Here is a 72,089-nt window from a genome sequence, read left to right as displayed (position 1 = left end):
TCCTTGGAGCTAAGGATACTGTGATTAGGGACAAGGTATACTTCCTATAACCAAGAGAGGTACAGTCTAGAGTTTAAAGGTCCCCATAGGAGGAAATGACTGATTAAAAACAGAATTTTGCACCCAGATTTTGACTATTGCTTTTTAATTTTAGGTGATAAAAAATGCTTACAGACTTCATGTGAATCCGACTAAGTTCTGATTCACACAGTCTCAAAGGACCTGAGATTCTATAGTCATTGAGAAAATAATTGTTGGGTGCCTTGAGATTTTTTTCTCTTTTCTTTCTCATCTCTCTACTATTTGTGTAATTGGAAGTTATCTATGTATAATTACATCTTTAGTGAAAAGTAATTATAATTCTTATCATTGACTTTTTAAATTAGCTTTTTTACTGTAATAAATAGTAGTTTTTACATCTCATCTAGCCACTCTGGGTATACCCAAAAGGAAATACAAGCAAGATTTCAAACTTTAAAACTGGCTAAATGAGAAAAAAAAATCTATAAACACTAAAAAAGTTAGAAAGAAACATAAAGGTCATTATCTGCATTTGGAAACCAAGAATTCTGAATCTACTTTTATGAAGAGCAGACCACAAAAACAAAATAACCCATTGTTTTAGAATTAACTCCTGTATTTACTATTTCCCATCCACTTTGCCTCACTTTTTTCTCACCCATTTCCTCACCCTCTTCCCTCTGTGACTTGGGACAAGCTCAGTAATCTCTTAGTATCTTTATTACATTTAAAGAATAACTTTGTATCACTGTCTAATAATGAGATAATAGAAAGGTGTTTTTTGTTTTTTTTTTTAGAAAACATTTGCTTTAGAAATCTATTATTCAAATTATTCCTAGTGAAGAATGATTGCTTGATACTGTTCAAGATCCTTGAAATAAAAGCATAGAACCATAATTGCATAGATGTATGCATCAGGTAGTTGAACTGCTTGGGAATTATGGAATTAGCATGTGCTGCTGATTAACATCCTTCATAACAGAGACCCCACAATTGGCCTTTTATCATGGGGTATAGCAGTATTTAATGGCGGGTAGATATTTAATGACCTCTAAAGGGGAAACTGAGCACCTCAGCCTCGTGTCCTGGGCCCTCGTCATGCCTTACCATACAGAACCCCATCTTTGGAGGAAATTGTATATATGACCTTGATCTTATAATTCAGGGTAAAAGTTAATGAATTACATGAATTGAGGATTGATTTACTCATGGCCAAGATTTGGAGTTGTCCTGAGAAGGCATGGTGTTTCATTTTCTCTCATAAGAAAACTATAAAATTTTCTAGATTGTTTGTCCTGCTAAAATTAGTATATGATGATGGTTAAAAGTTGAGACATACCTGAGAATGAATTAGATTTTCTCCCTAATCATTATATAACCTTGGGCAAAATACTGAGTCTCTTGCAACCTTTGTTCACTCATCTAAGATTGTTCACTCATTATAAGATAATGATTAGAGCCATTTCATTGAGTTACTGTGAAACATAACTGCGACCGGATCTGTGTAGCAGGATTTCTGGTTCATGGAAATGCTTGAAAAATAGGTGTGGTTTGTTTGTTTGTTTGTTTGTTTTAAGTTTGTTTATTGAGAGAGTGAGTCAGAGGGAGAGAATCCTAAGCAGGCCCTGCACTCTCAGTGTAGAGCCTGACATGGGGCTCACACTCATTAACTCTAAGATCATGACCTGAGGTGAAACCAAGGGTCAGATGCTCAACTGACTGAGCCACACAGGCACCCCAAAATACGTTTGTTTGTTTTTTATGAATGTAACTTATGGTCAGATTGGCTTACATACAACACAAGTGCTTATCCCAACAAGGGTCCTCCTCAATGCCCATCACCCATTTTCCCCTCCCCTCCCCATCAACCTTCAGTTTGTTCTCTGTATTTAATAGTCTCTTATGGTTTGCCTCCCTCCCTCTGTGTTTAAAACTATTTTTCCCCTTCCCTTCCCCCATGATCTTCTGTTAAGTTTCTCAAGATCCACATATGAGTGAAAACATCTATCTGTCCTTCTCTGACTGACTGACTTCACTCAGCATAATACTTTCCAGTTCCATCCATGTTGCTGCAAATGGAATGATTTCATTCTTTCTCATTGCCAAGTAGTTGTCCATTGTATATATAAACCACGTTTCCTTTATCCACTCATAAGTTGATGGACATGAGTTCCTAGGATCCCTGTTAATTTCCCTGTCTCTATAGAATCATGGAAATGATCATGCTAAATGATCCATAGAAATTTTGGCCTTCTTTTGAGTATTCAGAAGTGTCTGAGATAGCACCCATGTTTCAGTGAGCAGTTCTTGGAAGCTGCTTGAACTCTCTATCTATTCCAGTTTCCTGCACCCCATGTTTCCTTCAAATGTGTTCATAGTCTCTGCTCTTCTCTCACCAAACGTAGCTAAGACCTAGCTGACTCTAATTGGTACTGATTTACAAACTTGATTTAAGATTGTACACAGAAAGGCAAAATTAACTGGGTATTAGGCATCTTTACTTTGGCATATTTTTCAGAGGGAAAGGGAGTAGCATCTTCTATCATTATTGAAGTCCTGTTCCTGCCTCCTAATAACTATCTGCAGAGATTTAAGGGTTTCTTAACTGATGACTCTGGAATACTTGGTATGAGAATACATCATGGCCTTGGCTCTTCTCAAAAACAATAGATACTATTTGTGTAAATAAAGTGTTCCTTGGGTGATCTTGCAATTTAAGAACATGAGTTTTATAGGACATAAAACATAGAGGCTATTAAACATTTATCTCTCTCCCTTGTGATCATGATGTTGAATGTAAGGGAAAATGGCCTTTCTAGTTTTGCATTTCATAAATACGTATAATATGTAATCTATACCAATAAATGATTAGAAATCATGAGCGAATTCCTCTTTTCTTCATTACAAACCACTAACAGTTGAAATGATTTTTTTTTCCTCTGAAGATTTCTGCCTCACTTCAGATCCCACTATTATTAGTGTTAGCAGTAGTAATAGCAGTAGTTTTTTTTTTTAATATATAAATTGACTTTTTATATCGAGCAGTTTGTCACGTATTGGTAAAAGAAAGAAAGCTCTGGGGAAAAAATGGCTTCTGTGAATGTACCAATGGCAGGTAGCACTTGTCTTGGAGGTTAGCTAAACTCCCCACCCTCTTCCTACCTCCACCATTCCCCAAATCAAAGCCAAGATGAGGAAAATAACTTTGCAATCTGGGAGAACTAGAGGTTTTGGAGTAACACATTAGTATCAGCTATAGACATTTCAGCAAGAGCAGAAGGCAGCTCTCCAGCAATTCTGGCTTGCCTTACACATAGTGGCCCCCTACTCAAAATTAGAAACTCATCTACCACAGTTGCTTGAATTTCTCTCTTCTGCTCTGTTTTGGATAACTAGACTCCTCTTTTGGAAGAGATAATATTGATGGGATATCTGCCACCATAACTGAGTGTGAAGTAAGGAGAAAAATAGTCAGATCATCTGCCTCAACAGATGATGATTTGCTCTGGGTTGGAAAGGTAGATTGTTTGGGTTGCTTTGGGGGAGACAAAATGTGTGGGCAGTAGAGCAAACAAGGGCAGGAGTGTCTTCTCTTTCACAAACTATAGGACTGGCCTCTGGGAAAATGGCAAAGCAGGTAAGATTTGTTTTGGGGGGACCGTCTCAGCACTTCCCCAGCATTTAACCTTCAGTAGCCTCCTTTACCACATAGCCCTCCTCCAACACTACCTCTTTCCCACTCTTTTCACCAATCTCTTGCCTGACATAATAGTAATATTTAGTACAGTATCCTTAATGGAGCCCTTTCCATAAAATAAATGATCTCATTCCTATGGTCTTGGAGAATTTGGCATTGTTACCAGCATACAAGTTGAAGACAATCTATGCTTTTTCAGTGTTCCCTCCCTTTTTCAGTATGATGTAAGTCAACCTCATTCCTACTGCTGGGTCAGATGTAGTAGTGTACCCCTTGATGGACAGGAAGATCTAAGATCAGGCTTGTCCTAGGCACGCAGGCAGAAATGCTGTCATCAGGCCCTCAGGTTTTTCTTCATGTTCTCATTCCATGACTTTTTTTTTTTTTTGTTCCTGCATCAATCTCAGATATATTGGCCAGAAATAGGGCCACTTTAATTTTAGTACCTTGTGAGTCTGTTCTTTCAAACAGAAATTTGCATGACAAAAATTACCACAAGGGGTTTCTTAAAACAAAACTGTGAAGTGTTCAAAATAGAGATGCTGATTCTTTTAAAACAGCAAAGCACACACTAGACACATCCAGTATAATTAAAACAAGTAAAATCTATAGTATCAGGATCTAAGCCAGTCCCCTTGACAAGTCACTAACTTTCATTTAAAGCCTTCTCATTTTAATGTCATTCTTTTTAAGAAAGAAAGAAAAGATGTATTAGAAATGTAAAAAATAAAAAAACCCACAATCAAGGGCAAAAGCAGTGAAATGATTGAAGATGCACTCTTCAATCTGTAGGGTTTACTGGGATTACTTAGGCTAGACAAAAATCCATGAAGGTCATAATGACATTTTTATCATTTTAGACTGATGTGTGCCATTTTTTATATTGTCTTTGTAATACACATTAAAATTTTAAAGAGTGAGCTGTTACATTAAAAAGCAATGATTTAAAAATTTATCAGCTCCACCCTTCTGTAGTTTAACAAGGATTTTTACCTCCATCACTTAAAAATCAACCGAGAACTTTTTTTTTTTAATTGCTAATGTGGTGTCTTCTACAGGTGACAAGTAACTGGCTTGTGCCAATGTATTTTTAGCTTGTAAGAATCTATAGTTAGCAATAAATGAAAAAACTGGTATGTGACATCTGTACACCATAACAAGTAAGCATCCCTCATTTTACAGAAGGTATAAAGGTGTTTGCTTAGGAAAAGATTGGATTAAACCATACAGACAATGATAATAAATTGACCTTTATTGGAGGCTAATGGTGTGTCAGGTGCTTACTATGTGCCTGTGCTGGAAGCAGTGCTTCATAGATCTCATTTAAACTTCAGAGCAAGCCCTCTAGTCAGTACCTATTCACACTCAATAGATAGCATTGGAAGGAAGAGAGGACAGAAGGCAGTCAAGCAGGCTGGTCAGGGGGATCTCAAGGAAGGAGTTATCCCCCTTCCACAAATGGGGAAAGAAGCTTGCAGAGGTCAAAAAACCTGCCCAAAGTGGCAAAACTGGCAAGTGGCCGAGATGGGATTTATCTGCAAATCTTCTGAGGCTTCATCTGTGTTCTTTTTACCAGAAATCTCTGCATCCCATATTACATGTACTTTAGCACATCCTCAGCAAATAGGCAGCTTTGTGCACGATTCAGCCATGAAAATATCGCTATAGTATGTTAAACTCGGACATTAAAACCATAACATTGACCCATGTGTTAAGAGGACATGTATTTTAGGTGACATTGGGATTACGAAATACCATGCCTACTTGTGATGCCTATTTTAATGTAAGGAGGCCATTTGCAACTCATCACTAATTGCTTGTTATTAAAGTCAGGGGACAAACCACAGAGGGTAGCCATCTAAGAGGGAGGAAAACATTTTCATTTCCATTTTTTGTTTTGCTCTTTAAGTCTCAATCTGCATCAAAAAACCTTTGCAGAGTCACATACAAGAAGGATGCTTGCCTCCTCCCCCTCTCCCACCCCCCCCCCCCCCCCGCTTTGGGGAAAAATGTATAACAAATCTTTTTTTCCCCCAAAAAAGAAACTCAGGAATATAAATTCCTTGAAGTGAAAGAAATTGTTCCTAGCTGGTGTGCATTATTGAAGGGAGAGAGAAGTAGAGAGTCAGAAAAAGCAGAGCTAGGTAGTGGGAGAGAAGAGCACAGGTGGGGGTAATGAGCATGGGGTGGGAAGTCAGAGGAGAGGAAGGACTTAAGGAGGGGACAGGGATAGGGAAGGGAGGAGAGGAGCCACAGTGGGTACCTGGGTGGGTGTGGAGAGGAGGTGTTCAGTTTGACCCTTCAACCCTGGTTTTCTTGACCATTGCAAGGTCCTTGTAGTCCTCCATAGCCCCAGGGCACTATGAGCAGGACTGGATCTCTAGGGGCCCTCCTGTAGGTGGGACAGTGGCGTGTCCGTTGTTGCAAGCTCTATGAAAATGGCTCACTTAACCTTCAGTCTCACTAAACCTCTTTCACCCTCCCTCTGCCCTCACCACATAATCCCCTGTCTCCTCTAGGCATTAGCCATACAGTTTTGTAACTGTTTATAAACTTGGTTCTCTCCACTAATAAATTCTAAGCCTCCTGGAAGTCATGGAAAATGTCTGTTGTTTTTTATTCTTGATCCTGACAGGCACCATTCCTTATCACAAAATTGGTGTTTAGGAAATATTTACCAAGAAAGAAGTTTAAAAACTAAGAGTAGGGCCCAAACCAGGGCCACTCTCAAGACCTTAATTGTACCCCTTCAATTCATCTCCAGACATTCTGTTCCCTTTGTCAGAAGATAAAGTACAGGTTAATCATGAACTTCTTAGGAACACCTGGGTGGCTTAGTTGGTTAAGCATCTGACTTAGGCTCTGGTCATGATCTCTAGGTTTGTGAGTTGGAGCCAGGCATCTGGCTCTCTGCTGACATATCAGAGCCTGGAGCCTGCTTCCGATTTTGTGTCTCCCGGTCTCCCTGTCTCCCCGTCTCTTGGCCCCTCCCGTGCTCATGCTCTCTCTCTCTCTGTCTCTCAATAATAAATAAATAAACATTAAAAGATTTTTAAAAAAATCATGAACTTGTTAGCGTTCCTAGAATAGGTCTGCATACTCTGTCTAGGCCCCTTGGCTGCACACATTCTGTTCCTGTTTGGAATACTCCCATTCTTCTCCCCTCCCATCTTGTTACCTTCCCCCATCTGCTCACTCTTCAGCACTTCCACCTGGGGTCCCCCATCACCTATAGAATATCCTTATAGTTATCAGTGGAACTATCATGGGTTTGCATTTTTTCTCCCCAACCAAGCTGAGTAGTACATTGGGCAGGACTCTAATCTTTCTAGTCCCCAAACTCAGCATAGCTCTAGCACCCCCGTTGAGTATGCTAGAATTGCCTGGTGAATGTTGAATGCAGGAATACTTTTCTCATTCTACTCATGTCTTCCTTAGTAGGAAATACTTCCAATATCTGAATCTGCCATCCCTGGAGCAAAAGACCATGGAGATCATTTAGAGATATGTGTTCAACTATATTTGTTCATTTTATTTTTTTTTTTTTTTTTTTTTTTTTTTTTTTCAACGTTTATTTATTTTTGGGACAGAGAGAGACAGAGCATGAACGGGGGAGGGGCAGAGAGAGAGGGAGACACAGAATCGGAAACAGGCTCCAGGCTCTGAGCCATCAGCCCAGAGCCTGACGCGGGGCTCGAACTCACAGACCACGAGATCGTGACCTGGCTGAAGTCGGACGCTTAACCGACTGCGCCACCCAGGCGCCCCTATTTGTTCATTTTAATTAATAGCCCTGGGATGCCAGCAAGAGGGCTAGTACATCTGGAAGGGAGGGAGAAGTCAAGGGAGGGTTCAGTCATCTATTTTTAGTAAAATTGGCATGGCAAGGATGGAATTAAAGTCTGGGTGCCTAGAGGCCAGATGTGCTGAAGATTAGTTACAGTCTCTTTTGTTTTTTGTTAAAAGTTCCAAAGGAGACATGGAATACAGACGGGATCAAACTATTTATTTCATCCTGGAGCTGCAACTTGAAGGATGAACTTCAGTATGAAAAACAGGAAGGAAACCTACCAAAATGCCATTAGAGGCCACTTCTTAGTTATATGCTATTTAATTTTTCCTTTATACATTTCTGTATTTGCAAATTTTTCGAAAGTATTTGGGGTTTGTTTTTCTTTATTTTATAATTGTAAACATGGTCATGCTTGCTCCCCGTCACTCTGTCTCTCTCTCTCAAAATACATATATTTAAAAAATTAAAAATAAATATTTGTTAAAGGAATAGATGGTCAGTGGATGATGTACTGATGACCTCTAGGCCATTTAATTAATGCCTTTGTAATACTTGGGCTATGAAAAAATCTTATTATTCTAAGAATATTTGTTTTTTGTGTGTATGCCTTGGAAAATTAGCTTTAAGTATAAAAATCACGTTTTCAAGAGTTTTTTTTTTGTTGAGATAAAATTTATGTAACATAAAATTTACCATTTTAAAGTGAACAATTGAGTGGCATTTAGTACATTCACAGTGTTTTGCACTCACCTCCACATTTATCTATTTCTAAAACATTTTCAACACCCTAAAATGAAATCCTCTACCCATTAAGCAGCTGTCTCTCATTCCTGCTTACTTTCTGCTTCTAATAACTAAAACTTATTTTCTGTCTCTATGTTGGATATCAAGGGAATTGTATTATCTGTGACCTGTGGTGTCTGGCTTCTTTCACTTAGCATCACATTTTTGAGATTAATCCACATTAGCATGAATCAGTACTTACTCTTTGTGTGGGTGAATAACATCATAATGCATGTATATTACACAATTGACCCATTCATCCACTGATGGACATTTGGGCTATTTCTACCTTTTGAGTGTTGTGAACAGTGCTGCTATGAGTGTGTGTGTGTGTGTGTGTGTGTGTGTGTGTGTGTGTACACGTGCATGTGTTTGTGATTGAGTACCTATTTTCAGTTGTTGGGAATATATTCCCAGAAGTGGATATGCTAGATTCTTTTGTGATCCTATGTTTAACATTTCTTTAGGTTTATTTATTTATTTTTGACAGAGAAAACACAAGAGGGGAAGGGGCAGCGAGAGAGAGAGAGAGAGAGAGAGAGAGAGAGAGAACTCAAAGCACTCTCCACACTCTAAGTGCAGAGCCCCACGTGTGGCTCAATCTCATGAACCATGAGATGATGACCTGAGCCAAAATCAAGAGTCAGATGCTTAATCAACTGAACCACCCAAGTGCCTCCACTATGTTTAACGTTTTGAAGAATTGCCAAACTGTTTCCCACCATTGCTAAGCTATTTTCCTACCCCATCAGTAATGTATGAGGTTTCTAATTTCTCTATATCCTAGCTAACCCTTGTTTTCCTTATTATTACTGTTTTTAAATAGTCATCCTAGAGGGTGTGAAGTAATACCTCACTGTGGTTTTGATTTGCATTTCCCTAATGACTAATGATGATGCGAATATTTTTATATGTTTTTTGGCTATTTCCCTGAGATTCTTCCGAGAGGAAAAAAAGTAATAAAACTCAAAGAACAAATCTGTTTTCTCTTTAGTGACGTTTAGAGATATTTTAGGAAATGGCATCACTTCAGACCTATTGCTTAAGCCAGAATCTTGGAATCATCCTGGACATTTTCTTCTCCTGAATTTCTATGATTTAAACCATCAGCAAGTTCTGCTATATGTAATGCCAAAGGATCTTGAATAACTATACTTTTCCGTATCTCTGCTATTGCCAGCCTAATCCAGTCCAACATCATTTATTTCTCACCTAATCTATTGCTTTAATATTCATTATTTGTCTCATTTAGTCCATATTCTATATACACAGCAGCCAGAATTCAAAAAATAAATTTAATAGTAATTTTAATAATAAATAAAATAGTGATGGTCTACTGCTTAAGACCCACAACTTTCTGCCATTTCATGGAGAAGAAAAAAAAAACAGTTCCATGCCACAGCTTAGGAGAATCTGCATTATTTGGCACTGTTTATTGTCCCAACCATGTATAAAATTAGTCTTTCCCATGAACACTGCTTTCCACTTATAGACCATTCCTTATAGCAATTTCAAATGCTATTACATTGGCCTAGAAAATAACTCCCAAATATCACATGGGTAGATCCTTCTGATCTCTCTTAAATACTGCCTTCTCAGATGTTGCTGGCTATGCCATTTCAGGTGTGTTGCTCTCTGTTGAAACAGGATATTCCTCACCTTAAGAGTGTTTTCCCCCTTGAAATTATACTTAAGTACTTTTGTATCTATTTGTATTCTGCCTTAATACATAAGATCATAAGTTGATTTATGGCGAGGAGTATTCCTTTCTGTTGACCATGGTATACCCTAGACCTAGCACAGAGTTGATGCTTATGTTTAATGAAAGTATAGCTTTGTGCTTTTCATAAACATAAGGAGTTGAATGGTCATCATGTAGAAATGCCCATATTTTCTTGAGAGCAAATTATCGAAAAAATATTTATAATAATTAGAGTAGTACTATTTTCTGAATATTATATTTCTATAGAAGAATGCAAGCCTCCTCTCTCCTGTCAGTAACAAAACCATCTTCTTTGAAACTCATGGGTCTTCCTGAGTGGCAGTGATGTGTCAAGTAGACAGGGGAGGATAAAGAGGAGAATAGAACTGGTTAAAAAAGAGTAAAAGCTCATTCTCTCTTATCATGGTCTTTCCATGGCCCATGTCTGGCCATTCAAGAATCAGTATTTTATTTCCATCTCTCTATCTGGTAAGCAGGCTCTAGACCTGTTGACATGAAAATCATCTATAGAACTGTAGAAGAAATGTGATTAAATTGTGTTAGAATAGCTCAGCCTCTAACAGAAAATAAATAGTCTGAAAGCCATCATGGAATGCCTGTAATGGTAGTAGTATTATGGATGTAAGTGGAAAACCATGTTTATGCAATCAAACAGAACTCAGGATTATTTTGTTGGGGTGGATATTTGAACTAGTTGAAATAGAGTTGTTTTTTTTTTTCTGTTAGATTAATAAAAGCATTACCTGAACTACAATCAATTGATTATCATTTTATATTATATGATTATTATGATATCAGGGGTCATATTCCACTGCTTTTTTTTTTAGTGATGATGTTCCCAGGAAAGAAAGAATGTATTTTTTTTTTATTTTTAGAATAAGCTTACTAAATTGTCAAGTAGCTTGCTCAATCCATACCAACAAATACTAAAATAAACCTCTTTTTACCAAGTACTTTCAAGTTTATTGTCTCAAGTGAAGCTCCCAGAAATAGCTCTATGATATAGAATGGGAAGATTTAAATTGGAAACATAGGATTTTTAGATTTAAATTGGTTCTGTAGCATAGGTATCATAAATGCAGTACATGAAGAAACTGAAGGGATCAAAGGACTTAAGTTCATATAGATGAATGTAAATATAGAAGATTAAAACCTAGGTAGAATTCTGATGAAAGAGACTTCAACAAAATGTGTGTGTATATATTTATATATATATATATATATATATACACACAAATACACATATTGAAGACTTCTGAGAAATAATCATCTTTTTTAAAACCTGAAATTATATGTATTTAGAAACTTGTAGATATAAGGTATTCTAGAATTTGTGTTAAATGGTAGCATCTATATGAATATGGTTGATAGAACAAATTTTATATTTTTAATAACAGCAATTAACGATTTTTGTGCACTTAAATGTCTTTGTAATGTGATTTTGATTTTCTTGATGTTGACAGTTTTAGTTGCCTTTAGAAACAACTGAGTTATCCCTATATGCTTCTACCCTGTGCATTATAATAACCTGACCCAGTGATGTGGTTTGACCTTTAATGTGTCATCCTGAAGGACATGCCTTTAGAGACAGGGACACGTTTCTTAGGATTTTTAAAAATTTGATGCAGGTGCCTTAGTTTCAGAAGTGACTTAGAAACAAAGAGAAGACTTAGGGGAATACAGGTATATTTTATGACTTGCTCAGTACCCTAAACCAGTAATGGGATAAATATTTTATTTACCTTCTGTTTATGCTTATTGTTTTGTTTCTCTGACATTGCAATCCAACATTTTTTTAAATTTCTTTAAGTTGATTTATTTATTTGAGAAAGAGAGAGAGAAAGAGCTCAAACTGGGGAGGGGCAGGGAGAGAGGGAGAGAGAGAGAATTCCAAGCAGGCTCCACACTGTCCACGCAGAGCCCAATGTGGGGCTTGATCTTACAAACTGTGAGATCATGACCTGAACTGAAATCAAGAGTCAGATGCTTAACTGACTGAGCCACCCAGGCACTCTTCTTATTTTTTTTTTTAAATGATTTCAGCTTTTGAAAAATGCTAAAATACTATAAAAAGTATGTCCTGTTTACCGTTTACACAAATTGCCACAATTTTAATATTTTATATAACCATTATACAATTAACCATTATACAATTAAATTATCAAAACCAGGAAATGAACATTGACACCATTCTTTTCACTGATACCCAAATCTTAGTGTAATTTCACCAGTTTTCCACTAATGCTCTTTTCTGGTCTAAGATCAAATTCAGAATCCCATTGTACACTTAGTTCTCTTATATACCTACTCTTCTCCAATTTAGGGTAGTTCCTTGGTCTTGGTCTTTCTTGAGCTTTACAATTTTGACCAATATTAGCCACTTATTTTGTGGCCTGTCCCTCAATTTGGGATTTTCTAATGTTTCTTCGTGATTAAAATAGGATAATGGACTTCTTAGCAAGACTATCACAGAAGTGATTTTGTATTGCTTGCTTTTTATTGGTTAAATCTTTCCTCCAGAAGTAAGAATCTGGATGATCTTGACCACACATTTGATTTGCTCACCTCCCATAAAATAACTTCAGAATTACTAAAGCAATTTGATTGTTGTGAACCCATATCTCTGTGGAAAACAAATTTACTAACTGGACACAATATGTGTATATAATGGTTCTGGTCTTTGGACTTACCGTATCATATCGACATACAGTTTTCTACAGTAACATAGTTTAGTCCCCTACCACCTTAGCCAAGTCCCCAAGTGCGGTTATGTTTTCCATCTGCAATATAGTGAGGGTCGTTTGTTACTCGTACTATTCATGTTGGGGTCTCCCTCACATCCTGGTTGATAATAATTTTTATGTGCTGTTTGAGGATGTGAGCTATTATCATGGTTCTAAACATAAGAACTACATTTTAAAAAGTATTTTCAAGAAATGTCACTCCCCCTCATCTTTTCTGCCCAATTCCCATTCCTTAATTTTTCCCTCATTCCTACCCACCCTCTGTAGTTTTTGCTTCAGATGTTAAGATGTTGTTAGTTTCTTTCTGTTTTTTGTTTGTTTTTGCTTTGCCCAATTTAGCAGATGCATATGTCTAATCTCTTATCAGCAAACACAGAAGTTAATAATTTATGGATTTTTTCTTTTGCTTTCTTTAAAATTTAAAAATATCTTATAAATTGTTTCATATCAATTGTAAGACCCTCCTCATTTTTAATTGTTGTATTGAACTTTTTTAAAATTGTCATATTGTACTTTATTTTGTAAATGTATTATACTCTATTTATATTTTAGATTTTTATTTTTGAGAGAGAGAGAGAGAGCAGGAGCAGAGGAGGGGCAGAGAGAGAGGGAGACAGAGGATTTGAAACACGCACTGTGCCGAGAGTGGACAGCCAGATGTGAGGGTCAAGTTCACAAACCTTGGAATCATGAGGGAAGCTGGAGTCAGACACTTAACCAACTGAGCCATGCTGGCACACCTACTCTATTTTTTTATTAAGCACTCTCCCATGTATGGGCTTTAGGGAGATTTTCATATTTTGCAGTTAGAAATTACACTGCAGTGAGTAACACTGTGCATATTGTCGTCGTCATTGTCGTTGTTGTTTTTGCTATATAGTTTTTTAAAAATTTTATTGAGGATGTACCATCATGGTATATTCCTGGAGGTGGGACTGCTAGATCAAAAATTAAGAGCATATGTAATTTCACTTGGTATTGTAATGTTCATCTACAAAGAGTATTATGATTTTGATTGTTAACCAGCAGTGTATGAGAATGCCTAATTGTCCACAGTCCTCCCCACAGGATGTATTTTCACATTAACATTAAAAAGAAAGAAAAGAAAGAAAAGATAAAGAAAAGAAAATCTTAACATGCCTAAATAGCCAAGAAATAGTGTATCATTGTGAATCTTTCTCATTATCAGTGGTCTTCAACATTTATTCCTGAGTCTAAAGACCATTTTATAACTTTGTTGTCAATTATGTGTTACTTTTTCTCATTTTTCTCTTGGGTTTTTGGTGCCTTTATCTCAAATTTTAAGAATTCTTTGTATATTAAGGACATTATTAACTTTTTGTCTGGGATATATGTGACAAATGTTTTCTCCCATGTTTTCACTCATCTTTTGAATTTTTTCATGATGTTTTGTTGCAATGCAAAAATAATACTTCTTATGTAGGCAGATTGATAAATTTGTTTATTGTCTCTGTATTTTGGGTTCATAATTACAAAACCTTTCCTATACTTAGATTAAGAAGGAATCACTCCTGTTTTCTTCTTGGAGTACTTCTAAGGTTTACTTTACTTATATTTTATTTTATATTTAGATTTCTGATTCACTTAAAATTGATTCTTATATATGGTGTAAAGTATGAGTCTAGTTTGATTTTTATTAAAGTGACTATCCAGTTGTCCCAACAATAATTATTAAGAAGTTTATCTCTGCCATAGTAATTTGAGATTCTATCTTCATTGCATGTGAACTTTTTTATGTATCTGGGTCTATTTTGGATTTTTGCATTCCATTTCACTGAACTATTTGTTGATGCACCAATGATACATTGTTGTAAGAGGTTTTACAGTATATTTTTGCAACTAGTAGAGTTAGTATCTCAAGGTAATTTTTCTTTTTTTTTTTTTCTTTTTTTTTTCAACGTTTATTTATTTTTGGGACAGAGAGAGACAGAGCATGAACGGGGGAGGGGCAGAGAGAGGGAAACACAGAATCGGAAACAGGCTCCAGGCTCTGAGCCATCAGTCCAAAGCCTGACGCGGGGCTCGAACTCACGGACCGCGAGATCGTGACCTGGCTGAAGTCGGACGCTTAACCGACTGCGCCACCCAGGCGCCCCTTAATTGTTTCCTGATTGTTTCTGCATGTTTATTTCCATAGGAACTTTCATATCAACTTACCTAACTCTATAAAATATATTTGACATGTTTATTAACATTTCATATAATTATTAAAGTCTATTGCTTTGTCTTTCAGAGTGTATTAAGTAAAAAAAAACAAAAAACAAAAACTTGTTAAGTGTGTGATTATACAATCACGTATAAAATAGAGATGGTTTCTTCTTAGCAACTTAATACCTCCATATGATTTCTCAAATATGGAAATAGGGGACATTTTTGCCTTCTTTTCTGATCTTAATGGAAATGTCCAGTGTTTCTAAACAAAGCAAAATACTGGCATTAGGGCTAACAATTAACATTATAATGTGTTAACATGTCAATCAGTTTGTATTTCTTCAGTATTTTTTAATCAGGAGTAAGTGTTATTTTGTCCACAGCTATTACAGCATCTATAGGGATAGGCATATGATTTTTAAAATATCTTACTAGATTAATATATATTAATATCCGTTCTGTTAAAAGATAAACTAGGGCATATTTAAAAGTTTGAGAGTTGGAGTAAAATTAGTCTGAATCTGGCAGCATCAATGTAACAGAGAAAAGAGCTCTAAGGAGCTTTCATCTTTCGGGATGAGAACAGTGTAGGAAGAATGGAGCGAGGACAACAAAGTTATATTAGGTAAAAAAAAAAATGCTAGTTGGTTATTGCAGTCCCTTCCCCATTTGGGACAAGGGGTCTATCAGGTAGATTACCTAACTATCTTGGATCAGGCGATTCCTGATTAACTGAGGATTCTATTACTGGGAGGGCGAAACTATGTACTGTTGGCTTGGTGATGGGGGGCTTAATGTAAGTGATTCAACTTGGGACCCATTTTCTTGTTTGTACAATTGTGTAATACTAATAGATTTCATTATGTCGGACTAATTTTGTACTTCTGGAGTAAATTCCACTTCGTCATGATATATTATTTCTTAATGTAGTATTAGAGTTGTTGACTGTTTCATGTTCAATTTTTGCATTGATATTTTAAAGTAATATTTATAGTTTTTTTTGTAGGGGAGTATTATCTCCATAAAATTTTGGTGTTCTATTAACTTTATAAAAAGATACAGAAAATCTGTATTTTTAAGCCTATAGAACAACAAAGCATTGGAACTCTTTAGGACATGGAGTTTTGGTAGAGTTCCTCTGAAAAATCATCTGAACCGGGTGCTTGGTTGGCAAAGTAGTTCCTTAATAACACTGTGTCTTCCATGGAAATTGGTCTGTTTAAGCTTTCTGTCTGTAATGGGGTCATTTTTTGTAATCTGATTTTACCTAGAAAATTAATTATGCATTTCATAAAAGTTTTCACTTTTTTCTTTATTTTATTTTTCTTTTTGGTTAGTGGTCTGAAAGTGAATCTCAAGATTTTTCAGAATGTTGTCTCTTTTAGTATCTTCCTCTTTTCATTTCTTGATGCATATAGGTGTAATTTCTCCTCATTTTCTTGAATTAGGTTTACTAGTAATCTATTTTGTTAATTATATTGTAATAAAGGGATTTGGATTTATTTAAATTACTACTTACTGTGATTTGTTACCTATTACTGTTTTTTTTGTTTTTTGTTTTTTTTGTTTTTTTTCTATTTTTCCCCTTAATCTTGGCCCTTTATTTCTCTTTTTGCACTGTCTTTGGCTTACTTTGTTGTTTTTTAATATTTTATTATTTTTTAAGCTGAATATTTAATTCATTTATTTTATATTTTATTTTTTAAAAATGTTTATTTGAGAGAGAGAACTCACGAGCACACAGGGGAGCGGCAGAGAGAGAGGAAGAGAGAGCCCCAATTGATGTGGGGCTCCATCTCAGGACCTTGAGATCATGACCTGAGCCAAAATCAAGAGTCAGACACTTAACTGACTAAACCACACAGGTGCTCCTAATTCATTTATTTTTATTCCTTAATTTGTCATAACAAAACTGTTAAGTACTATGAATTTTCCTCTCATCACTGCTTTAAATGGAGCACATAGATTCTATTATGTAGCTTTCTTTTGTTAGAAATTTTAGAATTTTGGCTTCCTTTTCTATTGAAGTCTTTTGATAGAGGTTTATTTTGTGTTAATTTTCAACTGAAGAGTTATTTTTAGTATTTTCTAGTTTTAATCGTTTTTGTGATGGGGAGAGTTGTCTACATTACTTGTGCCTCATGGAACTTAGAACTTAATGTGACCCTAGAATATGACCAATGGGGAAAGTGTCACTGTTCTTAAGGAGATGTATTCTCTGTTATAAGGGTATAAATTTGAAAATATATTCATAAGATTTATTAATGTCGTTTAGATTTTTCCCTCTCGTGTTTGTTATTTATCTAAATTTTTTTCTGCTTTGATCTGTGTGCTGAGAGTAGTATATTAAAATCTCTTATTCTATTATTACTATGTTTCTGCTAACTCTTCTTGGATCTCCTGTAGTTTTGCTTCATAATGGCTGCTGAGTTTCATAAGTATGATACCTCCCTTGTGAAATGTAGCTTACTGGGACTAATTTTGTTTTGTCCTGTATAATAATCAACACCTCTTCTTTTTTGTTGCTTAACAAATCATTATCAAATGGTTGCTTTGCTATGAAAAGGGCATAGAATATGTATATAATGAAAGTCATGACTTCAATGAATTTCCAGTCTCCCTATGTCTCCTAATGGATAGATTGAATACTACCTGATTATAAAATCATAAAAGATACAAAAATAAATGCATCAATAACAAGAACAGCACAGGCTTCTGTTAGTATAACAAGGTAAAAGAACAAAAACCAAATTTCTTAATAATAGTGGACTGGTAATATTTTGGTAATTGAGAGGAGGAGAATGCTAACTTCCCCAACCTGGCCTATGGAAAAAAGTCCTTGAAAAAAAGGTTGCTAGCTGAAAGAAAACTATAAGTAAATTATTAAACCAACATATAATGGATCTGAATAGAGATGAGTAAATCATGAATTAGGACAGAGAAATAAAAAAATCTTAAAGAGCAGAGAAATCTTAAAGAATTCCCATTGAATCTCTAAGACTGATTGGAGTTTTTGAATATATAAAGAAAGACTGTAACATGAAATAGATGAAATTATTGAAGGGGCAATTGGAAATATATGGAGGAGTTCATGATCTGAACATATTAAGATAAAGATATTTCTACACATTTATATTAATATATACATTTTAGTATTTACATTTAATACTTAAATGTACTTTATAATATATAGTTACATGTATACTATTCAGGTGCGTACTAGTTATTATGAGTAATAAAGATTTATATATATTTACATATATTATTTATATGGGTCCATGCATATGAGATCACCACAACATTGATGTTAAATGGTAGAAAAACAAACAAACAAAAAAAACCCAGTTAAAGGACATAAGGTCATTGTAGTGGTTAAGATTCAGGAACTGTTGGATCAGATGAGAAGAATGCCTCCTCTAGCGTGGACTTAAAGACTTACCAGTTCAAGGGGCAAGGGTGAGAGCTGGCCATTGCCATTGCTAAAGATATCTGACTCCTCAAGTAAGAGGTTTTCTGGAGAAACTGGTTACATGATAGCTTCCCTCCACCCACCCTTTGTTTTTACAGGTAACTACTACTTAACTTCCCCAGCAAATCCCTCCTTGACCTACAAGGATCAGCGAACTGTAAGTAAAGAATCCACAAATGCTATCCCCCCTGCTGTGTATGTTTTGGGTCTTTTGGAAAAGTAACTATATAAATAGGTTCCTGAAACATAGTTATTTTTTTTTCTTAAACATGATAGATAATGTTAGGGAATACATAAACTGAGCATGCTATGGATTGGAACTATAAAATTAACTGATGTTTCAATGAACCCCTGTATTTTAACATCTTCTAGACTTCAAATTTAAAAGAAAAAAAATGCCCCCTCTTTATTAAATACAATGGAACTTGCAGCCATTTGGATATTGCAGCCATTTAAAATAATTTTTAAATGTTCTGAAGTAAATAAAGATTATACCTAAGAGCATATTTTTTTTTGCATTTAAAAATGTACTCATATTATAAACAGAGGGTTAAATGTTATGGTTTTGAGGTGAATCTAAAAGATGTCAGTAGTATTTATTGTTAAATATTTATGAGCCCACTCATAAGGACAAATCATTTTCCTAATCTATTTCCCTAATAGAAATTATTTATAAGTACATCATTAATTATTTACATTTTCCTGGCATTATGTTTGCATTAATAATTTAGAAATATATAATTATCTATTAAATCATCTAAATATGATTTAACTTCATTTATCTTTTGTAACACAAATAGCAAGTTGATCATTAACTAGAGTCATATAAAACAAGGTATTCTCTATAACAAGTTTCAGTGTTTAGGAAAAGTAGTGACAAGAGCCTGCATATCTATCTTTTCACTGAATATTTGTGTGGTATAATTAATTTTCTTAAAGTTTCTGGAGTTTCAGACCTGTAAGTCTTTTGTCCAGTAGTTACTATATACCCTAAGGTCTCTGGCATGTAGAAAGAAAATTTCTTTCTACAAGTTGCCAATTAACTCAATGCCCTCAGAGCCAAATGCCTTTCTATATACAGCAAGTACAGACTGATTTTGTTCTGGGAAGCACTAAACATTCTCACTGAAAACCTCAAGAAGATTTACTGTTGAACAAAATGTATATTGTGGCTGCTTTTTCCTCTGTATTATGATATCCAAGATTGGAGCATCCTATCATGAATACTTCTAGAATTTCATGGTCTGGAAGTTACATCTGTAATTATAATCCAAAGATAGAAAGTATTAAGGCAATATTACTGTCCAGGTATCTTGAGCTACAAGAGTTTTTGTTTGTTTTGGGTTTTTTTTTTTTTGTTTTTTTTGTTTGTTTTTGGAAAGCCTGTTAAAAGTATCTTAACAGGCTCTTCAGTAAGATTCAGTGTTCAAGATACTGAGAAGAAAGGCCAAGTTATCAGCTCATTCATTGTAAATAGAAAAACACTTCATATATATATTAAGTGGTAATGAGCCAAAGTAAGAATAAAAATAATGTGAATTGTAAGTGCAATCATCAATTTAAAAATCTTTGAGTTATAATCTCCAATTATCACAGTTTTTACTTAGAGACTATTATAGGCTTAATTAAGTCCTCTCAAAATCATATGTTGATGTCCCCAACCCCAGTACCTCAGAATATGACTGTATTAGAGACAAGGCCTTTTTTTTTTCAATGTTACTTATTTTTGAGAGCAAAATAGTGTGCGAGTGGGGAGGGGCAGAGAGAGAGGGAGACAAAGAATCTGAAGCAGGCTCTAAGCTCTGAACTGTCAGCACAGAGCTGGTTGTGGGACTCAAACCCATGAAGCATGAGATCATGATTTGAGCCGATGTCAGACGCTTAACTGACTGAGCCACCCGGGAACCCCAGAGACAAGGTGTTTAAAGAGGTAATGAAGTTAAAATGAAATTAGGATGGTGGGCCCTAATCCAATGTGATGGGTGTCCTTATTAAAGGAAATATCACACACACACACACACACACACACACACACACACGACCAAGTGAAGACATATGGAGAAGATGGCCATCTATAAGCCAGGGAGAAAGGCTTCAAAAGAAGTCAGCCCTGCTGAGTACCTTAATTTTGGATTTGTATCTACTAGAATTATGAGAAAATAAATTTCTCTTGTTTAAACTACCTAGTCTATTGTTTAAGCTAGTTAGTTTTTGTTAGGGCCACCCTAACAAACCAATAAACAGAACGTATATCTTTTTGAGGTCCTCAACACAAATCCCAGTTTGTATTTTGGGTGTACAATTCCAATTGTTTGGATCTAGGGCCCTCTAAAGAGATGTTTGAAGCAAGAATTGTAGACAGTTATATAAACAAGACAGCTTCTTTATAGAGTAGTAGCTGTGGAAATAGGATTCAGATTTTAATTGCTTACCACTTTGGCTTTGAATAACAATACCATTTTTAATATTTAGTTTAAGGAAGACTGTTTATGCAAATAACCTCCTTGAATACTTTATTAACAGAGTTTTTCTCCAACCTTTCCTGACAGCCCGGATACCATTGGGTATTGAAGTTAATCTGAAGGTTAAACCTCTCTGTAGATTTCTAAAGGGAAGTATTAACATGGCCCCAAACTAGGATTCTTAGTGGGAAACAACAACAACAAAAGCTCTTATTTTCCAAACCTTGGTCTGGTGTAAGAGATCTATATATCATTTCTATATTTATATCTATAGGAGTTGCATAAGTAAACATATGGACTACCTCAAAGTACTGTAGCTTCAAGTTTCGTCAATTTCATGATTTGTTCTGGGATAATCTTGACGCCAGTGACTTAAAATTTTTGAATCCGTAATTAAACACACTAAGAATGCAGAGCTGTGTACTGAATTCCAGCGATGCAGTTTCAGGTTACAAATGTTGGAAAAAAACATTAACTGCTTCCGTAGCAAGATGACCCTAGGGGACACTTTAGGACAATAGGAGCTACTGTGCATAAGAAACAGGGATGATGGCAACATGTGTATCTTTTTAATTTGAGGATTATGTTGGAAATGAAACATAATCTCCAAGGTGAACAAGTGCTTTTGCTAGAGTACTTAACCCTAACAGTAAAACTAGCATAAATTACCTGATTGTTATTAACTGGTGTTAAACTTCCCTGCACTTTTGACACTTGTTATGTTGGAAACTATGTTTTTTTTTTTGTTTTGTTTTGTTTTGTTCATGGGTGATTAAAATGTCCCTTTATATTTAACATTTTAAAATCATGGGCGTTGAGTATCCACCAACATATCAATATAGTCATTAAAAATGTGGGTGAGGGGCGCCTGGGTGGCGCAGTCGGTTGGGCGTCCGACTTCGGCCAGGTCACGATCTCGCGGTCCGTGAGTTCGAGCCCCGCGTCGGGCTCTGGGCTGATGGCTCAGAGCCTGGAGCCTGTTTCCGATTCTGTGTCTCCCTCTCTCTCTGCCCCTCCTCCGTTCATGCTCTGTCTCTCTCTGTCCCAAAAATAAATAAACGTTGAAAAAAAAAATTAAAAAAATGTGGGTGAGAAGTCACCTTAGTAGTAATTAGGACCCAATCCAATATTCATAAAAGAAAGTTGCCTAAATTTCAGCCATGAGTTATAGAGAATACATTATTCTGTTCCAAACCACAACAACAAAAATATTTCATAACAATTTTTTAAACTGGATGACAATGCAGAGAATGCAGTAGCAGTAGACATATTCACAGAAAACCACAGTATTTGGGAAATCTTTTTGTTGTATCAGCAGAAACTTTTTCTCTGAACTTTAATCCAACTTTCAGGTAATTAATGATTGAATTCTATTTGATTTGGTTGGGAAAAAAATCTTCATTATAAGGTAACTGGAGTCAAATGTCGTAAAAGAATGAAACTTTTCAGCAATATGAAAAGTTACTTGTAGTTACAAATCTTCAGAACAAAATGTTGTTAAGGTCAGATGATTTCTAAATCTTTGAAAATGTGAGTGCTTAGATAAAACATGACAAATACAATGAAGTAAGCCCTCTTTCTGAATATATGCATTATAAATTATATAAGTTTAAAAGTCTGAGGAACATGGTTGTAAAGGGGATTTGATACATGTGATGTAATACCTACTTTTAAATTACTAATAGGAAGAAAAAAAAAGCCAGAAATCAATGTTTAAATATGACTCTTTCAACTATAAATCTTGGCAAATAATTAATGGTTTTTAAATATATATGTATCATAATCCCAGCTTTCAAGATACAGTACAAAGCTGTAGTAATCAAAACATTATGGTACTGGCACAAAAATAAACACAAAAATCAATAGAACATAATCAAGAGCCCAGAAATAAACCCATGATTATATGGTCATTTAATCTTTGACAAAGGAGGTCAGAATGTACACTGGGAAAAACTCTCTTCAACAAATGGTGTTGGGAAAATTGTATAGTTACATGCAAAATAATGAAACTGGACCATTTTCTGACAGCGTATACAAGAATAAACTCAGAACTGATTAAGGACCTAAATGTGAGGCTTGAACCATAAAAATCCTAGAAGAGAGCAGAGGCAGTAATCTCTCTGACCTTGGCCAAAGCAACATTTTTCTAGATATGTCTCCTGAGGCAATGGAAACAAAAGCAAAAATAAACTGTAGGGAATAAATCAAAATAAAAATAACAACATAAACTTCTGCATAACAAAGGAAAAAATCAACAAAACTAAAAGACATCCTACAGGACAGGAGAAAATACTTCCAAATGATATATCTGATAAAGGGTTAGTATCCAAAATATATAAAGAACTTACACAACTCAATACCAAAAATCATCTAATCCAGTTTAAAACAAAAGGACAGAAGCCATGAACACATTTCTCCAAAGAAGATACACACATGGACAACAGATGTGTGAAAAGATCCTCAATATCACTCATCATCAGAGTAATGCAAATTAGAACCTCAGTGAGGTATCAGTTCACACTTGTCAGAATGGCTAAAATCAGAAACACAAAAAAGTGTTAGTGTGAATGTAGAGAAAAAGGAACTGTCCTGCATAGTTGGTGGGAATTGGAAACTGGTGGAATTACTGTGGAAAATAGTATAGAGCTTCCACAAATTTTAAAAACATAGAATTACCTTATGTTCCAGTAATTCTCCTACTGGAATTTTACCCAAAGAATTCAAAAACATTAATTTGAAAAGATACATGCACCTCTATGTTTATTACAGCATTTACAATAGGCAAATTATAGATGCAGCCCAAATACTCATCAATAGATGAAGAGAATGTGGTAGCTCTGTGTGGTGTGTGTGTGTGTGTGTGTGTGTGTGTGTGTGTGATATCATTCTCTTTTATGGCTAATATTTCATTATATAATATATATAAATTACTCAGCCATAAAAAAGAATGAGATGTTACCATTTGCAGCAACAGGGTTGGATCTAGAGGGTATAATGTTAAGTGAAATAAGTCAATCAAGTAAGACAAATACTATGTGATTGCACTCATATATGGAATTTAAGAAACAAAGGAAACAAAGAAAAAAGAGACAAACCAAGGAACAGACCCTTAACTATAGGGAATAAAACTGATGGTTACCAGAGGAGAGGGGGTAGAGTGAATAGGTGAAATAGGTGAAGGAAATTAAGAGTACACTTAAGATGATCCCTGAAAAATGTATAGAATTGTTGAATCACTATATTGTACTAAACATAGTAATGTGTGTTAACTATACAGGAGTTAAAATTTTACGAATGAAACCATCTTCTAAAAGGGTAGAAAATTTAAAATTCTTTAAAAAGATTTGTATCAATTTTCTATATCACAGCAAGAACTAACACTGTTCTAGCCAATAAGATATCCATTAGTCAATTCTGGTCTATGGACTGCAAGTTGAAAACCTCTGATTTAGACTAATGTGATACCCTTCCCATGAGGAAGGAATAAAAGATACCTAATAAGTCTTGATTCCTTGCTGCACCTGCCTGTATGTGGTATGTGTGTTGGGGGTGAGAGAGTGGGAGAGTTGCCTTCTAAACTATATGAGATCAAGGTGATTATAATCAGAATTTCAATATCGATACTTCCATCCACAAGCTGGATCGCGAGGACAGATATAAGGAGTACAAACAGCAACAATCCACTGGTTGAGATATATGTGTATCCATATACATATATCTGTGTGTTTGTGTGTGTATGAAACTAGAAAATTGTATAGTATACAACCCCAGTATTAAGAAATAATTGGAGTCAAGAAAGTAGACTTCAATGTCGATACTATTTACTACTCAATCACCACTATTCTGATTACTTCCTACTAGTTATATTGAGGTCATGCTTTTAGTCTGTAAATGTTCTCAGTGTTTTACCTGTATTATCAGATTTAATTCTTATGACAACTTAAGAATAGACACTATTTTATCCCATTTTAAGGTTGAGGAAAATAAGGTTTAGCAAGATTGGGTAATTTACTAATAAGGTTTGCAGAACACAAATTACAAAGTCTCTGTTCCTAACCATTTCACTATGTTTTTCTTATCAGCCCATGGGAGCAGTATGTTTCAATTGGCCAACAGAGGATTTTTCAAAATTTGTTTTATTTCAGCATCTGTGTAAGCATGCACTTGGAGTATTCCTAGCACTCCCTCTTCTTTACATCTCTTTGGTTCATACATTGATGCTACCTGACCTCAGACTGTTGTTGCCTCTTTGGAATCTGCCCTAAAAGTGTGGCAGATGATCATAGGATATTAAACAGTAAAAGCATCTAGTCTGTACATGGCATATGATAGGTAATAAGTTTTTCTCCCTCTATCCTTGAAAGCAGGATACTTCTAAACCATGTTACTATTTGCATGAAATTGGGGAATATACTTTAACTGTCAGGCCTGCTTTCTGGTAAAATGGAGACTTGGAGAGAGGAAATCCTGTTTGAGTTTTAAAACAATTAAGTTACTCAGTTACCCACTAATATGGTGACACACATCTGGCTTATTTCTACAATTTATACTTGAATTTCAAGTTTACATAGGTTTTATGCTATGATTCTTCCAACTTGATTTTTTTCAATGCTAAATGGCTATGTTTATGAAATGAAATGAAGTTTACATTTATATATATCATGTGTGCAAACATCATAGGTGTTTGGCTTCTGATGGTGCAGTCAACAATGGGCACCCACATTTCAAACTTGAGGTATGGAATCTTAAATATTGTGAGTGGGAACTCGTTTGGAGATGCAGGGAAAACAGGGTGGTTTCTCAACTTTTCAATTGCTTTCACACTGGAACAGATAGGCAGAAGAAATAAGATTTTTAGACAGAAGGGGTAAAGCAGGCATATTAGTTTTTCTTAATTTATTACACAGTGATACAGTACCACAGACTTGAGACTAAAAAGAACATTCACATATTACATCACAGTTCTATAGATCAGAAGTCTGTGTGTAGGCCAGTTGGGTTTTATTCAGAGTTTTATCAGGCTACAATGATGGTGCTGATTGGGTTTGTATTTCCATCTGAGGCTCAAAGTTTCCTTGAAGTCTTACTGTTTGGCAGAATTCATTTCCTTTCAATTGCATTAGTTAGGACCCCATTTATTTACTGCTGGTTTTCAACTTCTAGAAGCAGCTTGCTGCCTGTTCTGTGTCACGTGAGATTCCCCAAAACATGTCATTTTACTTGTTTTAGGGCCAAAAGGAGAGCATTGGTTGCAGCGTAAAAACTCTGACTTTTCTCCTTCTCTGACCTCTAGATCATCTTTTAAAGGTCATCTGAGGGGCGCCTGGGTGGCGCAGTTGGTTAAGCGTCCGACTTCAGCCAGGTCACGATCTCGCGGTCCGTGAGTTCGAGCCCCGCGTCAGGCTCTGGGCTGATGGCTCAGAGCCTGGAGCCTGTTTCTGATTCTGTGTCTCCCTCTCTCTCTGCCCCTCCCCCCGTTCATGCTCTGTCTCTCTCTGTCTCAAAAATAAATAAATGTTAAAAAAAAAAAATTAAAGGTCATCTGATTAGATGAGACCCACCTATACTCAAAGGAAGATTATACAGGACATCCCCACCAAGCAGCAAGAATTTTGGTGTCCATAGTAGAATTCTGCCTTTATCCAGTGGTAGAATTAAGTAGAGTCTTGCTATAGGAATCCCAACAATGTTGTTCGTGTTTTACTCATTACTTTTGCCAAGACTAAAATGGAATACTGTATTTGGGTTTGATTGCTTCATGAGGCATTCACACTGATTTGAAAATCACTGTTGTGTGATTTATATGTTTTTTTAATACAAAATAACTTTTTTAAAAAAAGAATATATTATAAAACTTTTGCCATGTGCAGGATGTCCTGAATACAGTTTTTCTTTGAATTTTTAATCAATATTTAAATTACATTCGACTTGATACAAGAGAATTTCCTTGCATGGCAGTATACATTCCACATAGGCTAAAAGTTAAGTATTTCATCTTACAAGTTAGTTATATTTTGCATGACACTTTGAATAAGCACTATTGATTCTTGATTACATTAATATCAATATTTATGCTGCCATAAACAATGTTTATAGCACTATAATTGATAAGACCATTAGTGCTACCTACTTGTAGGACCTACAATTACATTGCTATAATCGTAATTTATAGTTATAGTGATAGTATCTAACTTTCATCTTAATGCTTGAATCCATAAAACAGTGTTTTTTTTTACATTGAAACTGTTGACCAATACAATTGAAAAAAAGAATTTAATTGGCAAAGATAATAACTGTATTTTTTTACTCTTTAGGCTTTATCAGCTCAATTTTCTTTATTGTTACCTATTCTCTCCATTATTTGCAAGATTATCCTAGCATTACTTGGTATAAAAGTAAAATAAAACAAAACAAAACTGATGAGATCTTAGTAGTTTCATGACTTCAGTTTTTTCTTTATGTTTTGCCTGGGATATATTTAGTAGATATATAATAAATTATGTTTTAGGATTTTCCCTTGGCTTATTTATAATGTTATGACATAGATTGCCAACTTCTGATCTGATATTCAAAATCTTTTTTCTCTTTTGGTTTGGTTTGTTTTTAGAGTACTGAATGCTATTTTCAGAGAATAACTTGGTAACAAGCAAAGAAGGAGAAGTTTTTTTTTGTTTCTTGTTTTTTGTTTTTTACAATCTGTCCCTCGGTTTATAGGAGTGACCCTATCCTGAAATCAAATTCACAGTATGATTTTAATAAAACAAGCATCTGAATAAGGTGAATTAAACCTCATATCCATCTCTGTTTTAAATAATCATACTGTCTCATCATATTATTTTTTATGGGAAATTGTGCTTCATCTCATTTCACCCCACCCCATTCCATAAAGGACTGACATACATACATACATACATACATATATACATACATATATACATTCCATGAATTTTATATTTCTAAGAGCTATTTATAATATTTTTCTAGTTTATTTTATTTTAAATGTATATTTATTTGGAGAGAGAGAGAGAGAGAGACAGAGACAGAGAGAGAGAGACAGAGTGAGTGGGGGAGGGACTGAGAGAGAGGGAGAGACAATCCCAAGCAGGCTCTACATGGACAGCATAGAGCCCAATGCAGGGCTGGGTAACAGGAACTGTGAGATCATGACCTGAGCTGAAATCAAGAGTTGGTTGCTTAATGGGTTGGGCCACCCAGGTGCCTCTGTTTGGAATATTCTATGTTGCAACATATTCCAGTAATTATAGGAAGAAAAAATAAATATAAAACAAATAAAAATCATGCTTTCCCCTTTTCTCTTCTGAATAGATATTCGCCAATACTATAACTTTGTATGTGTATAAATCTTGCTATCTTATTCTTGCAGTATTTTCAATGAATTACTTATTCATGATTGATCACATTGAAAATAAGATTTTTGCTGATTCAGGATGTAGATTTTCTGATTTCAAAATAAATTTATGTTCATAAAATTATATGTAGTTTAAACAGAAGTTTTGAATCTTTTTATTCATTTTGTTCTTTTAATTTGATAATAAATACTGGAGTGCCTGGCTGGCTCAGTTGGTAGAGCATGAAACTCTTGATCTTGGGGTCGCAAGTTTGAGCCCCACATTGGGCATAGAGCTTACTTAAAAAAAAAAAAACTGATAATATCATCAGCATGGGATTAGATTGAGGATTTTTTTTTTTTTTAATTCCAGGTCAAGAACAAAACGCAGGAGTAGGATAGTCAGGAAAAGACTATAACCAATAAAACTAGTATAAAAATCACATTTTGCTTTGGTTTTGGTTTAAAATTCTAATTTGTTGAAACTTAGTGGCAAATAACGGGAAGAAAGGGGAATAAAAGTATTGAGAATAGAGTCTAATCTCACCATAAAGGTTACTAGTTATTAGCATAAATGAAATGCACGTGCAAAGAAAATATATGACCTTTGCCAAGTCTGAGTTTTCAGGAATTATTCCATGACGCAAGAAAGATTTCAGGTAAAGATAAGTTAAAGATAAGAAAGTTAATTGTGAATAATGCCCCCCAAAACACTTGCTGACAAGATTGAGGGACACATTAAATAAAAGTTAAACAAAATAAATCTTTCCTAGGGGTATCAAAGAAGTAAGTACCGTTAAGTGCCTAGAACTGTCCGTTACCCAAATTTATGTAGTGAGAGTTCATTAATCTCAAACAAGGGGATTCATACTCTATTTAATAAGATATCACATGGAGTTCCTTTCCATTTACAGTATGTTCCTAAAGGTGAAAACAGCAGGAAAATGAAATTACTTCATTTACTGGAATTACAGCTGCTTTTGTATAAAACTTTAATCATTTTATATATGACAACCTTGTGCTTAATGTTTTTAGAATATTCTTCATAAAACATTATTTAGCAAAAGCATACTCTCCCACTGAGCACATCCCTGCTTTCAATGGCTGTGCTAATCTAGTTTGAATATATGCAGCGTTTAATCTTAATTATGATGCTGAAGTCTATACAACGTTAATTATTCATTTCACATGCTCCCTCCACTTTATTGTAGCTCCTAATTTGCTTAACAAAATGTAGCTTTTAATTAGAACTGTGGAACTGTTGGGGCAAGGTGGTGCTTTGAGTGTGTGCGTGTGTATGTCTGTGTGTCTGCGTGTCTGCGCGTGTACTTTCTGTTGGTTTGGAAATACATGTGGAGAGGGTAGTGTTGGAATCTGAGAAGTCAAAAGATTTTAATTCAAAAGATAAAATGCCCTAGTAGTTACACTTTCCTTCTTCAACTGTTTCTTGGTTTCCTTTATTTATTTATTTTTTTTATCATTGTATTTTAGTTTTTGAGAGACAGAGACAGAACAAGAGCAGGGGAGGGGCAGAGAGAGGGGGAAACACAGGATCCAATGTGGGCTCGAGCTCTCTGTCTGAGCTGTCAGCCCAGAGCCAAATGTGGGGCTCAAACCCACAAATGCGAGATCATGACCTGAGCTAAAGTTGGATGCTCAACTGACTGAGCCACCAAGGTGCCCCAACTGTTTCCCAGTTTGTCCTAGTTGAAAGGCAAAAAGGAAAGACACACAGGTTATGATTTTAATAATGAATGATAGTTTGATTGTAATTAGTGTCAACATATCTCTTTAAATATGAGCTGAGGAACACAAATTTACATAAATACACATTCAAAGAAAATTAAACAGGTCATTTTTACCTACATACATTGAATACCCAGTTGAAATATTTCATGATAATTGTGTTTTATGAAACTCTTTTTTTTAATATTTTAAAATGTTTTATTTATTTTTGAGGGAGAGAGAGAGAGAGAGAGAGAGAGACAGACAGACGGTGAACAGGGGAGGGGCAGAGTGAGGGAGACACAGAATCTCTATCAGGCTCCAACTCTGAGCTGTGAGCATAGAGCCCAACCTGGGGCTCAAACCAACACATCTTGAGATCATGACCTTGAGCTGAAGTTGGACAGTCAACCGACTGAACCACCCAGGTGCCCCAAACTCTTGAGCTACAATAGAAAATTACATGATAGAAAATAATGTTTTTAAGAAAACTTGGAAAAGTGACTTATATTTATTTAAAGTTTAAATGCTTGGTATTTTCACTCTTCATAATCTTCTGTTATTTGTAGATTTTAACAATTGCTTATGTAACAATTTCAATGCACTTTTTAAATAATAAATTTAAAAAATTTAGCCTTTAAAAATTCAAAAATGCTTCGAAATAAAATTTTATATCCTTCCTTTAAAAAGGAAACTTTTACTGGGGACCCACACTGGGCTCTGTGCTGACAGCTCATAGCCTGGAGCCTGCATCGGATCCTCTGTCTCCCATTCTCTCTGCCCCTTCCCTGCTCATGCTCTTTCTCTCTCTCCCTCTCAAAAATAAACACTTAAAAAAAAAGAAAAGAAACTATTCTTGTGAGATGTAAGTAATGGAAACAATAAAACATGTTTCATGTATCATCTATCAACATATAATCACCAGAGGACCCATTCTATACCTTTTTAAACAATGTGCACACCAACTTAGAACTCTAGGTGTGAAGTCGAGTTCTCTTAGTTATGCTTTGCTTAAGCTGTTTACAAAGACAAGTGATCTTCAGTGTTTTATATACATTTATTATAAATTTTGAGAAATATCATTTAAAAACCAACAAAAAATCCATAAAATCATAAAGATCTCTAATACTAATTTCTATAATTTTAAATTTTTAAAGTTCTGTATATAAAAATGAGCTTATGGTTGTGACTATGTGGTCATATAATAAATTTTAAACTGGTTAATTGTATAATGGAAACTATTGTTTTCCATATATATATATATATATATATACACATATATACACACATACATACATTTATATACACATATATATATGTGTATATATATACATCTAGACTTATGGATACATAAAGATCTATAATATTCTAGTTATTGTTATGCTCCTGTTTCATGAAGAATTCAAATAGGTTTGGCAAATGAACTAACAAAAGCAATTAGTTTTGCCCTTAAAAGTAATAAAATTAACATCTGTATTTCTCTAATTTGGGGGTTGTACCAAAGCCTGTCGTGTTCCTCAATTTTTTATAATGTATTGTTTTATTCATTTACTAACACTTTTTTTAATCAAGTATAATTACTATCCCTTATTCCATTTATAATATATATAATGTTAATACTAGCTACAATTTATTGAGTTCTCTAATTTTTAAAACTACCCCATAAGGGAGCTTCTGTGATTATTCCCACTTTATAGACGAAGAAACTAGAAGGTTGAGAGAGATTAGTGACTTATACAAGATGTCCTGAGATGTCAACCCAGATCTCCCTCAAACCCTGGGCTTTCTATCTATCTGCTTTTCTGACCTTGTTCAGTTATAAGGCTCATTTCTGTATCTCAACAATATTCTCTCAATGTCATCAAACCCCATTTCCAACCGTAGTACTCTTTGATCTCCTTTCTCTCCCCATGTTCAATCTCCTTGGACCTCATTTATTCCTAGATCAAATCTTCCTTTTGTATCAAAAGAATAACTGCATTAAAATAATGACAGTATATGGTTACGGATATTGCTAGTTTGGTAAAAATTTCGACGAGAAAAAATTCATTTGAGAGGAGAGAGTAAATGTTATATCTTACTATAAGTGTAGTAAATATATTTACATTTTAAGATTTTATTGTCTGTCTGATCAACAGCAGACAGACTTGCTTCCTCTGGCATTTTGTTCCGAACTAAATCAAATAAGACGAGTAACTGTATGCTACATGCAGCTAAGCTGTCTGTGTTTAAATCTCATCTCTGCTGCTTACCAGGTGAGTGATTTCAGGAAGCTTATATAACTTGTTATGTGCCTCAATTTCTTCATTTATATAATTGGTACAATAGTTCCTACTTTACAGAATTGCTGGGGGATGAAATATTTTAATATATACAAAGCACTATAGACAGTAACTCGAACATTGTGCTTTCTGCTTAAGTGTTTGCTTTTATTTATTTTTTTTTATTAAAAAGGTACTCCTCAGACTTATGAAAAACACTATTATTACAAAATACACTATGCTTCATATACCAACTGGTAAGAATAGTCCTCATGTAATATGTATTGTCTGCCTGAAGACTTTGAACTCAAAGACCAAATGTTCATATTCCAAGAAAGAATTGTATTCCTTTCTTTCTTGTATCTGTCTTAAATATCTTAACGGTATTTATCAAAGGGTCAGATAAATCTTGTGCTTTCAAGAATAAGGCATGGCTAATGCTATTGAGGGGCTACTATAAATATTCAATTAGGTTTTCTTCTTCATAAATTGTATAAACCCAGCATCACATAGAATTTAAGAATCCTGAAAATACAGCCAAAAAATCATTTTTAAAAAATTTGTATTCCCATCTCCCATGTCCGTGTTCCCATCACCTCATAAACTTTGCTTTTAAAAAAGGAGGAGGGGTCCTTTCAAACTCTGTTTATAGTCTTATCATGAGTGTTTCACATAGTACTTGCCTGTAAGCTTTTCTATCTCCTTAATAACTATTTAGTTGTGTTTCTGATTCTCTCACTGTGTCCAGTCTAAAGAGCCAAGGAGGGAGAGAAGTGGACTACCTAACTAATCTTGAGATATTCACTTAGTGCTGAGTCCTTTAAGCCAATTTTCTTTTATTGAACTTTTACACCCTGGGGAATTCCCAAAGATTGTGAAGTTCTATGGAGCTTTCTTGAAACATAAGCCAGCCTGGCCCTTCTGTCCCCTTCTTTGAAATGAAAAGCTCTGCTTTTTAGTCTGAATTTAGTTCTATTCACTACCTCACTATCGCACTAAGCTGCTTCTGAAGTTTGCCCCCCACGCAGTTCTAAGTTCTAAAGCCACGTTGTCCACTTTCTTTTTTGTGCTGCTTTTCATGCTCCTCTTTTGTCTGTCGGCTTTGCCATTCTGTTTAGGTATCACCCAGGATGCCATGTTCTGTCTGATGTTTTCTCAGCTGACCTCCAGGTCTGTGAGGGCCTTGCAACATCTTTTTTCTTCTCCTTTCCTGTTTTCTTGCCATGGATGATTTGGTAGAGGGTTGCAATTTCATTTCTTTTTCTTTTTTTTTTAAATAGAAAACTCTGTTGTTAGGCAGCATTTTAGAGAAAGTCCGGAAAATTCTGTTTTAAAAGTCATAGACTAATATTTTATCTCATGTCATCCTTGTAGTAATCCCTACACTGTCCGCGTCACTTCCCACTTTTATATGTAAACAGAAATATCGTACCTCTAGTCACATACGTGACAGAATCAGGATGTGGATTTCATTTTCTGAAACTTCAAAGCCTGATTTTTCTCTGCAACAAGGTATCGCTTCTTGAATATTAATTCTCCTACTTCATTGGTCCTTCATTTAAAATCAGTTTAGCAGTTTCTGACTATTGCATGCTTCCTGTATGATGTTGGGGTCCTTACAGAATCAGGTGTAGTAACTCAAGTAAAAACATAATCCTAATGAGCTGTTGATGATGATTACATCTAAAAAATAACTGTAGCTTTGATCTATAATAGTAGATGCAGCCCTTGATATTTTGCGTCTAGATGATAATTCATTCATTGACTGTATACATATGGAATGTCTATACTCTTCTAGCAACTGGGTCTAGAGTAATGGTTCAAACAGAAAGTCCCTGTTCTAGATTTTAAGTTCTAGGGAGGGAGGCAGACAATAAACAGATGAACACACACACACACCAGCATATCATGTCATGGTAGTGCTTCAACGAACAGTCATGTAGGATATCTGACCTTAGAAATAGTGTTGGAGAAGACCTGTTTTATGCACACTAAGTAGGAATAAAATGTGTGAAATAATTTGTAAAATAGTACATAAATACAGAGAAGCATAATAACAGTATGTACTGGAAAGTCTTGCATGAGATACTGAAGGCTGATGGTGAAGTAGTTAGGAATGTGGGCTTCAGCCGTAGATACTCCCGTTCCATGTCTTCAGTAGCTTTGTGTGCTTGGACACTTCCTTAACTCTATGAGCCTTGTGTCCCTCGCCAAGAAAATGGGGGTGAGGAGCCCCTCCAGGCATGCTGTAAAAATTAGACAAAGACGATTTGTAAAGACATTTGGCAAGTTCTTGACACATAGCAAATTCCCTGGGAAGATAGAGGTGTTAGTGGCAAGGGCAGTAGTTGTAGTAGAAATTATTGTCATCAGTGTGGCTTTCGGAGAATCACTGAGCATTTCTGGGCTTTATTTTTCATATGTGTTCTCCACCCCCCCCCACTCTTCACAAATGTTGAAAGCGTAAATAATGCACGTGAGGCATTTTTAATGCAGGAAGACAAATTTTTCTCCATTGTTATCCAAGGTGTCAAAAATGAAACCTAATTCTGGAGGTTTTCAAGAGCAGAATTTCCATTTTATGTTCAGTGGGAGTTCTTGCTTAGAGGTGTTTTGCAAAGCTAGACCTAACGGATTTAACTTGCATTTGAATAGCTGCCAGAGACCAACTGAGGAGAGGAGCCACATCTCCCAGCACCCGGCGCCCCAGGCGGTGCTCTCTGCATAACCGGGCAGCGCACAGACCCTGCGCCCAGGTGCTGCTGCCACCACCTGCCACCCAGAGCAGAGATGATATGAACACACACAAATCACCTCCCTCTTGTCTCAACCAAGCAACAGTGGGCAGCTCTCTGCTGCGCTCATCTGGCTCGCAGACATAGGCACCTTTCCCCATGCCGATAGGTTTGCTACAAGCTCTCAGTTGGTTTTTCTGCAGAGTTAGGATGTTTTCTTTCTTATTACCGTGGCAAGAACACTTAACATGAGATCTACCCGCTTAACACATTAAGTGCATAATAGTACACCGTTGTGGTCTGTCAGCACAGTGTCGTACAGTAGATCTCTATAACTCAATCACCTTGCATAGCAAAAACTTTCCTACCCATTGAAAATGCCACTATTTTTACCTCCTCCGAGCTGGGGGTAGTCACCATCTGTTCTGCTGCTGTGTGTTTGACTATCTTAGGTGCCTCATGTAGAGGGGAATCATGCAGTGTCTGTTCTTTCATAACTGGCTTATTTCACTGAGCATAGTACCCTCAAGATTCATTCCTGCTATGGCATATGACAGGACTTGATTTATTTTTTGACGATGTTAGAAAGCTCCTTAGGTTTAATCACAACCTACCTCATCTTGTTCATTTTCCTCCAAATCTCCATGAAGGAAAATTTTATTTTAGTTAGTTTTTAATATCACCTGTCTGTGCCTAGTCTAGTGTTCCTTACACACTGTTCATGGTTAACTGACTCGATATTGAATAACTGCTGCTAACTGACTGCAAGTAACTAATTGGAAAACCATTTTAACATGAACTCCTCTCATGATCAGTGAGAACAGTATTATCTTTTTTTTTTTAATTTTTTTAACGTGTATTTATTTTTGAGAGAGAGAGACAGAGCACGAATGGGGAACGGTCAGAGAGAGGGAGACACAGAATCTGAAACAGGCTCCAGGCTCTGAGCTGTCAGCACAGAGCCCGACGCGGGGCTCGAACTCAAACTGTGAGGTCATGACCTGATCCTAAATCAGATGCTTAACCGACTGAGCTACCCAGGCGCCCCAAGAACAATATTATCTTTACTCCCCCCAAAAAAAACCTATGAAATGATTTTCTAATGATAAATATGTCCTTACTCTGCAATTAGAATATGTAATGGAAGTTAAACATGTGAAACCACATTAAAATATGTTGAAGTAAGTACAGACGTTAGTCCTTAATCAGGTCTCTCTCCCTGTCTCTCTCTTTTGTTCTTTGTCTCTCTCTCTTCCTCTCACTCCATCATAGAAAATTTTTACTTTCATAGTAGATTGCTTTTGGAAAAAGAAATTTAATGTTTACTTATTTTAGAGAGGGAGACAGAGTGTAAGCAGGAAAAAGGTAGAGAGGGAGGGAGATAGAAAATCTGAAGCAGGCTTCAAGGTTCCAAGCTGTCAGCACAGAGCTGGATGAGGTGCTTGAACCCACAAACTGAGATCATGACCTGAGCCGAAGTTGGACACTTAACCGACTGAGCCACCTGGCACAGGGGCTTGTGGTTTTAAGATAGAGGTCCAGATATGGTCATCACACTGGATAAAAATAGACACACTGTACAAGTGATAAACTTGTTAACTTTGCAGGTATGGTATCAAGTCCAAAGAATGGCATGGTGACTAACTAGAAGGAAAAAATGTATCAAGAAATTGCCAAGTTGAAAAGCATTTTTTTGATGTTTGCATATCATTGGGAGGAAACCTATGATGGGGGCTAATAATTATTGAATTTGTTGGTAAGAAAACAAATAAAATTGTATATATTTTCACCATGATAAAACACATATCCAAGTATTTGTATTCATATAATAATGTTGGAAAATGGCATATAACACAAAAGAATGCATGTCCTAATCAATGCGCTTTGGAATTCGTGCCACAGAAACTTACTGCCCCTTGCTGAGAAAAAGATGAGGAATTGAGTAAGAAATACAAAGGCAGCTCATAGTGTGGGAGGGGAAGAAAGACACCCCCCCCCGCCCCTTAGGAGGAATGGAGACGGAGGCTTAGACAGCATTCAGTCTCTAGCACCATGACTCTCAATCTCCTTTAGAATGCATACATAATCTTCATCTTCACTTGTTCCTTTCTCTGCTGTCTGTATTATACTTCACTGGCAAGAGTCCTCCGCACAGATGCAAAGGAAGTACTTTTTTGTTCATGGGGGTGGGGCGGGTCATTAATACTGAACTTACTTCTCCCAGTCCAATTTCAACTCTGACAGAGCGAATAGGAAGGTCCTACTTGGGCCAGATATCCATCCCCAATCCCGGAGGGTGTTTCCAGGGAGCAGGGTCATGTAGCAAAAATATGGTTACTGTGACAGTGCCCCACCTTATGGGTGGGACTACAAATCTCACAGAAGGAATCCTTGTCTGGGGGAAGACTCCAAAGATGCCTACCACAGAAGAGGCAATTCTCACATGAGGCAACGTTGACAGAGAAATTGTGAGTGATGACTTTAATTTTTGAAATAGAGTGAAGACAGGGAAATCTACTAGATACTGTTATGTTAAAAGAAAACATTTTATATGGCTTCTGTTTAAAATTTAATTTTAAGACCCTGTCATTACAAAAGGATTTTCTTTGCAATGACTTATAAATACCTAAAAATCTATAAATGACAAAAAAAAAACCTGTATGGACATATCTTAGGAGTATAATTCACAAAAGAGAAAATAAAATTCATGTTATCACTATGAAATGTGTTCTAAGATTAATCACGACTTAGGGTTGACTCTTCTTGACTATGCCATTGAGATTTTTCTTTTCACTTATACCTGGAAAATTGTTAAAATCTCTTAAGCCAAAATGTCCAATTTCTCTTAAAATCATTAGTCAACTCAGATAGATACACAATATATAATGATGAAGATGGCCATTTGTTAATGCAAGTTCTATGCTTATTCTTATAGAAGAAGAATAAGAAAACACTCTCAGAGTTAGGGTGGTTTGAAAGGTAAAAATTTTGGAAATTTAAATTTGCAGTTACTACTGTACAGCTCTTTGGACATGAGTTTCCCAGTTCACTTATTCAATATTATTCATGATGACATGTAATGTTATTTGCTCAGAGTTGCTTATAATTTCTCACTTCAAAAGATTTAAATTGAAATAAATATGTATTACTGATTTCTGAAGTGAATTTTTTAATTTACTATTTAAAAGTAGCACATACTCTTGGACCCAGACATACTCCCCTCATTTTAACTTTCAAATTGGTATAAATGCCTGGTGTACCTTTGGCGTAATTGAATAATAGCATACTATGATAGTGAATCAACAGTTGTTGCCAATGACTTTGGGGCCTTCAAGGAACATACATTTAATTATTATCAGTATCGGGTTATCATATGTTTTGTTCTAGATCTGGCTTCAGACTGCCACAAAAATGGACATTATTAATTGCATAATTTCCATTCATGGAAGTAGTAGATAGTGTGCAGATGGGAGAAGAGTTTAATTTTTCTTTTACAAGTTATCACATACTTTGGAAGAAGATGTTTTCCACAGTTAAAATATTTTTTTTAAGATATTCTGGTTAATGCTGAGTTAAATAATTAGGTTTCAAGTTAGTCAAATACTTCCCAAACTCTGAAATTGTCAAAGATTTTTTTTTTAAAAATCTTGTTCATGCTTATCTAATGGTTATCTTAATTAGAGGGGAAAGAAATTTTAAATTAATGTCATGATCAGGCTGGTGGTTATATGTTAAATAATTCATTTTTTGCAAATATAAGGTCTAAGTGTCCACAAGATCTGCTTCAGATTGACTCTTTCCTTGACAATAGAGAATGGAGCAATGACATTGATAGGCAGATAAAACATAGTTCCTGAAAGCTTGAAGGATTTTTTTAAGTTTTATATTTTATTTGGAAGTTTTGTAAAGGTGGTTTATTCCAACTTGCATTGAGTGCCTCATTTAGGCACTAAAAATTTAACCGGCGCTTGCCCCAGAAAATATTCTCTTGAAATAAATGTAAAGTACCACAAGTGCTCTTTGTATATGGTAATGGCTCTAAAAGGAAAAAAAAAATAGAAAATCAGTACTGATTCTACATATGGTGTTGTGACCAGATTGGTTGTATTATAATTGTTTAGGAAAATTACTATAACTGACTTTGCTTATTCGCAGCAAGATTGTTCTCTTAGATGCATGGACTCTAAGGGGAAGATTATTTTTTATGAATTATAACACTGTTTCAGAAATGGAAATATATAGGTTTATGAAGAGATTATTTCATAACTGATACTCAAAGTTTGGGGCATAAAAGTAGAAAACCAGTAATAGACATTTTTCTGGAAAACACTAATCTCCTTTGCAATGCTTTATCTTGACAAATGGCTTCCAAAATTGTTAAGCCAAAGAAGATGATCACATTTTGTGATAATGCACCAGTAATTAACCTATTAAAAGTACTTCTAATTGTGCTTTTTAGTTAAGAATAATATAAATGCAAAGACAGTTTAGACATAGTACGGTATGTTGTGATTTTAAATATACCTATGCAAAAAGCTAGGGGAAGAAGAATGTAGTATTAGATTCTTATTCTACACAAAAGCAGCCAGATTCCATTGACTTAGTGTCTTTGCCAAGTATTCTGGATACTAAGTAAAAAAAAAAAAAAAATCCAGCCTTCTGATTTATAAGTAACAACATGTTCAATGTAATGTAGACAAAACTTTCAGATGAGTGGCCACATTTTTCAGTTTGCTTCCAGAAATTTGGCATCTTGTAGACAAAGCGTCTGACTAAAGAAATTTAAAGAGTGGAACATTTTATTAGAGCTCACATTTCTTATGTAGTGAATTACTGGAATTAATCATTCTATATTGTATAAAGCTAAATATACTATAATATCTATAGTGATATAAAAGGAGAACCTGTGCTCTCACATTTAGGGCCAAGCTTAACGTTTATCCTAACAGAATAAAGTGTAATATTTCTGTATATGTCTTCTGTTGAATGGCTTACTCCTATTTGAACTGCTTGCTTATTAAGAAGAAGTTAGGAATACAAGTACCAGAGTGCATATAAGGCAACATAACGGATTTGGCAGTGGTGTAAAATATGCTTCTTTCTGTAGCAGCAGCAGAACTACAGATTCCACCTAGTAGGTGAGACCGAAATCATAAATGTTTGCTTCTCTTTCCAAAGGAGCATGCAATTAAAATTACATTTAAAGTTCTTGTGGGTGACTGTAATACCCTCTATAAAAAGTTACCTTAAAAATGGGGGTTTTTAGGGCGCCTGGGTGGCGCAGTCGGTTAAGCGTCCGACTTCAGCCAGGTCACGATCTGGCAGTCTGTGGGTTCGAGCCCCGCGTCGGGCTCTGGGCTGATGGCTCAGAGCCTGGAGCCTGTTTCTGATTCTGTGTCTCCCTCTCTCTCTGCCCCTCCCCCGTTCATGCTCTGTCTCTCTCTGTCCCAAAAATAAATAAAAAACGTTGAAAAAAAATTTAAAAAAAAATGGGGGTTTTTATACTATACAATTAATTTGTTAATTTCTTCTACCTCATACAAGAGGTTTTATGTAGTTAGTACCTATAGTAGGGATTACCAGCACAAACTTGGTAGTTAGATTGCCTGAGTTTGGATCTCCTTGTCCCTTCCTGCTAATTATGGGTTCTCTGTTCCTCAGTTTCCTCATCTATAAAAGTGATGAAATAATAATACTTACAGGGTAATTATAAGAATTAACTATGCAAAACACTTAAAATTGTGCCTAGTTAATAATGAGTGTGTTGTTGCCATTATTCTAACTTAAAATGCTTATATGTTAATGGGGACAATCAATCAGGAAGTGTGATAATCTCTAGTTATAAAAAAATGCTATCATCTGAATACCTAGGACTGTGAGAAGCATGTCAGAAGTGATACCACAGGGCTGTGAACAAGCCATCCTTGAGACAGTATACTGAGAATCCTAGGGACTTGTAGATGCAGGGACTAAAAGTAAAAAAAAAGATCCAAGTAAGGTGAAAAAGTTTCAGAATGTAAAGAAGGACAAACAGTATGATTGAAAAAAGAGTGACATGGTGATGAGACTAGGTTATAGAAGAAGGAAAGAAATCAGTCATGGCTGTACAGGGTTTGAGCTTTTATTCTCAGACTTATGGTGTCAAAAGTCAGATTCTTTGGACAACAAGCTCTGAAATGGAGTTTTGCAGGCAGGAAGTTTGTTGCAGATTGCTTTAGAGCACAACACTTAAAGTGATGAGAATAGGGTTGGGCACTTACAGGAAATGAACTGCAGTGCTTTTGCCTCACATGTTTCCCTCAGCTTTTCCCATAGGGCAATGTGAGACTAAAATTGTTCTTTAAATTGTTTTGCATTTAGGCAAAGCGGCTGGGCTATTATAACCCCGTGTCAACCAATCATTGCATGCAGGCTGTACGTGGGAAGGCACGGTAGCCATCTGCCAGGGCAGTTCCTGGAGAGAGATACTACTGATAGCTCTTGCATTGTCTTCAACTAATGGGGTGAGCTCCTCCTTTCTAAAGGAGAGTCTGGAAAGAGTAGCACAGTGTCCATGTGGCAGCCATTGAAGGACTTAAAACAAATTTCAACTCTGAATTCATTTAAGAAATAATCTTTGAACATCTAGTATAAGCCTGATCCTACCCTAAAGGCAAAAACCTAATGTATAAGTAAGGCACAAAACCAACCACTGAGGGAAGAATTCAGTTAGACAAATGAATAAGACGGCCCTGTGTAATGAATATTATAAGCAGTGGATGGAGTTTAAGATGCTGTGGGCACAAAAGAGGAGCATTTAACTTAGTGTGGTGGGAGGGGATTATGGAAGACACTGGGCAAACCAATGACCTTTGAATCGGAACCTAAAGGATGAGTTGGGAGTTACCCTGGTAAAGGGCAGAGGGATATGCTCCATGGAAAGTTTTAACACTAGCAAAATCCTGGAAGTGAGATAAATATGAATGTAGTTGGCGATGGCTAGAGCAAGGAGTGTGTTCCATGAACCATGCAGGAAATCTCACCTAGCATCTCAGGAAAGAGGAGGAGGATCATAGAATCTGAGACATCATCTGATTCAGTCTCCTTGTTACGCAGATGAGAAAACGGAAGCAAATAAACTCCAGATACTGTTCCAACCTTCACACTTAATGAATGGCATATGGGGGATGAGAGTCCAAGCCTGGCATGTAATCTGAGAATCTCCAAGCCTTTACTAGAACCATTTTAATGGCATAAAGCATTACAGATGCAGCCACAACACTTACCATAATGGGACACACACAGCAAGGGTTTAATAAATAATTGATTTGGGATATAGATTGGTTGAAATAGCCCATGTTATTTTGTCAATGAATAGGGTGGAGGCAGAGCATGACACCATGAGGTTTATAATCTCAGTATAATGATAGGAATAACTAAGCCATGTATTTGTTGGATATGAGAATATACTAATTATATAAATCTATGTCTTCACCATAGTGTATTTTCTTTAGGATTTTTTTTCCAGAAGGCATCTGGTAAGAGAATTATCATTAGTTACGTTAGTAAAATTATTCACCTGTGGTTGCTGACCGCCTCAATAGAATATCTAGGTGGATGATCATAAAATATCTAAAATGTATTTGAGATAGTTTGACTTTAGTTAAAGGACTGTACCGTAATTGAAATTCAAATTGGAGAGTTCCAAAGGGTAGGTCAGCCTGCTCCAGAATAGCCAAAATAGGTATAACTAGAAGCTTATGAGACCTCCATAGGCAACACAAACCATAGTTATTAAGGTGGGAAGGACAAAGGAAAACAGGCTATACGATACAGACCCCAAATTGAAAGTCTCAGGGGCAGGTGTTCTGCCTTAAAGATATGGTTTCCTATGGTGCTACTTCACACAGAAACAACCTGAGTGAGTGGATAAGGGTATTTATTTACTTCAGGCTGCTTAATGACCTCGCAAGCAGCATGTATAGCAGCAGCAGCAGCAGCACCTATTTATTAGAACCTACCTATTCAATGTCAGGTACGCCAGTAGTCATGTTCCTGATTTGTCACCCTCACGACAGCTTTTCAGGATAGGTTCAGCAATCTTACATTATAGAAGAGGAAATGGAGGTCCATCGATGTTAAAAAAAAAAAACTTTCAAGGTCAGATAGTATATAAAATGCCTAAAACACAGGTCTGTTTGACTCAGAATCCAAACTTTCACAAGTGTGAGTGCATACCTATATATACATCTCTCTCTGTATGCATATGTAATGTGATTTTTGAAGTATGATAATTTGATTATTATATCTATTTGGGAATTTGAACAAATAGCATTTTATAATTATATGTAATTTTTCATGTTTTGCTTTTATGAAAAATGATAAGCTATAAAACCTGATTGATGCAGGTAAGACAATCAGTGTTTCCAAATCCCTCCACTCTTTCCAATGACACATAGGTTATGCAACCTCTGTTTTTAAGAAAAATATGACAATATTAGTTAATGGGACTGTAGGATATATATTTAACTGAGTCACTTGTGTGCAGAACTATCTTCAAGTACAAAGGCTTTGGGATTAAACAAATTTGGGAAGTGATCGGTGAAATTTTACTTCAAAGATTTTCTTTTTCCTAAATAAAAGGGAGTTAAAACTTCTTAAAAAAAATGAAAAGCAGGCTTCCTTTTAATATTTTCCAGTCAAAAGTATTCTTAGTAAACAAGGGAGACCATACATGAATCAGCTCAGTCTCAGTCGGAATTTTCTTTTAACAATAACCTGTATTTAATAAGCTGGTACCCAGAGTGCGTGCCATGCTGCTTCAAAGTGATAGCAAGACCATGAGGAAGATCAAAGAGGAATGGTCATGGGATCTGAACTGCTAGACTGAGAAAGAGAATTGTATCTGCATGCACACAGCTACTTTTTGTTATGCCTGTATAGGAAAAGGATTCACTTCATTTTCTGTGAGTGCTTAAAGATTTTAATCCAAACTTCCTTTCAGCAGTTGAGATCAAAAACTCTAGACATTGCTGGGTTATGGAAGTGAGAGACAATGTATCTACTAGAAGAGAGGTAGAATCCTACAGATTGTTCCAGGAAGCTTTAGCAGTGATGGACTTAAAATGTGATTGGAATAATTCTAAAGCACCCGACTATGATGAATAGGTGGGGGTTGTCTGCAAATCCAATCATTCCAGTACCATTTGATGTTGACAGTCATTTCTGCATCCTCTAACCCTCCTAATGACTGGGAGCTTCGCAGATGTTTATGGAATACTGCACGCCATGCATAAAATGACTGTGTGGCAAACAGAGAGTTTAATTTATACCATTCTTGCCACAGTCCCATCAAAGTGGCTTCAATCTTGCACATACCTAGAGTAGAAAATCGCATGTCCTGTCTTAGTGGTCGTACTGCTTCTCCAGTGCTCTTACTCTTGTTGGTCTCGGTCTTGCTATTTTTGTTGCTGGTATGAAGTAGGGAAGGTGACTTGCCCATATACCTGTTAATGAATATCTGCTATATGCCTGTAGTTGAAAACCTTAAGGTAGGCCCCGTTTCATTTGGTTAGCAAGACCATATTGAAAAAGAAGCAGCTTTAAGAATATGGATGGCTAAACCTTAAGCAGTTTTAAGTCATGCCCATTTTGGTAAACAGTAATTTATCAGATTGTTATCTAACATAGCCATTTGTTGAAAATATGTCCCTGAGAAATGGAAAACTTGGTTGGTAGGGAATGCATCACTGAGAATAAGAAATAATGGGAACCAGTGACCAATGCTTGACAAGGCAGAAACTGTGTGTGGAATGGAAAGAAAGGGCTCTGTGCTCCTAACAGAAGAGGAAGGGGCAAACATGAAAAATAGAAAGGACTAATGGTAGGTTTAAATTTCTACCTAAAGTTGTGTTATTGCAAGAAAATGATTCATCACACCTGCCTTTATCTTTCCTTGAAAGTCTTAGTTTTTAGATACAGAGTTAATTTAAGAGACATTGCAGTTAAAATATTCACCAGTTATTTATCATCATTTCTGTAGATGATTGCCTTTATAGTATCATTTCAGGAACGATACAAAAGATCTCTTAATGATTTCTTCAAGAGCTCTTCCATCTTGTCCCTGATGTCTTAAAATTTTTAACACAGCTTTTTATTTTACAACCTGAGATAATTCTTAAAATGAGCTTACCCTAAATAAAGAAGGGCACTCATTATGCTAATTCACATGTATTCATGCTAAAGTGTAAATGACTGATAACTCTTCCATTAACAGAAACAATAAAACAGAGGCAGCAGCAGGCAGTGCCAGAAGGCGTGGGAAAATCTAGAGAAAGAACAGTAAGGACCCAGAAGATGTATTTCACTTATTTCACAATTGTGCCTAAGGCAAACTCTACTTTGAGTAGTTCATAATGTTCCTGAGTCATAATAATGGTTATGAAATTTGGAGCGATTCTCTGACAGTGCAATTTGGCTCAAAAAATCTGAAAAATAGGCTTTATGTGAAGAGAGAGAGTCATTTGAGTTGTGATATTAATACTCCCTCCCTCTTTTTTCATGAAAGACAAATGCAATTTAGCATAATGAATAATCTCTTCTTACAAATGTATTTTTTCCTTATGAGTCTTCTGCCAATTTGTTGCTTCTTGCCTATGTCTAGAATAATTGTAGACACTGGGTATGAGAAGGGGCTATCAGCTTGTATTTCCTTACTTAGGCAACAGCCTTCTGATAAGTAAACCCACTTGTGTGAGCAGTAAGGGGGCACTGTGTTTCCCCTGTGGGTGTCTGTTCTGAACACAGCTTTAAGATTTTTTTTTTTAATCCTCCTGGAAACTGACAAAAAAATAGGAAATGGAAACTCTTGAAAATCTACCTATTAGTTAAGTTCTCTGATTTGGTTGCTTTTGGCTTTTGCCAGAGTTTTCACAATGAATCCTTTTTAAGGCATATTATTCTCTCCACATCAGTGATGTGTAACTTTGTTTCTTTCAGGGAATGCACCCTATCTAAGAGTGAAAAGAATGTGGAATTTTCAGCCCAACAGTTCTGTGTTCAGTATTTGGTTCTGTCCTTCCTAGTTGATTAACCTGGAGGAAGTTATTTTATCTCTGTGATCCTCAGTCTCCTCTTGAGTAAAAACAAAGCTAATGAGTCCTATGCAGTGATAATTACAAAGCATTACAGTTAAAATGCAATGGCTAATGGAAACCAGATGTGCAGAAGGAGTCTTATCCAGGTGAGGGCAAGCCATTATGTCTCACTAAGTGACATTCACCCTAGGAACTAATCTGACCTGCTTTCCTGCTGGCTCAGAATTTTGTTTTCTTGAACTTACTGGTTACCTATGGATTGACTCAAATTATCCGTCTAAACCTACGTGCCAGTAGAGCCTTAACTACATATATATGTCAACATGCCGGTATATTAATCTACAATAGGGAAAACAACTATCAAACACACCAGATGTTAGTATCAATCTAAATAGCACATTCTCTAAAAAGAAAGCCACATGTTAAAAGTGTATAATCATGTTTGCCCATTAAGTATTAAATCAGAAAAGTAGATGCCATTTATATATTTCAGATGTTTGCCTTTTGGCTCTGATAGCTTGCTTGACTCAAATCTCTGTAACACATATGTATGTCAGGTGGGTAGCAATTCAAGGAGGTCTGTCACTGGCCACCACCTCCCTCATGGTACTGGGGTGGGGCCTGCCAATGTTTCCATGTGTCACTATGTTTGTTGTTTGTTCAAGCTCTGTGGCTGAAGCAGTCTAAATTTTCCTCTGCCTGATCACAACCTTGCTCAGAACAGAGCATACTCTACATGATTCAGTTTCTCAATTGTGATAACATTCCTGTCCTGTATCCTTGAAATTTTTTCCTCAGTTCACTGGTGTCATAGGTAAGAATATTCCTGATTGTTCCATTCATGAATTTGTAAGAAATATCTGTCACATCCATTGTGTATGGATTTTAATAGCTTACTTCCCCAAAGATGATATTATATCCACTATTATTAGTGACCCTCACCATTGTCTCCACACACCAAATTTTTATATGAAGCTAAAATGCTTTGGACAGTAACTGGTAAATAGTACATGTTCGGTGATAATAGTTATCAGAAGAATTGTTATTTTCCTATGGGAGATGATAAAACAGCATTTTAATTCCCTACACTGAAATCACCACATATGGCTGATCTCCTATGCTGTGGGTAAATTGGGCAACAGTTTAACATAATCTGGTATGAAAGGTGACTAGTAATTCTGTTTATCTAAAACTTACTACTTTCCTGATCTTCCAGCAATACCTAACACCCCCTCCCTTTAAGATGCCCCTTCTAAGCCAAAACCTAAGTCTCAAAGCATCTTTGTGAACAGTAGCACGTTGACCTGTGAGTGTGTTTGCTTAGTAATATTGGCCTCTGAATCAGCACAGTGCTGCAATGAAGGTGATAACAAAGCAAGCCTGGGCTCGACCTGTTGAATTACATTACTTCCTGAAAGTTGCTTAACCTCTCTGTGCCTCGGTTTTGTTATCTATAAAACAGGGAAAATAAGAATACCTCCACTAGAGGGTTCTGTGGAAATTAAACATTGCAGAGTGCTGAGCGCATATAGTTTTGGAACATAGAATATTGTTCAACATATTAACTTCTATTGTACTATTTTTATTAGTAATTATTTGCAGTTGTAAAATTCTGGGTATGATTATGAGAAGGTAGGGAATACTAGAAGGGGACTAGATAGGTGTAAAGGGCACTAAAAATGCCCATTGCACAAATCTGGTTAGTGTGTGGCCTGCCCCATGACTTAAGGATAAATGCTATAAAAAGTTGATGGTTTTAATAGAAAGAGCAGTTAATTGAGAGTTAATCTTTTTGTTTTGTTTTGTTTTAAGTTTATTTATTTATTTTGAGGGAGGGAGAGCAAGCAGGATAGGGGCAGAGAGAGAGAAGGAGAGAGAGAATCCAAGCTGGCCCCGCATTGTCAGCGTGGAGCCTGGTGCAGACTCAAGCTCACAAACCCTGAGATCATGGCCTGAGCCGAAACCAAGAGCCAGACATTTAACCGACTGAGCCACCCAGGCACCCCTAGAGTTAATCTATTGACAGTAGAAGATAAAATGGTGCTGTTTTCAAATGATGAAAGGTTAAACAAAGCTAGTCAACTCAGAGCCATATGCCAAGGAAGTTATTATACTCCAGAATCTGATCCTCTTCTTTAAAAAGTCTTACAAATTGCAAGACAGAACCATGTTAACCAAAAGGCACACTCAAAAGAAATAAGTCTCAGAATGCCATGATATTAATATACTCTGGGATCCACAATTATGAACCGAAATACTTACAACCACTATGATCAGCATTGTGTCTGTGATCAAACCACATAGGAGGTTAACTCATAGAGGGAAACTGCTGTGTTAATCCTCGAGGGCAAATCACAGTCCGTAACCAGAAACACTGGTAGTCCATTAGACAAGTGCATTCTATCTATTAAGTCATTGACTCGAATCTGATAGAATGTGTATTAGAACCACCTTGGAGCTTTTTGAAAACACATTTATTAACCTCTGGATACAGACAACAGTTACAGAGGGATGTAACACCATACTGTAGGTATACTGACATAGGCCATCAAATAGAACAAACTTGACTGATGAGACTTGCACAAAAATAAAGAGAGTTACACAAAAATTAAATGTCATCAGAAAAATGAATTACTTTGTGGCCATCTTGCAGAAGAGAAAATCTTGACAAGATGTCTAAAATATTGTAAGACAATGGACTACTAAAACCTAAGAAAGATGCAGGAGATGTTTACTCGTGAATGTAGCTGATGGACTGATAGCTGATCAAAGGATTCTTACTTGAAAAAACTCACCAAATAAACATATGGGAGAAATTAATTGGAGGTGGAAGATGGGAGGAACGGCACTTAGAGGAGGACTATGACCCATATTCATTTTGTACAATTTTATTCTCTTGATCCACCTCCCCCACCACCACAGTAATATAAACAGTACTTTGGAAAACAGTGAACAGAAACTGTGCTAACGACTGGCAGCTGCTCATCTCATGCATGTTTCTGATTGTACATTGTTACTCACCATCACTGTTTACTCTGTTTACTATGAACTACAATTTTCTGATTGGGGGGGAAATTTTCCAGAAACAATACTCTTTTGGGGAGTAAAGTGCATGCTGCTGTTTCCTGTTTTGCAAAGATTGGCTTAAAGTGGTAGGCTCATTTGTGAAGCAAATGTGTAAGTTTTGCTTTGGAGTAGATAGGCCAATCTGGGTAAGAGTAGTCAACATTACAGGCCAAGGTCTAGGTACAGGATATGCCCTTGTCGGCTCAACTGGAAAATAGGTCAACAGGTTTCTCATCTTAGAATTTTCCCCCATATTTCATTATAAAGCAATTTTCTTTGTTATTTTTTTCCTGTAAATTATATAATAGGACACAGCTGGTTGTATACCCCATATATGCTGATACAGTGTTGTATATAAATTGCTGCATAAAAACATGCCAAATGGGCAAAAAATACAACATGAGCAAAATTATCAGATTAGATTGGCAGATGCTTATATTAAACATGTCTGTTTACATTGTGTATAAAAGGTTTTCATGGGCTTTGATTTTAGATTCAGTAGAGCATCTCTGTTTCTTTTATGAGATCTAAATTACACTAGTTATTACCGGTTTTAGAAAATGTAAGTTAAATTACAGAAATAATCATATGCTTTTGCTATTTATTTTTTCCCATTACAAATCATATCACAAATGTAGTAATAATATATTCCAGGAGCCTGGCTATGACCAGTCACTCTTAACCACAGGTAGCATCACTATGATCCTAGTTGCTTTGCATTTGGGAATAAACAAAACAAAATTAAAAATAAATTTGTAATAATTTGTATCCAAGTATCACAGTTTACAAGTTACTTAAGGACAGAAAATGAAATAAAAGGGCACATTTACCCTGAGGGCACATTGTTTGGCTATTAGTGTGCCATAGTTTAGTTAATTACATAGCCTCAAACCAAAAGTTTTAAAAACTTTTAGTAATCTGGCATAGTATATTCCAAGAAAACAGGCCTATTCATATATATAAGTAAAGTACACATATATTTACATATGTATAATGCATACATACATATATATGTATATATATATGTACATATACAGATCATTTTATCTCATGCCCACATATATATACAAATAATATATATACATACAAATATATGTGTGTATATATATACAAATAATCGTATCTCAATTTAAAGTAAGTTCAACAATGCAAGATCTAATTAACAAGCATATCAACATGAGGCAATGAGCAAGTATTTCTTGTGGCCTATATGGAAAGTAAGAAAGCTTTTGATGCCCATTCTAGAACCATATATTCTTAATAACATCCATTCAAATAGCACCTCTGGAATTGTTCATTTATCAGATTTATAGGTTTATCAGATTTATAGGGGCCTAGACAGAACTTACTATTGCAAGACCAAGCTCTCAAAAAGACTCTAGAACCCTGTTTGGTGTATAAAAATATATAGGTGAGAAAGCATGAATAATTACAGGAATATGCTAAAATATTTACATTGATTTCTTATTTAATCTGTAGAGACTAAAAGAAAGTTCATATGCAGATGACTAGATATTCAAACCATTCTGTCTTTTGGTAATAAGAAATAGGAATCCTAACCTGGGGTGCCTGGGTGGCTCAGTCAGATAAGTGTCCAACTCTTGATTTCAGCTCAGGTCTTGATCTCATAGTTTGTGAGATCAAACCCCATATTGGGCTCTGTGCCGACAGCATGGAGCCTGATGGTGATTCTCTCTCTCCCTCTCTCTCTCTCTCTCTCTGATCCTCCCTTACTCTCATGTGGCTCTCTCTGAATGAATGAATGAATGAATGAACGAATAAATAAATAAATAAATCATCTCTCTAGAGGTTTACCTATATCATTTACACCATTGATATTTAGGAAAATTGTCTTGAAGTATAATATACTTACTGAAAAGTTGTATACCATATTTATCAACTCAATGACTTTTTAAAAAGAGGACACAGGTGCCTGGGTGACTCAGTCAGTTAGGCTTCCGACTTCGGTTCAGGTCATGATCTCTCAGTCTGTGGGTTTGAGCCCCGCGTCGGGCTCCGTACTGACAGCTCAGAGCCTGGAGCCTGCTTCACATTCTGTGTATTCCTCTCTCTCTGCCCCTTCCCTTCTCACTCTCTGTCTCTCTCAAAAATAAATAAACATTAAAAAAAAAAAAAGAAAAGAGGACACATCTGTGTAACTTCAGTCCTGATGGAGAAATAGAATATTACCATAAGCCCAGAAATCTACCTGTGTTCCCTATCAGTCCTATGAATCTCACCCTGTTAATAACCACTTTCCTGAGTTATTTCAACATTGGTTGGCTTCATATGCTTTTGAAGATAAAGAAATGATTATAGTGAGTACTCTTTTTTGTTTTTTTTTTTAAATTTAACAGTATGTTTTTGAAATTCATCCAGGTTATAGAGTAAAACAAATTGATTTCATTCCATTTGTTTATAGAATACCATTAGATAAATATGCCATAATTGATTCATTCTATTGTTTAAAAGTATTGTAAATTACACTGCTATGGACATCTTTTCATATGTCTTATGGTGCTTAAATATACACCTTTCTGTTTGGTATTATACCTAAGCATGGAATTGTAAGGAGATGGAATTTATAACAATTGACTTTTACCAATTAACATTCACACCAGCAAAGTATTAGGATTCCAGTTAAACCATATTTTTACCCACACTTGATATCGTCAAGCTTATATTTTAGCCATTCCAGCAAATCTGTTCCCATTAAAGTTTTAATTTATCTCTTTCTGATGATTAACTGTACCGAGAGTCTTTTGTTGTTGTTGGCTATATTTCGTTCCTGTCTTTTCACTCTGTTAATAGCTACTTTTCTTTTTTTTTCCCCCAGAAAGAGAGGCATGATGAATTGAAGTTTCTAATGTTAATGAAATACAATTTTTCAGTCTTCCCTTTATGGTCAGTGACTTAGGATCCAGATAAAGAAATACCTTTTCATGCCACAGTTAGAAATTAGTTACTTTTGTGATCTTCTAAAAAAATTATCATTTTAGATTCATATGCAAGTCTAAAAACTATCTGTAATTTATTTTTATGTATAATTTAAAATAAAAAAGATTCATTTTTATATTTGTTTTGGACTGACCCCGCACAACTGATGGAAAAGACCATCCTTTTCCCATTTTAGTCAGTAGTACCTTTATAAAAGGTCTAAAAAATTACTATTCTTTCCTATTCATTTATAAGAACGACACTTTATTAATTACTGTGGCTTTGTAGTATGGCAAAGCTTGATGTCTGATAGCATAAGCTGTTGAGTTTGTTCATATTCAAAATTATCTTAGCTAATGCTCAATTTGTTTTAATGCTTTAAGTTTTTCATTGGTGTTTTGTATAAAGTTATGTTGAGGTTTTCCACATCTCTTGCAGATTTTTAAAAAGATGTTTGATGTTTTATGCTCTTAGTGTAAACATTTAAATATATATATAGATTTATATATATATGTAGAGAGAGAGAGAGAGAGAGAGATTTTTTAAATGTTTATTTTAGAGACAGAAACAAAGCATGAACAGAGGAGGGGCAGAGTGAGAGGCAGACACAGAATCTGAAACAGGTTCCAGGCTCTGAGCTGTCAGCACAGAGCCCAACGCGGGGCTTGAACCATGAACTGTGAGATCATGACCTGAGCCGAAGTCGGACGCCTAACCGACTGAGCCACCCAGGTGCCCCAAAAAATCTTTATATTTTTAGAGAAATTTTAGGTTCATTGCAGAAGTGAGTGGAAGACACAGATTTTTCATATATCCTCTATCCCCACACATGTATAGTCCTCCACATTATGAACATTTCCAGCAACAGAGTGGTACATTGGTTGTAATTGATCAGCCTACATTGACAGATTATTCCCACCCAAAGGCCATAGTTTATATTATGGTTCACACTTGACTCTGTACATTCTGCTGGTTTGGGCAAGTGTATAATGACATGTATCCACCACTATAGTATCATACAGAGTATTTTAACTGCCCTAAAATTCCTCTGTGCTCTACCATAAGTGTTAAGTTTTCAATTTTGGTTGTGTGTTGCTTGTATATGGAAATATATTTGATTTTTGTATCCTGACATTCTCCTTTGCAAACTACCTAAATTTACTTACTAATAATTAGATTCCTTTAGATTTTTTATGTACATAATTATTTTTTCAGAATAATGACAGTATTCTTTCTTTCAAGTCCTTACTTTTTGATTTGTCCTTCTTATTATTAAACTGATAATTCCAGTACAATGTTGAATGGAAGTGGTGCATCCAGTATTTTAAAAATTCATTTCTGAAGACAGTGTGTGGAAAAAAAATAGAGGTTCTTGAGTATGATGTTTTCCTCCAGGGAGGACTTAGTTTTCTTCTGGCAGGCAATTAGAGAAAAGGCAATCAGAGTTTGAGATGGTCTAAGTCTGTGCTTCAGTCTTTTGAGGTCTAAACTATTTCCACTTTGCACATATATCTCAAGCACAGCCCTCAGGGCTCTCAACTGAAAGCCTAGAAGGAGGATGTTTGGCAGATTTCCTCCTTTTTGGCATTTTCAAACTCCAGTTTTTGTGGCCACAGGAAAGCGAGAGTACCAGAAGTGCTGTTATGTTTCCTTCCTTCTTAGATGCAGTTTTCTCATTGGATTCTTAATCTCTTCCCCACTGACTTGGAAATTGACAAATAGCTTGAGGGGAAAAATAATGCTAAACTCTGCAATCCTTTATTGCTCTGGGATCTTGGCCCCTCAAGACATGGCCTCCTTGGTAAACTTGAAATGCAGTTTTATACCTGTATCCCTGTCAGATCACAGAAAGTCCTAAACTGAAGGCACCGTCCCTCATCCCAGACAGCTTAAGGCTCAGCAAATAGCTCAATACAAAAACTGACAACGTTTGCTCATCTTGGAGCTTTTTCTTTTATTCGGAAAACTTGGTTCCTCAAGTCCTGGTTGCCTTGGATGTTCCCATGTTCTCAACAGCTTCTGTTAGCTCTTTTGTTTGGGGTTTGATTGTTGTTGTTTTTTAATTTGATGGAGCTTCTGAGATTGATCTAAGTTGAAAGATTTGGCTGATTGATGCTACTGTACACTATATGGAAATATGTGTGTATGTGTTTAGTGATATGCAAATATACAGTATGTGAAAATTAGATAATAAGGAAATAATTCTAAAATTTAATATGTATATAAGTAATTATAAAATTATAATATATAAATGCCTATTACCATTGATTTCTTCCTTTTTTCCAATACTTTATATTTTTATAAAATTTTTTTAACGTTTATTTATTTTTGAGACAGAGACAGACAGAGCATGAACAGGGGAGGGTCAGAGAGAGAGGGAGACACAGAATCCGAAGCAGGGTCCAGGCTCCGAGCTGTCAGCACAGAGCCCGATGCGGGGCTCGAACTCACAGACCGTGAGATCATGACCTGAGCCGAAGTCAGACCCTTAACCTACTGAGCCACCCAGGTGCCCTTCCAATATTTTATTAAGAAGTACTCAAACACATAACAAAGTTGGAAAAATTGACAGAGAATCTGTATGCCCACCTCCCAACTTAATATGATGGAAGTATAGTTGACATACAATATTATATTAGTATCACGTGTACAGCGTATTGATTCAACATTTATATACGTTATGAAATGATCACTGCTGTAAGTCTACTTATTGCCACCATACAGAGTTACTACAATATTATTAACTATATTTCCTATGTCGTCCTTTACATCTATCGGGCTTATTTATTTTATAACTGGAAGTTTGTACCTTTCAATTCCCTTAACCTGTCTCGCCCATCCCCTGACCCCATCTCTTCTGGCAACCACCAGTTCTGTGTTTCATTTTGCTTGTTGGTTTGTTTGTTTTTTAAATTCCACATATAAGTGAAATCATACAGTGCTTGTCTTTCTCAGACCTATTTCATACAGCATTATACTTAGGTCTATCTGTGTTGTCACAAATGGCGAGATTTCATTCCTGTGGCAGCCATTCATTTTATGGCTGAGTCACAGACACACACACACACACACACACACACACACCATCTTCTCAAACTTTACCATTAATATTTAACTATAATCTTTAAGAAAAAAACATCAACACATTTGTACCTATGCATCCATATCTCCGTCCCTCTATTAGTTCATCCTATTTTGGGTGAATTTCACACTAAATTTCAGACATCAATACACTATGTACTAAATTGTTCAGCTGGCACATCATTAGAGTCCAAGATTTGTGTGCAATGTGTACTTTTTTAATTAAAATTTACATGCAATAAAACAAGTATTGATGTCTCATAAGTATAGATTCACTCTGTAACCCAAACCCCTGTCAAAGATTCAATAGAACGTTTGCATCCGTCAGTCTAGAAAGTGTCCTTATGTTTGATTTCTGTCAATTTCCATTTACACCCTCCAGAGACAAATATTGTTCGGGTTTATTTTTTCAATGAAGAACATTTTTTTCTTGTTCTGGAGTTTCATATAAATTGAAGCATATATTATGTACTTTTATCTCATTTTAAATACATAAAAATGTATAATGTGTGTATATATGAATACCTATATCTAAATGTCCAAATTGCTTGGTCTGTCTTCTTTTTATTGCCGGATAGTATTCTGTATAAATATGCAATAGGTTTCTTATAAACTTTCCAGTTGATGTATACCTAGGACATTTATAATACTTGGCTATCAGGGATCAACTATTTTGGACATTATTATAAAATTCATTTATGTACATACATAACATTTTTATTTGTCTTGGTTAAAACTAGAGATATTATTTAACATCCCTATTAACAAAACACTAGAGTTTTAGTTGTTGCACGTTCATGGCACATTTGTTGTATGTTACCTTTCAGTTTTAGCCATTCTAGTAGGTATGAAGTTTTATCTCTTTGTGATTGATATGTGCATTTCTCTAATGAATAACAACATTGAAATTTTTTTTTTCCTGTGACTGTGGGCCATTCCTATATCTCCCTTTCTGAAAGGTCTGTTAAAATATTTTGCTTATTTTAGGGAAGGAGGTTTCTTTTTTATTATTCTGTTATAAGTGTTTTATATATGTCATGCATGGCATGACATTTATATATATTTACATAATATATATATAATTTCTCCAAGTTGGTAGCTTATTAACTTCATTAACAATGTCTTTAGAGAAAGTACAGCTTATTTAGTTTGGTACAGTCTAACTTCTTCTTTCCTATTAAATTTCTTGCCTTCTATAATCCATATAAAAACATTTGCCTACTCCAAATGATGAAGATACTTGTCTATGGTTTCTTGTAAAGGTTTACAGTTTACACTTTGTAATAAGATCGCTGATGAATCCTGAATTATTTTTGTGTACTGGAGGAGATAATGATATTTCTTTATTATGTCAATATTCAGTTTTTCCAGAACTATTTTTTTGGAAAGAGTTTCTTTTCTGAAATGGAATGATTTAGTACCTTTCTTTAAAAAAATGACCATTTTTGTGCAACAATTTCTGGACTTTTTTTTTTCCATTTATCTATTCATCAGTATTTATTTCAGTATCATACTGTGTTGATTACTGTAGCTTTATTTTTAGTCTTGATGTCAAGTAGTGGAAGTCTTTCCACATTAGTTGTTTATTTGAAGATTGTTTTAGATATTTTAGTCATTTGCAATGTCATATGAATTTAAGAATTAGCATGACAAGTTTTACAAAATAGGCTTTTGGGGATTCTGGGAAGATGGCGGTGTAGGAGGACGCTGGGCTCACCGCGCGTCCTGCTGATCACTTAGATTCCACCTACACCTGCCTAAATAACCCAGAAAACCGCCAGAGGATTAGCAGAACGGAGTCACCAGACCCAAGTGCAGACGAGAGGCCCACGGAAGAGGGTAGGAAGGGCGGCGAGGCGGTGCGCGCTCCACGGACTGGCGGGAGGGAGCCGGGGCGGAGGGGCGGCTCGCCGGCCAAGCAGAGCCCCCGAGTCCGGCTTGCAAAAGCGGAGGGGCCTGACGGACTGTGTTCCCACAGCAAGCGCGACTTAGCGTCTGGGAGGTCATAAGTTAACAGCTCTGCTCGGAAAGCGGGAAGGCTGGAGGACAAAGGGAGGGTGAGCTGCGGAGCCCCCGGACGACAGAGCTCAGTTTGGTGGGGAACAAAGGCGCTCGCCAGCGCCATCTCCCCCGCCCATCCCCCAGCCAAAATCCCAAAGGGAACCGGTTCCGGCCAGGGAAATTGCTCGCTCCGCTCGAACACCCAACTCTGTGCTTCTGCGGAGCCAAACCTCCAGCAGCGGATCTGACTCCCTCCGGCTGCCACAGGGCCCCTCCTGAAGTGGATCACCTAAGGAGAAGCAAGCTAAGCCTGCCCCCCCTGCCGCCGTGCACCTTGCCTACCCACCCCAGCTAATACGCCAGATCCCCAGCATCACAAGCCTGGCAGTGTGCAAGTAGCCCAGACGGGCCACGCCACCCCACAGTGAATCCCGCCCCTAGGAGAGGGGAAGAGAAGGCACACACCAGTCTGACTGTGGCCCCAGCGGTGGGCTGGGGGCAGACATCAGGTCGGACTGCGGCCCCGCCCACCAACTCCAGTTATACACCACAGCACAGGGGAAGTGCCCTGCAGGCCCTCACCACACCAGGGACTATCCAAAATGACCAAGCGGAAGAATTCCCCTCAGAAGAATCTCCAGGAAATAACAACAGCTAATGAGCTGATCAAAAAGGATTTAAATAATATAACAGAGAGTGAATTTAGAATAATAGTCATAAAATTAATCGCTGGGCTGGAAAACAGCATACAGGACAGCAGAGAATCTCTTGCTACAGAGATCAAGGGACTAAGGAACAGTCACGAGGAGCTGAAAAACGCTTTAAATGAAATGCAAAACAAAATGCAAACCACCACGGCTCGGATGGAAGAGGCAGAGGAGAGAATAGGTGAACTAGAAGATAAAGTTATGGAAAAAGAGGAAGCTGAGAAAAAGAAAGATAAAAAAATCCAGGAGTATGAGGGGAAAATTAGAGAACTAAGTGATACACTAAAAAGAAATAATATACGCATAATTGGTATCCCAGAGGAGGAAGAGAGAGGGAAAGGTGCTGAAGGGGTACTTGAAGAAATTATAGCTGAGAACTTCCCTGAACTGGGGAAGGAAAAAGGCATTGAAATCCAAGAGGCACAGAGAACTCCCTTCAGACGTAACTTGAATCGATCTTCTGCACGACATATCATAGTGAAACTGGCAAAATACAAGGATAAAGAGAAAATTCTGAAAGCAGCAAGGTGTAAACGTGCCCTCACATATAATGGGAGACCTATAAGACTCGTGACTGATCTCTCTTTTGAAACTTGGCAGGCCAGAAAGAATTGGCACGAGATTTTCAGGGTGCTAGACAGTAAAAATATGCAGCCGAGAATCCTTTATCCAGCAAGTCTGTCATTTAGAATAGAAGGAGAGATAAAGGTCTTCCCAAACAAACAAAAACTGAAGGAATTTGTCACCACTAAACCAGCCCTACAAGAGATCCTAAGGGGGACCCTGTGAGACAAAGTACCAGAGACATCACTACAAGCATAAAACATACAGACATCACAATGACTCTAAACCCGTATCTTTCTATAATAACACTGAACGTAAATGGATTAAATGCGCCAACCAAAAGACATAGGGTATCAGAATGGATAAAAAAACAAGACCCATCTATTTGCTGTCTACAAGAGACTCATTTTAGACCTGAGGACACCTTTAGATTCAGAGTGAGGGGATGGAGAACTATTTATCATGCTACTGGAAGCCAGAAGAAAGCTGGAGTAGCCATACTTATATCAGACAAACTAGACTTTAAATTAAAGGCTGTAACAAGAGATGAAGAAGGACATTATATAATAGTTACAGGGTCTATCCATCAAGAAGAGCTAACAATTATAAATGTCTATGCGCCGAATACCGGAGCCCCCAAATATATAAAACAATTACTCATAAACAGAAGCAACCTTATTGATAAGAATGTGGTAATTGCTGGGGACTTTAACACCCCACTTACAGAAATGGATAGATCATCTAGACACACGGTCAATAAAGAAACAAGGGCCCTGAATGAGACACTGGATCAGATGGACTTGACAGATATATTTAGAACTCTGCATCCCAAAGCAACAGAATATACTTTCTTCTCGAGTGCACATGGAACATTCTCCAAGATAGATCATATACTGGGTCACAAAACAGCCCTTCATAAGTTTACAAGAATTGAAATTATACCATGCATACTTTCAGACCACAATGCTATGAAGCTTGAAATCAACCACAGGAAAAAGTCTGGAAAACCTCCAAAAGCATGGAGGTTAAAGAACACCCTACTAACGAATGAGTGGGTCAACCAGGCAATTAGAGAAGAAATCAAAAAATATATGGAAACAAACGAAAATGAAAATACAACAATCCAAACGCTTTGGGACGCAGCGAAGGCAGTCCTGAGAGGAAAATACATTGCAATCCAGGCCTATCTCAAGAAACAAGAAAAATCCCAAATACAAAATCTAACAGCACACCTAAAGGAAATAGAAGCAGAACAGCAAAGGCAGCCTAAACCCAGCAGAAGAAGAGAAATAATAAAGATCAGAGCAGAAATAAACAATATAGAATCTAAAAAAACTGTAGAGCAGATCAACGAAACCAAGAGTTGGTTTTTTGAAAAAATAAACAAAATTGACAAACCTCTAGCCAGGCTTCTCAAAAAGAAAAGGGAGATGACCCAAATAGATAAAATCATGAATGAAAATGGAATGATTACAACCAATCCCTCAGAGATACAAACAATTATCAGGGAATACTATGAAAAATTATATGCCAACAAATTGGACAACCTGGAAGAAATGGACAAATTCCTGAACACCCACACTCTTCCAAAACTCAATCAGGAGGAAATAGAAAGCTTGAACAGACCCATAACCAGCGAAGAAATTGAATCGGTTATCAAAAATCTCCCAACAAAGAAGAGTCCAGGACCAGATGGCTTCCCAGGGGAGTTCTACCAGACGTTTAAAGCAGAGATAATACCTATCCTTCTCAAGCTATTCCAAGAAATAGAAAGGGAAGGAAAACTTCCAGACTCATTCTATGAAGCCAGTATTACTTTGATTCCTAAACCAGACAGAGACCCAGTAAAAAAAGAGAACTACAGGCCAATATCCCTGATGAATATGGATGCCAAAATTCTCAATAAGATACTAGCAAATCGAATTCAACAGCATATAAAAAGAATTATTCACCATGATCAAGTGGGATTCATTCCTGGGATGCAGGGCTGTTTCAACATTCGCAAATCAATCAACGTGATACATCACATTAACAAAAAAAAAGAGAAGAACCATATGATCCTGTCAATCGATGCAGAAAAGGCCTTTGACAAAATCCAGCACCCTTTCTTAATAAAAACCCTTGAGAAAGTCGGGATAGACGGAACATACTTAAAGATCATAAAAGCCATTTATGAAAAGCCCACAGCTAACATCATCCTCAACGGGGAAAAACTGAGAGCTTTTTCCCTGAGATCAGGAACACGACAGGGATGCCCACTCTCACCGTTGTTGTTTAACATAGTGCTGGAAGTGCTAGCATCAGCAATCAGACAACAAAAGGAAATCAAAGGCATCAAAATTGGCAAAGATGAAGTCAAGCTTTCGCTTTTTGCAGATGACATGATATTATACATGGAAAATCCGATAGACTCCACCAAAAGTCTGCTAGAACTGATACATGAATTCAGCAAAGTTGCAGGATACAAAATCAATGTACAGAAATCAGTTGCATTCTTATACACTAACAATGAAGCAACAGAAAGACAAATAAAGAAACTGATCCCATTCACAATTGCACCAAGAAGCATAAAATACCTAGGAATAAATCTAACCAAAGATGTAAAGGATCTGTATGCTGAAAACTATAGAAAGCTTATGAAGATAATTGAAGAAGATTTAAAGAAATGGAAAGACATTCCCTGCTCATGGATTGGAAAAATAAATATTGTCAAAATGTCAATACTACCCAAAGCTATCTACACATTCAATGCAATCCCAATCAAAATGGCACCAGCATTCTTCTCGAAACTAGAACAAGCAATCCTAAAATTCATATGGAACCACAAAAGGCCCCGAATAGCCAAAGGAATTTTGAAGAAGAAGACCAAAGCAGGAGGCATCACAATCCCAGACTTTAGCCTCTACTACAAAGCTGTCATCATCAAGACAGCATGGTATTGGCACAAAAACAGACACACAGACCAATGGAATAGAATAGAAACCCCGGAACTAGACCCACAAACGTATGGCCAACTCATCTTTGACAAAGCAGGAAAGAACATCCAATGGAAAAAAGACAGCCTGTTTAACAAATGGTGCTGGGAGAACTGGACAGCAACATGCAGAAGGTTGAAACTAGACCACTTTCTCACACCATTTACAAAAATAAACTCAAAATGGATAAAGGACCTGAATGTGAGACAGGAAACCATCAAAACCTTAGAGGAGAAAGCAGGAAAAGACCTCTCTGACCTCAGCCGTAGCAATCTCTTACTCGACACATCCCCAAAGTCAAGGGAATTAAAAGCAAAAGTGAATTACTGGGACCTTATGAAGATAAAAAGCTTCTGCACAGCAAAGGAAACAACCAACAAAACTAAAAGGCAACCAACGGAATGGGAAAAGATATTTGCAAATGACATATCGGACAAAGGGCTAGTATCTAAAATCTATAAAGAGCTCACCAAACTCCACACCCGAAAAACAAATAACCCAGTGAAGAAATGGGCAGAAAACATGAATAGACACTTCTCTAAAGAAGACATCCAGATGGCCAACAGACACATGAAAAGATGTTCAGCGTCGCTCCTTATCAGGGAAATACAAATCAAAACCACACTCAGGTATCACCTCACGCCAGTCAGAGTGGCCAAAATGAACAAATCAGGAGACTATGGATGCTGGAGAGGATGTGGAGAAACGGGAACCCTCTTGCACTGTTGGTGGGAATGCAAATTGGTGCAGCCGCTCTGGAAAGCAGTGTGGAGGTTCCTCAGAAAATTAAAAATAGACCTACCCTATGACCCAGCAATAGCACTGCTAGGAATTTACCCAAGGGATACAGGAGTACTGATGCATAGGGGCACTTGTACCCCAATGTTCATAGCAGCACTCTCAACAATAGCCAAATTATGGAAAGAGCCTAAATGTCCATCAACTGATGAATGGATAAAGAAATTGTGGTTTATATACACAATGGAATACTACGTGGCAATGAGAAAAAATGAAATATGGCCTTTTGTAGCAACGTGGATGGAACTGGAGAGTGTGATGCTAAGTGAAATAAGCCATACAGAGAAAGACAGATACCATATGGTTTCACTCTTATGTGGATCCTGAGAAACTTAACAGGAACCCATGGGGGAGGGGAAGGAAAAAAAAAAAAAAAGGACGTTAGAGTGGGAGAGAGCCAAAGCATAAGAGACTGTTAAAAACTGAGAACAAACTGAGGGTTGATGGGGGGTGGGAGGGAGGGGAGGGTGGGTGATGGGTATTGAGGAGGGCACCTTTTGGGATGAGCACTGGGTGTTGTATGGAAACCAATTTGTCAATAAATTTCATAAAAAAAAAAAACAAAAAAAACAAAAAAAAACAAAATAGGTTTTGGGATCATGATTGAGATTGTTCTCATGGATCCATTTGAGGAAAAATACATGTCAACGATGTTGAGTTTTAAAACCCATGAATACAGTACACTGTCCCATTCATTTAGATTCTTCTTTATTTTCCCCCAGCAATGCTTTTTAATTTTCTGGGAAGAGATCTGTTAATTTATATTTAACCTAAATGTTTTACAATTTTTGGAAACTGTTGTAAGATAAATCTTTAAACTTTGATTTACAAGTTATCTCTTGCTGGCATATTAGAAGACAATTGACTTTTTTAACCTTGGATCCTAAGATATTAATTTTAACAGTTGTTTTGTCAGTACTTTAGGATTTTCTTTGTAAATGCTTATTTCATCAGCAAATAAAAGCAGTTTGTTTCATTCTTTGGAATCTTGATAACTTTTATGTTAATGCATTATATTTAGAGTTAAGATATCCAGGACAATGTTGTAAGAACTAGTGAGAGTGGGCATCCTTGCCCTTGACCCTGATTGCTGGGGTGTTGGCTATAGTTCTAAAGAAACAAATAGATGCTCTTTATCACATTGAGGAAGTTTCCTTCTATTAATAGTGGGTTAAGAGGTGTTGGTTGTTGTTGTTAATCATAAATCTGAATTTTATCAATATATTTTATTTACCTATTGTGTTTTTAGGGCTTCATTCTGTTATATGGTAAATTACATTATTTTTCAATATTGGAGCCGGTTTGGCCTTCCTGATAAACTCTACTAGATCTTGTTGTATTACCCTAGCATATATTTATTGGTTTGACTTTCTAATAATGTGAAATAACTTGATCTATTTTCATGAAAGACAGAGGGCTGTAATTGTCTTATTTTGTACTATTTTTGACAGATTTCGGTATTAAAATTACACTCTCCTCATAAATATGGTTGGGAAGTGTTCTTTCTCAAGTTTCAATAAGATTTTGTATAAAATAGATGTTATTTTTACCTTAAAATTCGGGCAGAATTCAATTCTGCACCTGGAATTTTCTTTGTGGATCTTTTAAAAAATATCTACTGTAACATATCCCATTTTTTTATACTAAGTGATCTATCTTTTCCATTTAAATTTGTCTTATTTTTGTAATTTTTAAGGGATTATTTTCACATTATCTAGATTGTCAAATTTGTGGTAATGAAATTGTTCATAATTATTTCATCCATTTGATGTCTTTTGTCTATAATTTTACTAATGATAACATTTCTTTCATTCCTGATACTGATAATTGTGTGTTCTCTCACTCACATACACTCTTTTATCCCCTTGATTAGTCTGGCTGAACTAATTAGTTGTGTTGTGATTCTTTTCAAAATTCATTGCAAAAAATTACTTGTGGCATATAAAATTTTCTTTCTTTAGCTTATATCTTTATTATCTCTTTCCGTTGGCTTCTTGTAGTTTGCATTTCTTTATTTTTTTCTAAATACTTAAAACTATAGGTCATCATTTTAAAATATTTCTTATTTTCTAAAGTAAACCTTAAATGCTATAAATTTTCCTCAAAGCACTGCTTTACTGGCATCCTAAATTTTTATATGCTTTTATTATAAATAACAAAATATTTTCAGTTTAAAATACTTTATTTTTCATTATTATTTTTTATTATTTGACCCTTGATATTTAAGGAATGTGTTGTTTAGGGACACCCAGGTGGCTCAGTCAGTTAAGCAACTGGCTTTGGCTCAAGTCATGATCTCGTAGTCCATGGGTTAAAGCCCCATGTCAGGCTCTGTGCTGACAGCTCAGAGCCTGGAGCCTGCTTCACATTCTGCGTCTACCTCTCTCTGCCCCTCCCCTGCTCATGCGCTGTCTGTCTCTCTCTCTCTCTCTCTCTCTCAAAAATAAACATCAAAATTTAAAAAAAAAAGTGTGTTGCTTAATATAGAAATAGTTGAGCGTTCTTAAATATGCTGTTTTTTAAAAATTTAATTCCTTTGTAGTAGCAATATACTCTATCTAGATGCAATTTTTAAAACTTAAGTTTCTTGTATGAGACAACAGATTTGACTATTTAGAGAATACATACAATTAAGAAATGTATTTTCTGCAGTTGGTGTATTTTATAAGTTGAAAAAAATATTAGCTGAATATGATTGCTAGTACTATTGAAATCATCTCCATTTTTACTGTTTGTTTGTTTTGTTTTGTTTTTATGTTCTATTTAGTGCTGAGAATTCTGTTTAAATCTCTGGCTATATGTTTGGTATTATCTTTTCCTATTTTTAATTCGGTTAATTTGTATCTCACATATGTTGAATTTCCATCACTAGATGTGCCCATACTTAAAATTATTATATCATCTTCATGAATTAAATCTTTTATCATTTTTAAATGTCTTTTCTACAGTAATATTTTTTGTCCTGAATTTTTTTTCCTGCTCTTAATTTAGCCATTTAGTCTACTTGCTTACTCTTTGCATGATGTCTGTTACCGTCTATTTACTTTTAACCTGTCTTTTTATTTAAGTTATATTTGTAGATTTGTATTACATATGCATTATTTATAATGTACAACATACATTATATTATTGAGTCTTTCTTGTGTGTGTATTTTGACAATTTCTGACTTTTACTGACAGCATTTAGTTCATTAACATTTTATATAATTTTGTCATGATTGTTCTTTACTTTGTCCCTCTGATCTTTGATTGTTCCTCCTTTCTGCTTTTTAAAAGTATTAAAGTATATTTTAAGGAAAAAAGTGGCAGCCCTCACACCATGGGGTTTGCTTTGTTTATCCAGAGCTTTAGTGTGGTGGTCTTGGCAGCCAGTCCTGGTGATTCAGTCCACAGTTGTAGTTCCAGTGAGGGTTAAGAAACATTTCACACCTCCTACTTATGAACCCAAATACAAATCGGAAATGGAGTTTATAAGACATGCCCGGAAAGAAGGACTGGTCACTCCTCCAGATGTTTGGAGCATCCCCTACGCTTGGCCTGTACGGCTGGTATCTTTGACATCGTTGTTCCTCAAGAGGGTGATACTCACTTGTCCTCTCTTTCAAAGGAAAGATTGGCACAGAGAAGTGAGAGATTGAAGAAAATATTGGCATCAAAATGCTCAATATGGGGGCGCCTGGGTGGCGCAGTCGGTTAAGCGTCCGACTTCAGCCAGGTCACGATCTCGCGGTCCGTGAGTTCGAGCCCCGCGTCAGGCTCTGGGCTGATGGCTCGGAGCCTGGAGCCTGTTTCCGATTCTGTGTCTGCCTCTCTCTCTGCCCCTCCCCCGTTCATGCTCTGTCTCTCTCTGTCCCAAAAATAAATAAACGTTGAAAAAAAAATTAAAAAAAAAAATGCTCAATATGGAGGAGTAGAGAACGTAATCCTAATCCTGAAAAAGCTAAGGATATCTTTACTGAAGATCACCTTTGTCTAAATAACTCAGACCATGACTGGCTTCACACCTTGGTGACTGAAAAAAAATTTTTTTTTTTCCGGACATGGTCTGGGACATCAAATATATGACTATCTGCTGGAGCTTCATAGGATCTTTAGATCCACGCCTGGTGGTTCAACTTCACTGTTCAAGTCTATTACACCAGAGCAACATGTATGGCCAGCTCATCATCTGCATGCACACCCAGCATACTCTGACCATTTATGACCATTTTGGTAGGTTGGTGTATGGACAGGAAGATGTGCTCAGGGATATCCTGGAGTATGTTGGGTTTGAAAAGCCCCTGGTAAAGCCCTATGGAGCTGGAGAATGCATGGCCAGACAATCCCCCATGGGTACCCCCTAAGCAATCTGCCCTTAAGGCAGTGATGATCCCTGGGCCTCAGCTAAAACCCTGGGAAGACTAGGAAGTGCCACAAGGAGAGGTCCATAAGCTTCAGCTATCCTGATGGCAAAAATGACTCTAGGGGTGACACATCAACAATGACGCAGCTGGAAGCTGTGGAGTCTGGGAGCTCTGAAGTCAGTCATCTCTCCATGATGTCATAGAAAGATCTACCTTTGTCTGGTCCTGTCCTGCTTAGGTGTTTTTAGCTGTCTGCTTGGCAACCACAGCTGATGGCTGGGCCCACATGGGTGGCTGATAGGCACAGCCATGAACCAATTCTTCTTCTTCCTTTTGAAATTGTATGTCTGACTTCTGAGTCTCAAGCAAAGTATGATGCAGATACTTTTTTTATCCTGCAGCAGAGACTGTTAGGAGAAAACTGGCAGAATTCTCTTTTTAATTAAAAGCCAGGGATAAGGGGTTTACATAAAACACTATTAGGGTATTGGACAAACTGTGGTGGGCTCTGTACCTTTCCTGGGGTTTAGGTTGGAAGTAGATCAGCCTTCAGATGGCAGAAGTGGAAGATAGACTGAACTGTGAGTGATGTGACTTCCAGGAAATCCCGACTTGGGAAAAATAATTAGTGTTCATTGAAGAGGGTCCTTTCTTGTTTACTGACTCACGTGATCAGCATTTATATCTCATAGAATATAAATTCAAAGAAATCCTTTATCTTTCAAAAAGATTTAAAAAATAAAATTATTTATTTAAGTATATGTTAAGAATTCTATGTTAACATTTTGTTATCCATGTTGCATTGTCTCATGTGGTTGCTCTTGGGATTGCAGTGTACCTCCTTTCATAGTCGGTATGGAATTAATATTGTTTCATATAAAATAAGGTAATAGTACAGCTTTATAAGTCTAACTCCATTTCCTCCATGTTATAGTTGTTGTATGTATAGTATCTATATCTATATAAAAAACATATATATAAATGTTTATTTTGAGAGGGGAGCATGTGCACACAGGCACAAGAGCAGGGGCAGAGAGAGGGAGAGAAGGAGTGAGTCAGCACGGATCCTGATGTGGGGCTCGAACTTATGAACTGTGAGATCATGACCTGAGCCAAAGTCAGGCGCTTAACCAACTGAGCCACCCAGATGCCCCTATACTTTCTTTTAAAGCAATTAATAGGGGAAAAAAAGTGTTTTGTTTTTTAACATTTGCCCAGATATTTACTATCTTTTGATCCTTTGTTCTTTCCTAAGGATCTATGTATCCATCTGTTAACTTTTTTTTTAAGGGGATTTATTTATTTTGAGAGAAGGAGAGAGAGTGAGTAAGAGGGGCAGGGAGGGAGACAGTATCCCAAGAAAGCCCTACAGTCAGTGCATAGCCCAATGCAGTACTTGAACCCATGAACCATGAGATCATGACCTGAGCGGAAACCAAGCTTCAGATGCTTAAATGATTGAGCCACCCAGTGACCCCCTATCTATCTGTGTTCAACTTCTGTTAGCCAGAAAAACTCTTTGTCTTTCTTGTATTTGATATCTGCTGGCAATGAGTTCTGACAGCTTTTCTCTTTTCTAATCTGAAAATGTATTTATTTATTATTCTTGATATGTGTGTTGGCTTAATATAGATGTCTAGATGGACAGATTTTTTCCTTTTAATATTTTAAATTTGTTTCACTGTCTTCTGATATCCACATTTTCTGATGAGAAGTTAGCAAAAATTCAAATTGTGTCCTAAAATTAAGATGTTATTTTTTTCTCTAGCTGCTTTTAAGACTTTGTTTCTCTTTGGTTTTCAGCATTTTGATTTTGATGCATTTACAGTTTTTTTTTTAAATTCCCATTTCTGCTTATAGTTTAAGGAGCTTCTCAAATCTATAAATTTATAACTTTCACCGATTAAAATATTTTTTTCTACTCAGTTCTATCCTGTTTTTCTGAGATTACAATTACACATATTTTAAACCTTTTAAAACTTTTCTTCAGGTCTTAGTTGATTTTTTCCCCAATGATTTTTCTCTTTGTACTTCAAATTGAATAATTACTATCAATCTACACATTCATTGACTTTTCCTTTATTTCCTCTACTAGGCTGTTAAGCACATCCAGTAATGTTTAAATTTCAGTTGTTTCAGAATTTCCATTTTGTTATCTATCAGTTTTATTTCTTTTTTTAATGTTTATTATTGAGAGGGACAGAGTGTGAGTGGGGGAGGGGCAGAGAGAGATGGAGATAGAGAATCTGAAGCAGGCTCTAGTTCTGACCTGTCAGCACCAGACTCCAGTGCAGGACTCAAACCCACAAACCTCAAGATTATAATCTGAGCTCAAGCCTCATCATTTTTGTTTCTTTGCTGAAAATATTCTAGCATTCGTTCTTTGCAGACATGTTATTCTTTACATTTTATAGTATAGTTATGGCTCTATTATTTGGAACATTGTCTTGTCTCATGTGGCTTTTTGTTTGAGAATTGTAAATGTCTTCCTGGTACTTCATATGTCATGCAATTTTGAATTGTACTCTAGAGGGGCTCCTGGGTACTCAGTTGGTTAAGTGTCCGACTCTTGCTTTCAGCTCAGGTCATGATCTCACGGTTTCATGGGTTCAAGCCCTGCATTTGGTTCTGTGCTGGCGGCATGGAGCCTGCTTGGGAATCTCTCTCCTTCTCTTCCTCTTCCCCTCTCTCTCCCTCCCTGCCTCCCTCCCTTTCTCATGCTGTCATTGTCTCTATCAAACACAGATAAATAAAACCCCTAAAAATTATATGAATTGTACTCGAGATATTTTCACTGTAATTTTTGATGATTTTGGATTCTTTTTTTTTTAAATGTTGATTTTTATTTGGTTAGTAGGATGTTTTCTGGCCATCCAGAATCAGAATCTCTATTATTAGGTTTTAGTACTTAATTCTATAAGCATAATGTAAACATAAGTATATATGGGCATTTCTAACATACTCTGCTTTGTTAAAAACATAACTGAATTTCTTATTGACCTGAATTTCTTTAAGAAATAAAAATTAATAAACTTTTGGCTAGATTGCTACTTGGAGCTTATACCCATAATGAAACTAATTTGTAATTTTTTTTTCCTTACTTAGTACTAATTTAACCAGATGATATGAGAAATTATTTTTGTGTCTACTTTTTTTTTAAAAAATTTTTTTTTCAACGTTTATTTATTTTTGGGACAGAGAGAGACAGCATGAACGGGGGAGGGGCAGAGAGAGAGGCAGACACAGAATCGGAAACAGGCTCCAGGCTCCGAGCCATCAGCCCAGAGCCTGACGCGGGGCTCGAACTCACGGACCTCGAGATCGTGACCTGGCTGAAGTCGGACGCTTAACCGACTGCGCCACCCAGGCGCCCCATGTGTCTACTTTTTGAAATGACTTAGTATCACTTAATCGTGCATCTGAACATCAGCCGGTGGGACAGCCACATTGTTCAGGGCACTAATGTAAATGTAAGGCTAAATTATGCCTATAAACCTTCCCCAAGGAACCTTAAAACTAGAGAAAATAAATGAAAGATATAATATATAAACACCTATCATTTCCCATGTTATAATGGCAGGAGAAATAGATACATCAAATGTTAGAAAGGTTAGATAAAAGGAACATCATAATCAAGAAAAGTTTTAGTACATAACATTTCATTAGAGTTGACTCGACGAGTATTTACTATTTTACACAAAGTATAGTAATGTTGAATACATTTAAGAAAGAATTGGTGTTGACTGATAGGTAGAGAAACATGTAGAATATTCAAGGAAGAGAAATTAAATATATTTTTTTAGAGCTTAAATTTTGGTATGAAGGTAGTAAATGCTGGAAGTGTCTGTAAAGGACCCAAATTACAGGATCATTGTACACTTGGATAGTCTATATATTAATATCTGTGATTTAGGAATATTGCCTAGTCTACAAAATTCCAAGTGATTGGAGCAGCAAGTTGAAAGAAAAAAGAAAAGTTAGGAGGCAGTTGAGATAATTGTAACATTAAGAAACCAAGGTTGAGGGTTTCCACTAGAAGACTACTTTGGGAATAAAAAGGAAGGAAGAGTGCTGAAGTATATCAGCAGCAGCTAGAGAATTTCATAACTGAATAGGCTGATACATAGGGAACAAGAGGATAATACCGTAAGAAATGCCTTAGTTTGAAAGGAAAAAAAAAACAGTATGAGTTGAGTTTAACAAGTGTTGAATATGCAATAATAGGAAAACATAATGAGTAAATAGTTGAAAATAAAAAAATGGAGCTGAGAATAAATATCATGGCTGGAGGGTGCCTCGGTGGCTTAGTCACTTAAGCCTCTGACTTCAGCTCAGGTCATGATCTCGCAGTTTGTGGGTTCCAGTGCTGCGTTGGGCTCTGTGCTAACAGCTCAGAGCCTGGAGCCTGCTTCAGATTTTGTGCCACCCCCCTCCCCGGTCTCTCTCCGCCCCTTCCCCACTCATGCTCTGTCTCTATCTCTCTCTCAAAAATGAATAAACATTAAAAAAAAAACTTTAAAAGTATCATGGCTGGAAATACCTATTTAGATTCACCTGGTTAATTATAATTAATAATAATTAGAGCTAATATAAAATTACTGTAGGCCAGGCGCTCTGCCAAGTGATTTTCCCAAATAACCTCATTTACTCATCAGAAAAATCTATGTATATACTATTTTTTTCCCATATTATACGTAAAGAATCTTAGTTTCAGATGAGTTTCTTTTTCCAAGGTCACACAAATAATCAGTGGCAGATCTAAGATTTAATCTCAGGAAGTCCAACTTCTTTTATTAACATCTGTTCTCTATTGAGTCAGAAATCAAACTTGATGTTAGGATCCTTTGAAATTGTTGAGGGATGTGGAGTAAGGAAATAAATAAGGAGGACAACAAAGACATGAATTTGGACAGGCATATAGCAAGGATTTAAGGAATGGAAATTAGCTGTAAGCAGCAGGATGAGATTTAGCATAATCCAAATCATGGTGGCATGAACCTGCATGGACTTAATTTGAGGGGAGGGGCATTATTCTCTGCCCAGGTTTTCCTCAGGCACATATGCTAACTATTTTATCTGCTTCTTCATCCTGGACTTGTCCTCAAAGTTCTTCACTGTCACCCTACTTTTGATGACCTCTTGGGCTTGTCCTTTCTATGGTCACACCTTCCACTACAACAAAAATGCTGCTCTCCTTCCCAGATCTTTCATGCATCACATACAACATAATCAAGGATAGGCTATCACTTTAAATAAAATTTTAGAGAAATAATTAAGAGGAAGGTGCACTTCAGGAACTAGGTTTAGGTCTTTGACAGGTTCCCTTATTCCACCAGTTATGAGCCTTGTTTCTGAACTGCTTCTTCATGGCCAGGGACAGCTCTTCCCCACCAATAAAATCTACCAGGTACCTCTGTTACTCTGCAACTGGACTGAATTGATTCTCGGCATTAAAGAAAAGTGATGTTGGGTTTTTATTGGTTTGGTTTTGGATTTACTTTTTGTTGTTGGTTCACTGTTCACTCAAATGATATGCATCTTTCCTTGTAGAATTCTTAAGCATAGTCCCAGGATTAATTTACTCAACAGTAAAGTTTGGATATTTTATC

At 36.3% G+C, this 72,089-nt stretch overlaps 1 pseudogene; it reads left to right on the top strand.

The window, feature by feature from the left end:
- Positions 1–44,554: 44,554 nt before the first annotated feature.
- On the top strand, positions 44,555–66,583 carry LOC124510063 (39S ribosomal protein L45, mitochondrial-like; annotated as a pseudogene).
- Positions 66,584–72,089: the final 5,506 nt, after the last annotated feature.

Source organism: Lynx rufus, unplaced genomic scaffold (assembly GCF_022079265.1).
Source record: "Lynx rufus isolate CCGP_SWC_20201006 ecotype Redwood Valley unplaced genomic scaffold, mLynRuf1.p SCAF_1, whole genome shotgun sequence".
Lineage (NCBI taxonomy): Eukaryota > Metazoa > Chordata > Mammalia > Carnivora > Felidae > Lynx > Lynx rufus.
This window is presented reverse-complemented; position numbering and strand designations above follow the sequence as displayed.